The sequence below is a fragment of the Echinops telfairi genome, unplaced genomic scaffold (assembly GCF_000313985.2).
Source record: "Echinops telfairi isolate 266 unplaced genomic scaffold, ASM31398v2 ScPeMD7_7458;HRSCAF=8496, whole genome shotgun sequence".
Lineage (NCBI taxonomy): Eukaryota > Metazoa > Chordata > Mammalia > Afrosoricida > Tenrecidae > Echinops > Echinops telfairi.
In genome coordinates, this window is record NW_022111358.1 from 33617735 (window position 1) to 33688582 (window position 70848).

At 46.1% G+C, this 70848-nt stretch overlaps 1 protein-coding gene across 1 annotated transcript; it reads left to right on the top strand.

Moving 5' to 3' along the window:
- The first annotated feature begins 18273 nt into the window (after positions 1-18273).
- ITGB3 (integrin subunit beta 3) lies at positions 18274-57726 on the top strand. The gene is made up of 14 exons (XM_004707259.2): positions 18274-18354; positions 27933-28128; positions 28961-29213; positions 30605-30767; positions 31360-31521; positions 33926-34021; positions 34247-34336; positions 35005-35139; positions 37168-37597; positions 43700-43922; positions 44862-44962; positions 47864-47983; positions 52353-52519; positions 54327-57726. Exons 1-14 carry the CDS (start codon positions 18331-18333, stop codon positions 54393-54395), a joined length of 2229 nt encoding a protein of 742 aa, XP_004707316.1. The 5' UTR covers positions 18274-18330; the 3' UTR covers positions 54396-57726.
- Positions 57727-70848: the final 13122 nt, after the last annotated feature.

Genomic DNA, 70848 nt, shown 5'->3' on the forward strand with positions numbered 1-70848 from the left:
GGTGGGTCTGTCCCGCCTGTCGCCGGGGGGCTGCGCTCTGGCTGCTCGCGGGAGAGGGCGCGCCGGACACTCTGCTCTCCCGCTGCTGTGTTTTCTCCCAAGGATCTCTCACTGGGCGACTCCCCACGGGCGCGTCTCCGAGCAGGATGAGGGCGCTGCCCGCCACAGTCCGTGTTCCCGGGTGGCATGGGGCCCCTGCTCCCGTGACAGATCCGAGGCCTGAAACATCTTCATGGTGTGCGGGGGTGGGGGGTGGTGGTGGAAAGGGGATGGGGCGGGGTGTTCGACTAAGGGTCTATGGGGCTGCCGTGGATCCCCTGGCCTGGTCTCACCAGCTGCTGTTCCGAACCGCCAGCTTCCAGGGTGCTGGTAAGAGCGGTGAAGGGCGGCGCAACTCTGGGGTGCTGCCCGGGGTCCTCCCAGAACCTTGGTGGCTTTTGGGGAGAGCCCTTGCTCGCGGAACTTTGGCGTCACCCCTTCTGCAGAGGCCGCAGGGTGTGTGTGCCTGCACTATTAAGGAAATCAGTCACGCTCATTGTAAATCCTTCAGGTCATGTGTTCTCGTTGGGGGCCATCCAGTCGGTTCGAAAGGACAACAGAATGAAACACGGCCGGTTGTGCACCGTGCTCACAGTTGCGGCTGTTAGAGCCCATTGTCGCCGCCCATTGTGTCAACCCATCTGGCCGAAAGTCTTCAAGCAAGCCTGCTGTCCCTTTCCAGGGCCTGGTTCCTTCTTACAGCGTGTCCAAGGTCTTGACACTCTCGCTTCTAAAGAGCATTCTTAGACCACTTAGAATTAAAAGAAAAAAAAAGAAAAGGAAAGAAAGAAAGGACAAGTAAGAATGATCCACATGTCCATGTCAAAGATAACTGATTGAAGCTACTTTGGTAAAGACCTTCCAGACTTTACGAGTTGTGTAGACCATTATGGGCAAAGGTCAGACTGAACAGGGCAACAGTAGCTGATGCAGCGTTGATGTCAGGGAGTATCTAGGTTGCCATTACTGAAGCTGGAAACCCTGCTGGCACAGTGGGTTACCTTTGGGCTGCTAACGAAAGGTCAGCTTTGAGAGAAAGAAACCATTATGGAGAGAAAGATGAGGCTTTCTACTTCAGTAAAAAACTACAGCCTTGGAACCCACCGGAGTCGTTCTACTCTCTTCTATGGGGTCACTATGATTCAGAATGAACTCAATGGCAGTGAGTTTGGGATTTTAGTCCAGTGGGGTGCTGATTTGATTCTTGACTTTGCCTCTTGTGTGTGTGACTGGGGGGGAGGGGGATCAGTTTCCTCATTTATAAAGTATAGAAAAGAATATTTCTTTGATGAAGCTGATTAAGTGAGATAAAGGCACAAAGTAAGTGTTCAATAAGTGGCAACTACTGTTGTTGCCATTAGGAGATCTGGTGGTGTAGCAGTCACTCCTTGGCTGTCATCCCCGTGGTTGGCGGTCCTCAACCACCAGCAGCTTTGAGGGAGAAAGAGAGGGCTTTCTACTCCCATGAGTAGTTGTCGTCTCTGAAACCCCCAGCAGTCACTATGAATTGACATCCACTCCCTGGCACGAATTTGGTTTCTTGGGATTTTTGCCATTATGGAGGCCTGGTGATGCTGGATGACTAACTGCAAGGTCCGTGGTTCAAACCCACCAGCTGCTCAGTGGGAAACAGTTGAGGCTATCTGCTCCTGTAAAGATTTACCGCCTTGGGAACCCGGTGGTAGGGTTGCTGTGTGGCTTTCTGTTGACTTGATGGCAGTAGGCATTATGACTATTACCCCTCCCCATGGGATCTACCGTATATGGGGACAAGAGCTGTTACTCTTCCATGCATGGGTGCAACCCAGGCTCTTAGAATGAGGTTGGTGGAATTCTTTTCTTTTTTTCCACAACGATGGAGGAGGGTCCCTTCTTTCAGCAGCCTTTGTCATTAGTTATTTGGCATAGCTCAGCTACTGTGACCCACAGGAGAGCCGAGGAGGGAAGAGGCCCAGCCTTTATCGGAGAGCAACATCAAGCTGTCTTTGGACAAGAGAGATATAATGTCAAGATTGCGCGAGATTTCAGGTTCACTGAAAAACTCGCTACCATTGAAGTGATTCGGACTTCATAGGTCAGGTTAGAACTGCCTCTGCCGGTTTCTGAGACTGTAACTTTTTTAAAAATCACTTTATTAGGGGCTTGTATAATTCTTATCACAATCCTTACATCCATCCATTGTGTCAAGCACATATGTACATTTGTTTCCATCATCATTCTGAAAACATTTGCCGTCTGCTTGAGCCCTTAATATCGGCTGCTCATTTCCCCCCTCCCTCCCCCCTCTCCCCTTCCTCTGTACCCTTCATAATTCATAACTTATTATAGTTTTGTTATAAGTTACACTGTCTGACGTCTCCCCTCACCCTCTTCTCTGCCGTCCATGCCCCAGGGAGGAGGCTATACGTAGATTTTTGTAAAAGGTTCTCCCTTTCTACTCCACATTCCCTCCACCCTCCAGGCATCGCCACTCTAACCACTGGTCCTGAAGGAGTCATCTGTCCTGGATTCCCTGACTGTAACTTTTTATGGGAGGAGAAAGCCCCATCTTCCTCCTCAGAGCTGCTGGTCGTCTTGAACTGCTGACCTTGCAGTTAGCAGTCCAACATGGCCTCTACGCCGCCATGAGGAGAGGAACATGTCTATTTTGTTCCACACGCTTTAAACCCTGTGCCTGGCACAGAGCTGGCAAAAGAAATCTCTCTGGGATGCTACAAAAGGGCACCTGGAGGTAGTGGGCCTCACTTTAAGGAACTCAGTATTTGAGTATCTTTCTTCAGACCTCTATAAATGCCCTTTGTCTCCCAGCTCTTTTCTCTATTTCCTTTTACTTTCCTCTTGTCCCACTATCATGTTCGGCCTTCATTAGGGTTTCAGTAATTCCTCTGGGTTATATGTCCTTGATCAAGCCCTACCAGGCCTCCTACGCCCTCCTTGCCTTCGATTTTAGATCACTTATTATTCCCTTGTCCCTGAGTTTGTTAACACTCATTTCCTTTCCCCGCACCTCCCCTGAATATCTTTCTTTATATAAGACCCTCAAGTGCACCAAGTGGGCATTCTGTAGCGCATTGGAATCCTGCTGAGGCCAAGAATTTTGTGGGCACCGTGTACCATTGTGCTATCTAGACCTCTGGAGATGCCGCAAACCCAGTAGCTGCTATGTGAAGCTTCTACCTGTTTTTTTTTTTTCCCTCCTAGAAGGGAGGAGGGGCAGCAACCCCTTTACTCCCCCGCTCCTCATAAACTTGTGAGGGTGAGGGAAAAGTTGAGGAGTGGTAGAGGGCACATGGAGAAGGGGGAGTTCGGCTATGAATGTAATTTTCTTTTTAAAAAAATAATTTCATTGGGGGCTCGTATAACTCTTATCACAATCCATACCTCCATCCATTGTGTCAAGCACATTTGTACATATGTTGCCATCCTTTTCAAAGCATTTTCTTTCTACTTGAGCCCTTGGTATCAGCTCCTCATTTTTTCCTCTCCTTCCCCCCTCCCTCATGAACCTTTGATAATTTATAAATTATTATTATTTTTCTCATGTCTTGCACTGTCTGATGTCTCCCTTTACCCCCTTGTCTGTTGTCCATCCCTCAGGGAGGGGGTTATAGGTAGGTCATTGTGATTGGTTCCCTTTTTCTCTCCCCACATGCCCCTTCCCCTCCTGGGATGGCTACTCTCAATGTTGGTCCCGAGGAGTTTGACTATAATTTTCTAATAGAAGTTTCATCTCTGAAATTCCCCCACCCTGCTGCTTGGGCCCTCTGGTTATCATCCTCTCCCAGCCGCAAGAAGCTTTCTGCCCTCTTTGGCAGGAATGGCCAGGAAGTGTGCCCACAAGAACCACAGCTCATGAATCAGCAGACATAATTAACTGAAAGAGTGACTGAGTAACTTCAGGCTTGGCTAGGCCGTCTCTGCTACCCTCAGAGCTGGCTTGGGACTGCAGCCTCTCACCTCTTCTCCCAAACGTTGGCCCTTCCTCAGTGGGAAGAGCATTGCACCTGGTGGCGGTCAGATCGCTGGTGGAAATGAAGGTAGAAGTGGGTGGGGAGGAAACAGTCTAGTGTAAGTTGCTGGTATTTATTTATCGGTGTGGGGCTCTCCAATAAAAAAAAAAAGAGGAACTTAGTGTTCCCAGAAATAATCTTTTTCTTTTTAAAAGTTAGGTTTATTGAGGTATAAGTTACATACAGTAAAACTCATCTTTCTTACTTGTACTATGAATCTTGAACCAATGCATTCAACCAAGGAGCTATCTTTCTAACCAAGATAGAGACAATGCCCATCACCCTCCAAAAGGTCCTTGAGTTCCTTGGTAATCCGTCCCTTAACCCCACCCCTGGTCTCTGGCAACCGTGGACCTTTCCCTGTAATTAGTTGTCCCCTTTCCAGAATGTCATATAGATGAAACCATGCACACTTACAGCTTGTAGCTTTCACGTCTGGCTTCTTTCACTTGGCACAATGCAGTTGAGATTCATACGTGCTGTTGCATGCATCAGTTACCGATCTGCTTGCTTCTCTTTCTCTTTCCATTGCTCAGGAACATGCTATCGTAAGAACCCTCCACAAGTGTGTTTCTACATTTTACGGATAGCCTTCTGGGTACGCAGTGCAGAAGCCCCTGTAAACGTCTGGGTGCAGATTTTTGTGTAGATACCTTTTATTTCTCTTGAGTCACTATCCAGGCACGGGGTTGCTGCGTTTTATGGTATGTTTAACTAGCTTCACGCCTGCCAGACTAGTGTCCAAAGTGGCTGTGCCATTTGCCTCCTGCCCTCCAGTTGCTCTGCATCCTTGCTACCCCTTGAGAGGTTTACTGTCAATTAACACTATTTTTAAGATATTGTAGTAGGTAGGTAAGTGGTATCTTATTTTGGTGGAATTTGCTGTTCTCTCAAGGCTAATTCTGGAGCACCTTTCAAAACCACTAGCTGTTAGGTGGGAGAAAAATGGGGCTTTTACTCTTGTCAAGAGTTACAGTTTTGGAAATCCATAGGCAGTTCTACCCTGTCCTGTAGGGTCGCTATGACCATGAGTTATCTATCTATCTATCTATCTATCTATCTATCTATCTATCTATCTATCATCTATCTATCTATCTATCTATCTATCTATCTATCTATCTATCTATCTATCTATCTATCTATCTATCCTTAGGGCTAATCAAGGAGCTCTGGGGCTAAATGGGTTAAGTGTTAGGCTGCTAACCGCAAGGTTGATGGTTCAAACCTACCGGCCACTGAGTGGGAGAGCGATGCAGCCTTTTCCTGTAAACATGTATAGCCTTGGAACCCCCTGGGACAGTGCTGTGAGAGGGAGTGGGCTGCTGGGTGTTGAGGTAGAAGCCCTGGTGGCGCAGTATTTGAAGACCTCCACGAGTAGCCGAGAGGTCTCTTGGCTGTGCCATTCACGTTCCTTTTGTTCTGTGAATATCTTTGAATTCCATGTAAGGGTTTCTTTGGGAAGGAAAAGGGAGGCTCCACTATTAAAAAGAAGCTTGGAAAACTGCTCACCAGAAGAGAGCTTCCGTAGTGTGACAAAGGCATGTTCTGCAGCCATCGCCAATGTCCCTCTAGCCACAGTCTCTGCTTATGAAATTCTTGGGTCCGGAAAACCTGGGTCTTTGAGAGCCACCGAGGGTGACAAACCCTTACTTTCGCCACCAGCCTGGATGGACTCTCAGATCACACCTTTGCCTAAGTTGTCTGCAAGACCATGTTTGATCAAGCTGTCCAGACCTTCGGACCGGAGGAGACTGGTGTTCCCAGGACTTGAACTTCTCCAGGTTGAGAACAGCCTGAGCTCTGTCCAGGGTGGTTTCAGAATGGGAGAGGCTGGACAAAGCTTCTTCTTGAGTTCCTATTGAGCTCTGGATTCCAAGGGCCGCAGGGTTCTGATTCTGTAGATGCTTGAGTTTGTAGAAAGCCCAGCAAGCTCTGAGAACCTTGGTTTAAATGAATGCAACTGTGAAAAGAGAGGTTGAGCAAAGATATTAAAAATTAGCTCAATTTTGTTTTTGCTTATAAAAGTAATTCAGCTTGTGGTAAACAAGTCAAACAGGACAGAAATCTAAGAGTGTAGAATGTGCAAGTTCTTTATAGTTTTTCTTCTTCCAGATAATCATCACTAACAGTTTCTCCAGGGTGCTTTTTCTGTGCGTGGACAACGTCAGATTCCTTGTTATTAGTTTCTCAAATAAGATCACCCACAACGGACTTTTGAGGTGACTTTTCTTGTCCATTTATGACTTCTCCTTCATTTGCTCCAAGATCTAAGATTCTAGCCAGCAGGCATATTGTCATATGGCTATCCTAGAATTTGCCTATCCCAGTTCTCTGTGGGCAGCCGTGGGGATCATTTCTGGCTATTTGCTGCTGCAAAGGAGGTGCTGGGGAGATGCTGGCTCATTTATTAGGCACCCTCAGGCAGTGCTGGACCAAGCAAATTTCTTGAACTAAAACCTCCGGGCCAAAGAGTGTGAATATTTTAAATTTACATTTTTCTAAATTTACATTTTTAATAGGTGTTGCAAAAATGTCCTCCAAAACAGTTGGACCAATTTGCCTTTCCACCATGAGTGGGCCGGACAGCAGACAGCACCTTGGTGGTGGCACCAATTTCTACTCTGCGCACCCTCAAGGCCTGTGCTGGGGGAGGCGACAGCAGAACTGGAGAGTTGGATGCCCAGGAGGTCACCCATAGGGCACTGCTGGGCTGGGCCTCCAGCCGAGCTTGCTGCCAGCCTGCCTCTTTGGTACATTGAATGACTCAGATGGGAGGTAGGTCTGTGCTGATAAAATTTTCCATAACTCTGAGTTGCACCATTTGAATCATATGTCAGGCCATTAGGAAGAAATAGCCATGTGTGCTATTTTGAGGATTCTTGAGCACTGCGAAAGGAGCCCTGGTGGCACTGTTGATAAAGCACTGGATCGCTAACTAACAGGTCAGTCGTGCAAATCTATCCGCCACACCTAGGGAGAAAGATGGAGTTATCTGCTTCTGTAAAGATTTAGCCTTGGAATTCCTATGAGTTGGAATTATTGGCTTGCAGTGGGTTTTGGGTTATGGGCTACCAGACCTTGTAGAGTACAGGAAGCCTCTAAGTTATAAATGTCCAATTGAATTATTGCACTGTAGCTATGAACTAACCCCTGTAAAACCCATTATATTAAAAAGTAGAGCTATACGATGGTTTGTGATAAATGGATACTACTTTGCAACACACATCAAAATATTATTATATTTTCATGTTAAAGATGTTTTCATGTTTCTGGAAGTGTTAACATTTTGTTAACATTCATAGAAAGTGTTAACATTCATGGAAAGGGACGCTCTATATGATGAGCATAAGTGAAAAGTATTGCTACTAGCATTCCTGTTCATCATGCCTGGGCTCATCCAAACAAAACGTGCTTGTGTGTCCGTGATTGGTGGATTGCTGCAGGAACTTTCTCTCGGTAATGTAGCTGTTTTAGTCTTGATGAACTGAAATCAAGAAGGCCTTGAAGCGTTTGCAGGTGAAGATCAAAGACCGAAGACTCCTGTCTGGGTGACAATCAGTGTAAAGTAAGCCCAGTTCCTCACAAGTAGAGCCACAGACAACATCGCGATCGGTGGAGAAAAGGTCAAAGCTGTCAATGATTTCATTTTACTTGGCTTCACAGCCGATACTCATGGAAGCAGTTGTCAAGAAATCAAAAGATGTCAATGTATTGGGCAAATCTGCTGCCCAGGACTTCCTTAAGGTTGAAGAGCAAGCGTGTCCCTTTAAAAGCTAAAGTGTGCTTGACCAAACCGTCGTATTTTCACGAGTCTCATAGATATGGAAGGTGGACAATGAATCAGGAAGAACAAAGAAGAATCGATGCAGTTTGAGTGATGGTGTTAGCAAAGATTATTAAAAAATGCTTCGGAACTCCAGGAGAACAAACACGGCAGAACAACAGCTAGAATGCTCCTCAGAAGGGAGGATTGTGAGACTCGTCTCACGTACTTTGGACACCTTATCAGAAGGGACCAGTCCCTGGAGAAGGACATCATGCTTGCTAAAGTGGAGGGTCTTAGAAAAAGGGCAATGGAGTGACAGTGTGGCTGCAACAATGGGCTGAAACATAACAACGATTGTGAAGATGATGCAGCACCAGGCAGTGCTTTGTCCTGTGGCGCAGGGGGTTGCTATGAATCGGAACTGACAACAACAACGATTCTGTAGCTACACTTCTTGGCTTATCCTAATGGCTTCTTAGCTAAACATTCGGCTCACTGACCTTTGAAACAAACCATACCTAGTGGTTCCAATCTACATACAAATTCCATTTAAAGACATATTAAGGAATGGAGCTCAGTCATTTGGAAACTGCCTGGATAAACTGCCCTGTTGATGTTTTCTGGCTGGGATATTTAATGCCGGGGCTGGCAGCACCTTTGAGATCGTCTAATCTGTTGATTTAATCAAACTGTTGATTTAATCAACTAAACCAAACCCACTGCCATAGAATCGATTCCCACTCAGAAGCAACTCTACAGAAGAGAGCAGAGCTCTTGAGTTTCTGAGGCGTTAACTCGTTATAGGAAGAGAGAGCTCATCTTTTTCCCCGGTAGTGGCTGGTGGAGTATGTGATCCATGGGGGCTCCTTACCAAAAACCCAAACCCAAACCAAATGAACTGCCTGGTGGATCCTGACTCTTGGTGATCCTACAGGACAGAGTAGAACAGCTTTTTTGGGTTTCCAAGGCTGCAGATAATTTGCAAGAGCAGAAAGTTTCATCTTTCTTCTGAGAAGACGTTGGTGGATTTGAACATCTGACTTTGTGCTTAGCAGCCCAACCCAGAGTCCACTAGGTAGGCCCCCAGGCATCCTTCAAGAAGGGAGCCCTGGTGGCATAGTGGGTTATGCATTGGGCTGCTAATGTCAAGGTCAACAGTTTGAAAGACCAACCCCTCCCCAGGAGGAAGATGAGGCTTTCTAGTCCTGTTGAGATTTACAATCTCCCAGGGCAGTTCTGCTCTGTCCTATAGGGTCGCTAGGGGTGAGAACTGACTTGGTGGCAGTGAGTTTGGGTTTGCGTTCTGAGAGGTAACGCTTCTTCCCTGAGGTCACCCAGTTTAGTGGCCCAGGCAGGCTCCAGCCCCATGTGTTCCTGCCTCCCCATCAGGGTGATTTCTTCTCTATCTCCTGTCAGACAAAGGGCATTCCTGGTGCAGAAAGTCATGAAAGCCCAAGTAAGAAGGAAGGAAATCAACACGGGCCTAGGAGTTGGAACTGATCTGATGGCAGTGAGTCTGGTCTGTTAGTTCTGAGCCCCCGGATGGTGGATTCTTCCACATGCCACCTCATTTAATCGAACAGTTTATGAGGTTAAGCTTCATACCTGTATTTACGGGACTTGGGGTTGGAGGAAAAGGGATTCGCCGTTGGCATCCCCAGGGCTTGGCTAATGCAACTGGTTGGGACTGTTGGATACTGTTGGCGTGAGTTTCCAGTGACCCCACGTGACAGAATAGAACGACCCCATCGGGTTTTCTAGGCTGTCAGAGGAGCCCTGGTGGCACAGCATGGGAACCCTGGTGGCGTGGTGGTGAGTTACTCATTGGAGTGCTAACCACAAGGTCACCCATTCGAATCACCCAGCCCCTCCTCGGGAGAAAACGGAGACTCTGTAGGGGCAGTTCTACTCTGCCCAGAGGGGTTGCTAGGAGCTGGCGATGATGTGAGGGCAGGGCAGTTGAGGGGACACAGTGGTTCAGCACATCCGTGGCGGCCAGTTGACAGGAGGGCTTGGGCCCCCCAGCCGCTCCGCAGGAGAAGGTGAGAGAGGAAGTGCTTCTGTAAAGGCCGTGGCCTTGGAAACCCTATGGTGGGTTCTCCTGGGTCACACAGCGGTTTCTCCAAGTCAGCAGACTCCAGGACACAGCGGCAACAGGCATCATTGTAGGGGTACACTGGGTGGGCGTGAGCCACCAGCCTTTCCTGAGCAGCTGGCAGCTAACCAGTGGGCCTCCAGGGCTCCTTTGTTAAATAAGAGGAAGCAGTGAGTGACAAGTTCTTAAGTCGAGCTGTGACATAGGATCAAAGCTTGCCTGGGCCTGAGGTCATCGAGAGGGAGGGGCCGAGCACAGCCAGCCAGCAGGGTGGCAGAGGTGGTTTTAAACCTGAAGTCTCCTGCTTGCCGACCACACTGTTAGACAGTTGAACTTGTTGTTTTACTAACTCTTGCCCTTATGCTGTTTCCCAACGGCTGGCTGTTAATTTTAGACCCAATCAGTACAGTATTCAGCACATGGCTACCAAATCGAGCCACTCAGAGACCATAATCAGACATGAGCTGGCTTCGCTTACGGGGCGGGTCTTACCGATGAAGGGTCAGTGCAAGGTAATGACCAGTGGTGAAAGCATTTGAATTTTGTCCAAAGAGGATCCACTTGCTCAGGCCTAAAGCCTCCCCATCTTTCCCTCATGTACCACATCAGCAAGTCCGCAGAATATATCCAGAGTCTGACCACTTCAACACCATCATCGCTCCCCAAACAACAAGCCGACTGCTATTCGAGTGGATTCCAAATCAAACTACCACCATCGGTTGTCTGGGCTGGTTTCAGAGCTTCCCAAACCATCTGTCACCTTCCTGCTTCTCCGGGCTGTCGGTCCTGTTTGTAGCAGCCAGATGGCCTTGTGCTGCTCACCTCTGTCCAGATTCCTCCCTGGGCTTCCCAACACAAGTAGAATGGAAGCTTCCCTTTCTCCCATGGCCCCAGGCTTCTTCGTCCCCTGCTCCCTGCTGTGGCTCCTCCCCCCTTTCTGCCTCTTTCCTTCTCTCTGACTCTCTGTTGTTTCTCTAACAGGCTGATCTCTGGCCAGCCTGGACCCACTCACCCCTGCAGGTTCTTTCTAGGGCGATCACCCCTTCAGCCTTGAAAAGCTGCCTTCCTGAGAGGTCCTTCTCTAAAGGAACCTCTTTTCTCTCATGGATCCCTCGTCCCTCCTCCTGCTTTATTTTCTTAAAAGTCCTCACCACTGTTTGCTATGGTACTATTTTGGTGGTATCTGTTTTTGATAATCATCTTTCACTAAAAGGTAAACAGGGACTTAATTTCATCCATCAGTGTGTCTCAGAGCCTGGAGGATGCCTGACACACAAAGGTACTTGGTGAATACACGAGTGAATGGATTCATGAATCCTGAAACCATTGCTGTAAATCAGTACTGCTCATTGCTGTCGAGTTGATTCTGATTCGTAGTGAACCTAGAAGACCGAGTTAGAAATTCTCTTTGGTGTTTCTGAGACTGTACATCACCATGGCAGCAGACAGCCTAATCTTTCTTCCCCAATATATTGGTCGAAGAAGATCAAGGTCAACCAACCACCACAGGTAGATTAACCACAGCAGAAATGGCATTCTAAGCTGGCTTGGCTCAATCATGCACAGTATTTCAGGCACATGGTTCTCAAAATAGTATTATAATGCTATAGAGATACAAACCTTTTTTTAATATTGATGGAGGCAAATTTGGAAATAAAAGCCTTCCAGTATTAAGTACTTTGATTAATCAAGTCTGATGCTCTTTCTCTCCGTTTCAACATCTGTAGTCTTAAGTTTGAAGAAATGTGGTAGCTACGGCTGTCTTGCTTGGTGCCTAGTGGAGCCCTTTGTTCGGAGCACAGCCTTGTGTATTATCCTGAAACTAACCTTCTTGCCCCCTCCCCCTTCCTTGGGTTACTGAGCTGCTGCTACACGTAGCGAAGGAATGAAAGTAAAACAAGCTTTCTCAGAAACTTGCTCTAGAGCAGCAGTTCTCAACCTGTGGGTCGAGACCCCTTTGGGGGTGGAATGACCCTCACACAGGGGTTGCCCGATTCATAACAGTAGCAAAATGACAGTGATGAAGTAGCAACGAAAATAATGTTATGGTTGGGGGTCACCATAACATAAGACCATTAAGGGTTGTGGCATTAGGAAGGTTGAGAACCACTGCTCTAGAGGGTAGAGGAACCCCTTGCATGCTCGTAAGGCAGTTAGCATGAGCTGTTTTGTTCTTGGAAGCCTCGCCCAGCCAGGTGAGTGCAACGAAAGAGCCAGCTTCTCCTGGGTCACCAGCATCTCCATGAACCAGTGGGGAAGTGGCCAACCAAAGGCCAATGGCAGGACTGGTGATCCAGGCCAGAACTCTCTGGCAGGCACTGAAAGAGATGTCCACAGTATTTGCTGTCATATCCTCTCTTCTAGCGCTGGCTTAGCCCTCTCCCAAATCTCCCAAGTCATTAGGGCGCCTGTGCCTGCGTCATGACATCCTGTCTCATTGGACACCATGGCCTCAAAATAGCCCTCCTTGACGCATGATGACTTCCGCCAGCTCTGACTCCCTTCCTTTTTCCTCCATTTTCCCACCCATAGTTTCTCTTCTGGTTCTGTGAAGCAGACTGAAGTGCCAAACCACAGCCTCCGCTTCGGCTTTCCAGGCAAACTCTGGGCTGCTCTTCATCTCTCTTTGAATTGGCCTTCTCTTCTTGGCCATCCCTTCGAGGCTGGATTTTTTATCACGATTCTTCCTAACTCGGGTTAGAAACTAGATCTGAAAATGGATCATTTTGCCCCAGCTTGATGCTTTGTGCCTCCACCCCCGGCATTTCCCTGTTTGAGCCACACTCAGCTACGTACAGTGTCCGGTCGAACGTTGTCTCCAAGGAGCATCAAAAAAGTACAACAGCCGCCTACCGTAAGCCAGTTGGAGATGCAGGTGAATTATATCAAGAACAACTGTAAGAGCAGCGTCAATTGAGCCCTTCTTGCTTGCCAGCCACTGTGTTTCCACAGTGGTGGTGTAGTGGTTCCTTATTGGGCTGTGATCCATAAGGTCAGTAGTTTGAAACCACCAGCTGCTCCATGGAAGAAAGACTGAGCTTTTGGCTCCTGTAAAGAGTTACAGTCTTGGAAACTCACAAAGACAGGTCTAGCCTGTCCGACAGAGTCACTATGCGTTGGTGTCTATTGTCTCCATGGCAGTGAGAGTTAGAGAGTGCTTTCACAGAGGTTGCTGCTGGGGACCAGCTTTTTCCTGTCGAGCCACTCAATGGGTTCAAATCACCAACCTTTCCATCAGAACCTCCAGGGGTTCTTTTTCAGAGTTTAGCTTCTTAGGCCCTTGTAACCACTCTGTGAGGGTGGTAGACCGGGGTCAGCTCACCTGGTGTCTGGTCAGCTAAGTGGTCAGAGGAAAGCGGAGGTAGGGCTTGTTAATTCTTATCACTGACACTGGTGAGGATCCTATCTCTTCCTGGCTTCTGAGGCCGCGAGGCCTTATGAATGGCTGCAAACAAAGGCCCAAACACCTTCCAGATGTTTTCAAGGGAGAGGCCGTCTTGGAGCCCTAGCTCATTGAATCAGCGTGGCCCAGGCCCAGAAACTTCTGATGAGTCAGTTGCTCTCAGCCACTGCATTCCCTGGACCCTACCTTTGGTGGTATGGCTTGGTGGGGGGTGGGGAGGCATCCTGGAGGTTCATTGGTTCTCACAACATCGACCTGTGATTCATGAACAAGATGGCGTGAGGGAGCGGGGTAACTATGTCCCCAGGCATGACTTCCTCAAAAACAAATCCCAACAGCTCAACTCATCCTCTGGGGTCAGGGACCGCCCGTTTACTGGAAGGGGGCCTGCAGTTATTTATTTCACATCTGGCAAGGCTTTTTATTGTGGCTACGAGCAGGGAGTCAGGGAAATGCTAATTTGAGAATGAATGGATGGATAAAAGGATAGACTGGGAAACATCTTCAAAATGAATTCGACAGTGCCCACACCTCCCATGGGCCTCTTCTCTTTTCTAATTCGGACTGAGGCCGCCTTATTTTTCTCCTTCCCTTAGGAAAAATGGATGGCCTGGACTTCCAGATTCCTGCCCCCACCCCATGCCCATCTTCCTGGAAACGCCAAAAAGGGAGGCCAACACCTGACACGGCTCAGACTCTTCCGATGAGGCAGGGGGAGGTGGTGGTGCAGGGGGTTGTGCGTAGAGACCAACTAAAGGCAGTTAGGTAGGTTTGAACCCACCCAGTGGTGCGGTGAAAGAAAAGCCACTCAGGGATCAGTAATGATTACAGCCCTCTGGAGCCATGATGCTTTGTAGCCCGTGGGGTTGCCACGAATCAGTATTGACACCACAGTGTGGCTTGTCCTCTTTTCTGGATCGGGATCAAGCAGCTGTGAGGCCAGAAGAAGGTTGGACAGCCCTGGCTGGGAGAGGCTTCTTGTTTCGTTGCTGGGGCTGAGCATTTAGATATTGGGAATGTGGCAGCGCTAGTGCAGGGTCACTCTGAGCTGAAATTGACTCGATGGCCATGAGCTTGCTTTTGTTTTCGTTTTTTTCCCCTTAGGGGAAGATAAAGGCCGGCTCCCTTTCCATCACAGCCAGTCGATGACTGAGGGTGGCCACAACTCAGAGGAGGCCTTGATACTTGAGGACCAGGTGTGGAACCACTGCCATCATTCCCACCCAATAGTGCTCACAAAATGTAAGGTGGTTTCAAGTCAGGGGCTGGAGCTCCAGTGGTGCCTGGTGAATTTATTGTGAAATCCCATTCAAAGAAATGTAGGTTTGGGAAAGGCCTTTGAATGCAGTCAGACCCAAGACCGTGGAAACATAGGGTTTCCTGGAGACACCTCAAGGAGTCTCCATCTAGTCTAGTAGGGATCGTAGGGTGGGGCTGAGTGGGGGTGGTAGATGAAGCTGGAGTCTAAAATCTCAGGTTAGAGCGACAAGCTACATGGATCCTTTATGGGGCTAGTCCCTCCTCTATTCCTTCTCAAATAACGAATGACACTTTTGCTGATGTGTGCTACTAACATAGGGTTGACCTTGAGGTGGGGAGGAGGGCAGGCAAGATTACATGGAAGATCTGACATTTGAGATTCTGAGGTGCCCCCTCCCCTTTTAAACAGTTCAATTAGGACATATCCACATATCATACAATTCAATAGTTTAGTCATTTCAAGAAGAGTTGCACAATCGAGATGTCCCCTTTTGTTGTCCCTTATACCTCTCATTACAAAGACCTCAGTTTCAAATAAATAGCAAATTAGAATACAACCTATTGAGTAAAGATGAATTGGCCACTGACCTGGATTTAGCTTCAGGTTAATGACAGATGGAATTTTCCAGGCAGAAAAAGGAAGGACGACCAGTTAGAAAGCATTTGGGAATGAGAAGTGTGTTCTAGAGTGTTGGTGGGAGACAAGGCTGGCGAACTGAATCTAGGCGGTTGTCAGAGAGCTTGTGAGTCTAGGCGCAGGGCAGCCTGGGAGGCCTTGGGGAAGGCGAGGAGCAGGAGAGACTTTTGGCTCCTCAGACCTTGTTTTCAATGGCCAGAGCCCCCATTCATCAGCGTGCCCTGCTCTAGACATTCCCTGAGTGGTGGTGGGGTCTTGGTCACAGTCCAAGAAGTGCCTCACGGAGCTTCTAGCTGTTTGCATTCTGGGAAGGCCAGGGGCCCAGAGGAAGGACACTAGGGAGTCGTGTGTAGGTGGCTTGTGAAGAAAACACCCTGAAGACTTCAGACGGGAAGTACACTGGAGGCAGTGTACTGACTGTGTCCTGATGTGGTTATCAGGCATCCACTATGTACTATGACCATGCGAGCATTTGTGCCCAGAGGTCCTCTCTGAACCTGTTGCTGCTTACACACGTGTGAGGTGTGCTCCTGTCTTCAAGAAGCTTACAGTTTGCAGAAAGAAATTAATGAATCTAAGAAAACATTAAACTTGTTGCCTTGAGCTCATTCCAACGCTTAGTGACCCTGTGGGGCAGAGAAGAACTGTCACACAGGGCTTCCGAGACGAAAATCTTGATGGGAGAAGATTGTCACATCGTTCTCCGGGGGAGGAGCTGGTGGGTTCAAACCCTTGACCTTTTGGGTAGCAGCCGAGGGTCCCCAGGGCTCCTAATGCCTCCCCAAGACCACATGGTGGTGGCACCAGGGTGATCACAGTGTACTGATTTTGTGGGTGTCCTTCTTATTAGCTCCCTCTCCCAGATCACCCTCCCTTTGAGGTCCTGACATTCACATGGATACTGTGACAGTGTACTTTTCAGAGTGAAGAGCATGAGGTGCATACAGATACGAAGTGGACCCATGATCACGAGTGAAGAAATCAGTCATATGTGAGACAAGTTCCAAAGGGAATTCAAGGAAGGGACATTTACAGCTGGTCAGTCAGCGGCGTCTGAAGTGAATTAGGTGAGAGGTCGGCTAATGGAAGACAGGGAACCCGAAGCTTCAGGCACCACCGTTTCTTCTAGACTGAAGTCTGTAATGCTGTTGAATGAAAATGCCATGTATTGTTTGCAAGCATCACTTCTATTGGTATTTGTTTTCTACAAGTTCATTTTTTTTAACAGAGTGGGAACAAAAAATATCCCTAATCAATCGAAATCAAACAAAGGAACCGCTTGTGATAACTCTGATAGTCCCCCGGCTTGGTAACTTTGGTCAATGCCCTCCCTGCATTATGTGGATTGAAAGTGTACTCAGTAATTTCTTTTGCCTATTTTCCAAGTTTGGAGAATTTTTCTTAGCACTGCTGTGTGTGTGTGTGTGTGTATACACACTACTTTTCTGAGTGTGTTTCTGTCCGGGTATGTGGTGGAGAGGGAGTGGGTTCACACTCATTTAGCTTGATCAGTTTGAGGAACCTTGGCAACACTGGGGTGATGTCTCCAAAAATAGATGTACTGGTCTCATCAGCTGAGGGCAAAGGGGCCATGTTTACAAAATTGGAGAGAGGGTCCTCCAAGTGCAACCTGGGCCCAGGGGAGGAATGAGCCTTCTTTCTGTATTTCTGCTCCCAGTGTTTTGGGAATCACAAGACATGCCTGGCTACCTGTTTCTCAGAGAGGTCACAGTCCTGAAAATGCAACGACTGAGCAGGTCTACTCTGCATACAAGGGCCAGTGAGTGAGAATCACCTCCAGGGGAATTAGCTACCACAGTAACATCCTGGGGTGGGCAGGGAGAAGAGGATTACCTGGCTGAGGCCAGGAAGGCCGAGCAAAGGAAACCTTTTGCTTCTAGGAGGGCTTCTCAGGACTGCTTTGGGGCCTCTGGTGGCCTCTGCTCCTCCTCTAAGGCTTTTCCGAGTCCTTAGGCAGCAAGAGGACTGTTCACATGTGAGTGGCATTTTAAAGAATACCAAGTGCTTCTCCCCAACCTCCTTGCATTCTTGCCCAAATCTTGGTAGATCTTCTGTCTCAGAAGTTCTGTGACTCACCCAAGGTCATGTCACACCTGGAAAGGAGAGGATTCAGAATTCAGATACAGACGTTCCAACTCTGAAAATTCCATGTTTTCCCAGCAAATCCCAACTGGCCTTTTCTGACATTTGTGTGCCTCTCCCTGGAGCATTCCACACTGGGATCCCCATGTCTATGGATTGGAAGGAGCGAGCGCCTGTGAAGATTTGCTTTGCCTTAGCCGACTGGCCTGACACGGACCCCTCCCCATCTGCCAGATGTAGGCTCTTTAAATGTTGGTGCTTCTGGACCTTGGACCCCTGAGCAGTGGCTTTGAATATTTCAATCGGATAATTAGAGAAGAGTAAGCAGTATGGTCAGAGTTCTTTGGATGTGTTGTCAGGAGAGACCAGTCCTTGGAGAAGGACATCCTGCCTGGTAAAGCAGATACGTAGTGACAAAGAGAAAGTTCCTTGACCAGATGGAAGGACACAATCGCGGCAACCATGGGCTCACGCGGAGGAACGACTGTGAGGCTGGTGCAGGGCCAGGCAGTATTTTGTTCGATTGCGCATAGAGTCGATGTGACTCCGAACCGACTCAGTAGGACCTCACGTCCATTGCCATCTCTTTGGGCCTCAGACTTTCATTTACCCAACCAATATGGGTGAGGGGGTGGGGGTGGGGGAAATAACCAGCTGTTACTCTAAGCCCATCCCATCAGCGTTGATCTGACACTCTGAGTTCACCATCGGCCTTGCTCCATCCTTCGGCACCACGGTGGCCTCATCAACTGATAACAGGTTCTTCTGAACTTCCTCATATTCCTTTCTCCTTACCCGACAGCCTGCAAAGTTTGACAAGTAGCTGTGAGCAGGACATTCTTCTGCATAGCTGAGAGCCCAGATCCGGGCATTTGGGCAAGTTGGGAAGGATGAGGCAGGGCAGCGACGTATGTAAGCAGAAGCAAGTGCTCACGCCTTTGATTCTCTGTTGCAGGACCTAACATCTGCACCACCCGAGGCGTGAGCTCCTGCCAACAGTGTCTGGCTGTGAGCCCGATGTGTGCCTGGTGCTCAGACGAGGTAAGGAGCAGACACGGATCTTTCTTCTTTCCTAGACTGAGCAGCTTTTATGTAGGAATGGATCCACAAACAAGCCCCTGGGGCAAAACTAGGGTAAAACCTTGCCCACGGATGATGGCAAAGCCAGCTCCCCTGGGGGTGCTGCTGAGAATGCCACCCAGAGCTGACCCCGTAGCCAGAGCCTCACCACACATCGCTCCCTCTTTGTCGGGGCGGAATAGCCCAGGGAAGCAGGGCTTCAAGGCTCCAAGGAGAAGCAGGGGTGGGTATAGGTGTGGAGAAGGCGCTGTCCTGCAGAAAACGCAGCATCTCAAGAGGAATCTTCCACATGTGTGACAGTGGTGGGACGGGGGCACTTATCTCTCCTCTCTTCCTCTCTGGTGACCGGAACCCCCTGCCCCCACCCGAGCTTTGCCCTTTCCCTTCTCCTCCTCTTCTTCTCGTGGTCTTGTGGTCGGTTCCTCTCTTGGGAATGAGGAAGGAGCTGGGCTGATTTGGGAAGGTGATGAGGCTTCTGGGTGGGGGCAAGTGGTGAAGGCACGTTGGGTCATTCACCAAAAGCTCAGGGCCCTTGAAGAGGCCCCTCAGAAGAATGGGCTGGCATTCTCCTTCTGAAAACCACAGCCCTCGAGAACCCTATGGCGTCCACGTGTACCTGACACGCATGAGGTGGCCGTGAATGGGCACAGACTGGACAGCAGTTGACTTGGGAGGGTGACAGGAAAGGGTTAGCCGTGTCTAGGCTGAGGGTTTGTTGTGTCTGGGGCCCTGGGGGATGAGTGTGTCTGAGGGAATGGCTGTGTTTGCGGCTGGGATGGGAATTTGGAGCTGGCAAGAGCCGGTGGGTGACGGGCTGGAGAGGTTCCCGGTGATTATAGAGTCTGCGGCCGAGTCACTGTCCTCTCCCCTCCCCCCGTGCCCCCCTAGGTGATTGGTTACCTGAGCTCCGGACCTGGTGGCTTCACCACTGAGGCAGCTGCTCTGTCATAACACCAGGTCCAGGCCCTTTCTGCGGTTTCCATGACCACCCCCTCCTCCGGGCCGTTCTTTCCCATGGTCTGCTTTCTCCTCCAGACCTAAAAAGGCAAACTCCCTGCCTGCCAGGCTGAGGTGGAGGGGCGGCGGGGGAGGGGGAGCAGGAGGAGGAGCTGGGAGGCCTCGGTGTTTGTCCCTCAACAGCAAGACAGGGCCAGAACAGAGGTGGCCTCACAGTGCTTTGGCCTCTGCGCTCAACAGCAGGGGCACTGCTCCCGGAGGCAGCGGCCTTCATTTAGCAAAGGGAATATTCCCTGGGGCTGGGCTAGGGCTGGGGAAAAGGGGTGAGGCCTTCCTCTTGGCCCAGGCCAGCCTTTGCTCCTCTCTGTGCTGAGCTGAGCTGGGCTTGGGCTGGGCGGGGCATGATGTGACCACCTCCCTTCACTTTTGGCGTGCCTTCCTCCCCTTGGCCTCCTTTATGATATCATTAAGCTTACACTGCAAGGAAGTTGCAATTCTGCAACTGAATCCTGGCACGGGAGAGAGGGAAGGGTGTGCTCCATGGCGAAGCGGCCTGGTTTGGATCAGGGATGGGAGCCAGCTGGAACAGAGAGGTCTGGGAAGGGAAGCCTACCGCCCGCTCAGTGGAGCCTCTCGCGTTCCCTCTTTTTCAACCCAGAGCTCAAACTCACTGCCATCGAGTCCATTATGACCCGGATGTAGAAGTGCCCCAGAGGGTTTGCGAGACTATAACCCTTGAAGGGAGGAGAAAGTCTTATCCATCTCCCACAGAGCGGCTGATGGAGTTGAACTGCTGACCTTGTGGTCACATCCCAACATGTGACCCACTACGCTACTAGGGCTCCTCCTGCTTTCAATCCAAAGCAAGAGAAAATGCAGGCACCTGGCTTAGAGGAGCCAGGGAAAGAAGAAGACATATTCTTAGAGGTCTGCCCTCTTCTGCCCCACCCTCATTCATGTTTCACGTCATTGGATTTGCATAAGGAGAAATCAGGTATGCTGAAATCCAACTGGCCAGAGCTCTTGAGTCACATGACCAGAGTTTTGTGATACCAGTATCGAATATTTATGGATGGCCGCAGTGAATCTGCCCTCTAAGACAGACTGGGTGAGAACAGATAGGAAGGCCCAAGGTGGGATGAAAGGATGAGGTGTAGGAACAGCCTAGGGGTGGAGTTGGGGTGGGAGAGGACATGGGTGTAACTAGGACCAGATAAAAACAAGGGGAAATAGAAAATCCAGCGAGATAGTCTCTGGGAGAATGGACGCATGGAAATCTGGGAGGCCAACGGTTAAGTGAGTCACAGTACCTATCACTAAGCAAGGAGGGAGGGTACGGGCAGAGGAGCGAGGTTAAAAGAGATAGGTACGGGACAAAATGTGTCCACCAGGGAGGAATGGGAGTGGGAATCCTGCGGTGTGACCTGAACAGACTGCCTACTGTGTTTTTCCTGAGCAGCACTTCCCTGGGCATGCATGGAGTTTAGTGGCTGAAGCTGCCATAACTGTTGACCTACCAAGAAAAGACAAGCCATGGGGCCATTTTGCATGAACTTGGTTGCACCACTGACCCTGGAGACCCCCTTGCCTTGTGCTCCTGCTTCCTCTGCCTTGGGTCGGCAGCGCCTTGCAAAACAACTGGTTGGGCTTAGCTTTCCCGTGGTCACTAGAGGCCAGCAGTTCTGGGTGTGTATAATGATCGCTTGGCGGGGAAATAGGAAAACATAGCCAACGTGGATGAAAATGGAGTTTGGGGCTCATCAGCGCATAGGGTGTGTTTCTGGAGAGTTGAAGGCTACATGGGTTGATGTGCTGTTCCGGGGCTGTGAATCTGACAAAGTAGCCTGCTTCATGCAGAGACTCAACGTGTGCTCTTGACCTTGGGAGTACTGAGCTGGAAGTTGGAACCTCTCAAGCCCTGGTGGTGAGGCTCATTTGGACTTGCTGCCTCAGATTGGGTCCTGAGGATGGCAGGTTTGCCAGGGGATGATCAAGGTGAATGAAAGTGGAGTGAGGTCTCCAGATAAAACATAGGATGTTACCTTTGAATTAAACAAGGAAAAAACCTTTTTTTCCCCCAGTATAAATATGTTCCAAATATTTGCTAAGTTTGGCAACCCGAAGGTGGAGGGAACGAAGAAGAGTTCTATTATAGGCTTGAGTGTACATTAGCAGGTGGGCCAGCTGACATTCAGCCCAACACGAAGAGGGTGTGTGAGTTTGGGGCTAGCAAAGTAGAAGAAGACTTCAATAGGACTTATTCCTCTTTATCTTCTCTATCCTTATAGGGAACACGTTAGGGATAGACTACGAATATTCCATTTTAGCGACTCATAATTAACAAAACTTCTCTGTCTCTTTCTTTATACACTTTCCTTTTTTTTTTTAATCTGAGGGATAAATGTTCATCATGAGAATGTCCCAGGCAGTTTGCTCCTAATCATTATTGCTAATAAAAGTAGGATTTTGTAGTTCTTCTCCCCTGTAAACAATGAGATGTGAATACCTGTGACTCTGGACCCCGAGACCCGTTCATTTCCTCTCCTCCGCTCTGCTCTGCATGTTCAAGTCGGGGCTCCTTGTCGCCACCAGGCAGATCCATCAAGGTGACAGCGTTACCGTCTTTGGGGTGGAGGTGGCGCTTTGATAGTTCTCCAAGAAAACAAGTAGGCTAGCAAACAACGTGAACAAACACAGCAACAACAAAGCCAACCTGGCCACATTGGCCTTTGTCGTCCAGGAAAGGCACAGGCGGCCAGAGAGGAGTTGTAACAATGGGAAAGAGCCAGAAGGCCTGGCTGCACAATAGCTAAGCCCTCAGCGGCTGTCCAAAGGCTGGCGGTTTGAACCCAGTGACTCCATGACTGGGCGACGTGTTGATCCCCTTCCATAAAGATAACGGCCAAGAAAACCTTGGGGGCTGGTTCTGCCCCAGCCCATTGGGTCACTAGCCGAATGAACTTGATGACCCAACCAGCATATGTAAGAAATCATCTTACATACGTATTCATACGTAGCTCTTGAAAGCATTTCACGATCACAGTGCTAGTTTTGTCTCTGACCTACCCTGTGAGGTAGGCCTGTGAATAAGCCTTATTCATTCTGGACTTCCCCAGTTCGTAGGAGTCACGGAGAGTGCGTGGTCCCGACTGTGTGTCACTCTCTGAGGAAAGGGAGGTGGCTCAGCAAGCTCCCCCCACTGGGGGGTTGGAGCCTTGTACAGCTCTGCTCGGGATCATCCCTGGCTCTTGGCTATTGCTCTACTCCATGGGAAACACCCCGTTTCCCTGGGAACAGGGACTTCTAATATTTCTCCCCTTCCAGCTTTCTCTCTGAGTAACCTGGAGACAGTCTTTCTACCCACTCATGCTGTGACACTTAGAAATGGAATGCTGTCCAAGTGTGTTGAGGTCACCACCTTCGTGTCCTTCTGGGGACGGGAGGCTCTCAGGGAGAGCTGGGCTGAGAAGGCATCCTGGTATGTTGTTCCTGACCTCTGATGTCAGTGACGACAGAGGGAGTGAGGGAGGAAGGCAGTTTTTGTTTCGTGGTGTTTATATTTCTAAGGAAATTCATAACAAAACATAAGGACTATCACCAGGGCCCAGCACTTCAAACTCTTTTCTGGTAAGGGCTGTCATGTTGGAACATGAGGGCCAAGAACACCCACTCAGAAGCATTCTCCCCCTCCACCCGTGCAGCCGGGGATGTACAGTGGCCTCCCTGGCTACCCCATAGCCGTGTTCCTAATCCATTTCTTTGTCTCTCCCCTTTCCCTGCCTTGGCTTATCCAATTTCAGCCAGACCCCAGAGCTTCTGTGAGTCTCGTTCCAGGCCACTGCCATCAAGCAATTGTTTTTGCTTTCTCGGTGCACATAAAAGTTATGCATCCACTACACGGTAATCTATTGAGTGTGCAATAGCATAATGAAAAAAATGTAAATATCGGGGAAATAACCAAAATGTGACACAGAGACATGGCGTGAACGCATGCGGTTGGAACATGACACCGTTAGACTTGTTCAGTTCAGGGTTGCTATAAACCTTCACCTTGGAAAACCTGCGGTGAAGTCAAGCATGCTAAAACGAGATCTGCATGCTTTGTCTCTCTGGGACTTTGTGGGTAGTTGGCATCAGAAACAAGATGTGTGTGTGTGTTGTGGGTACCAGGAGCCTGATGGTGTATTGGGTTATGCATTGGGCTGCTAACTCCAAAGCCAGTAGTTTGAAAACAGTATCCACTCTGTGGGAGAAAGATGAAGCTTTCTACCCCCATAAAGAGTTACAGTTTTGATAGTGGGCGGGGAGGAAGCATTTAGGAACTAGAGGAAAGTTGTATGTTTCATCATTGCTACACTGCACCCTTCTACCTTACAAATCTGGCTAGACCAGAGGATGTATGTACACTGGTACAGATAGGAACTAGAAACACAGGGAATCCAGGGTGGATGATCCCTTCAGGACCAGTGGTGAGAGTGGCGATACTGGGGAGGTCAAGGGAGGGTGGGGTGGAAAGAGGGAACCAATTACAGGGATCTACATATAACCTCCTCCCTGGGGAACGGACAACAGAAAAGTGGGTGAAGGGAGATATCGGACAGTGTAAGTGACAAAATAATAATTTATAAATTATCAAGGGTTCATGAGGGAGCGGGGAGTGAAGAGGGAGGGGGAAATGAGGAGCTGATGCCAGGGCAATGTTTTGAGAATGATGAGGGTAACAAATGTACAAATGTGCTTGACGCAGTGGATGGATGTATGGATTGTGATAAGAGGTGTATGAGCCCCGAATAAAATGATTTCAAAAAAAGAGTTACAGTCTTGGAAACCACAGGGGGCAGTTCTACCCCGTCCTCTAAGGTCCCCATGAGTCAGAATCAACTTGATGGCAACGGGTTTGAGGTCTATAGGTTTAACGTGTGGGGCATGGGGTTGGAGAAAGAACGCGCTACCTCCTGAGGGACGAGAGTTGGGAGAAGTGGGGCAGGGGCAGCACGAGCCGTCTGGGCGCAAACCCCCCAAGTGCTTCTGTTTCTCCCTGCCATTTTGTTGTTGGCCCGAGTTGGGTGTGGGGAAGGGATTCCCATCGCCTTCAGAGACTTGTAGGCTCTGAGGGGTTCACTGTTGGCATTTTGGGGCTGGGAAGGTTAAGTCTTAGGCACTGGTTCCCGCTGCCAACACCATTTTTCTGCGAGAAAGAGGGAAGCTGCTTGCTTCCAGGATCTCTTTCCACTGTTTGCCATCGGCATTGCTCCTTTTCACGTCCACGTGGGGCATGTTCAGCACATCCAGAGCACTGGGTGGGAGAGGGGAAGAGATTTCATGTGCCAGGAGGGGTTTTTCTACTTCAGAAGCTCTCCCTCCCCATTGAAGGGCTCCTCCTGGCCCTGTCTCTCTCCTGGTAATACCCACAGGTCACCCGAGGGGCCTGCCAAGGCGAGGCATTCATTGCCCCCCACACTTCCCACATCCTGGTGTGGGTCTTCCTAGGACCAACCCTTTCCACGCTCCTGCTTTTCTGTCGGGGCCTCACTTGATAGAGGTCATGAAATTGACCATTTATGAGGATTAATTAGGTCAGACAATCTAGGTGACCATCACAATCCTGTCACTTCTCAGCTCTCCATCTTTGAGCGAGTAACTTTTTAAAATCTCAGATTCCTTACTTGTAGAATTGGGCTCCTCATTTATTAAGTCTCCAGGTCTCAGGTTTCTCAAAGGCAAAATAATAATCGCTCCAGATGACAGAATCATCAGGGCGGCGATTGCAATACTACACCAAGGACTTACCACAGTGCTGGCACTACAGTAACTAAAAATCCCTAAAAACTCACTACTGTTGAGTTGATGCCAACTTACAGTGACTCTTACAGAACTGCCCCCGTGCGTTTCAGAGACTGTATGTAGTTCTTTATGGGAGTAGAAAGTCCCATCTTTCTCCGAGGAGAGGCTGGTGATTTTGAACTGCTGACCTTGCAGTTAGGCAGCCCACTGGGTCACCACTACGCCCCCAGGGCTTTACAGGAAGCATCCAATAACTGTTGACAATAGTTGTTCTGGGTTACTGGTAGGAGTTCTCTCGCTCCTTCTAGAAGTGGATGCAAGAGGGGACAGGGGTAGGGTGAAAGGCCAAGGCCAGAATAGGTCTAGGTAGGGATTTTCCAACTGTCTGACCAGTTCCCGAAACCTGGCCCAGAGCCCTCATGGACCTGTGCCCGCACGGTGCTGGCTAAATTTACTGTCAGAGCAGGAAGTGACAGAATCCAGCCATCTCAACTCATTCCTTTTTTCTTACAAATGAGAAAACTGAGGCTCAAAGAAATGACTTTGATGTTTTGAGCGAAGATCTCTTAGGTGGATTTCTGATGAAAAGGAGAAGAAAAAAGTGGAACAGAACTTCAAATTAATAGGAAACCAGTCTTTCTGCATCCATTGAGACTGGGGGAACCCCCCAATTGATTGCCTAGAAATCTTTAAACTTTGAACCAAAAGAATCTCATCAAGCCATCGTTAAACTAAACAACAGTTTAGCTCAATTGATAAAGAATGTTTGCTTTGAACACTGTGTTCTTCAAAACGAGTATTTACAGGTGTTCACGCTGACAACAGTTCATCTGAAGCACAGAGAACTTTAAGGGGCGGGGAGTTTCCGTGCAAGATGATGAAACAATATGGATGGAGCGGGAATGGTGACTCCAGGGGAAGAATGTGACCAGTGTCATTGAATTGTACAGGTAGAAATTGTCAATGGATGTATGTTTGGTTTTGTGTAGTCTACCCAAAAGAAGAAGACAAAAACGGTCCTGAGATCACATGGCTAGTTCGTGGCAGATCTAGTGTGGAATCTGTTGCTGATTTTCTTGGCCCGCATTCCAGATATGTACAGCCAGATACGCACATACAGCCACTGTCCTCATGAATCTCAGCCTAGCAGTGACTAACATAACATTTTCTAATGTTTTGACCCTTACCTGTAAAGAAGTGTATTATACAATATTCACTTTTACTACATAGACACCTGGATAGTTTCTATCTGATTCTATAAAAGCAATAGGTAGTAAGTAAGATGTATATTTAATAAAGTGATGGTGAAAGTCACAAAATAGATTTTGGGACTCATAAATGACTTTCATTTTTAAAAAATTTCATAAATCATATTATTGGGGGCTCTTACAGATCTTATAGCAATCCTTACATCAATTGTATCAAGCACATTTGTACACATGTTGCCATCATCATTTTCAAAATATTTTCTTTCTGTTTGAAACCTTGGTATCAGTTCCTCTTTTGTCCCTACCTCCCACACCCTCCTGCCCTCTTGGACCCCTGATAAATTATAAATGATTATTATTTTCATATCTTATACCTCCCACTATCTCCCTTCACCCGCACTATTGTTGTTCATCCCCCTGGGGAAGTGGGGGGGTGATTATACATCATTGTAGTTGGTTCCCCATTTCTCCCCTTTCTCGCCCTTCTCCCCACATCTTCCCCCTACCCTCATGGTATCGCTACTCCCATTACTGTTCCTGAAGGGTTTATCTGTCCTGGGTTCCATGTGTCGAGAGCTCTAATCTGCATCAGTGTACATGCTCTGGTCTAGCCTGATTTTTAAGGTAGAGCTGGGGTCATGATAGGGGGGTGGGGAGTGGGGAAGAGGAAGCATTAAAGAACTAGAGGAATGTTGTGTGTTCCATCGGTTCTATGCTGCACCCTGGCTGTCTCGTTCTTTCCTTGTGACCCTTCTGTGAGGGAATTTCCAATTGTCTACTGATGAGCTTTGGGTCTCCATTCCCATCCCATCATTTACATCAATATATTTCTTTACTTTGGGTCTTCTGATGTCTGATCCCCGATCCTATCGATACTTTGTGATCACACAGGCTGGAGTGAATCTCCCATGTGGGCTTTGTTACTTCCCTGCTAGATGACCGCTTGTTTAACTTCAAGCCTTTAAGACCCCAGACACTTTACCTTTTAATAGCTGGGCACCATCAGCTTTCTTCATCATTTAGTATGGTGAAGTGTTTAGTATTGCTTATGTACCCATTTTGACTTCAGCAATTGTGATGACTTGCATTTTAGTGTTTAAAAAATTAATCAAAAAAAGTAATCATATTTATTAATTTTAAGTGCTACTGTTCATTAATAGTAAAGGAGTGGAGCTTTACATTAGTAGAACATTTTACAGTTTTAAAAATACTTCAGAAAAAAAAAAAATACTTCAGCCCAGCGGCATCTTACTCCTGTTAGAAAGCACCACAAAGAGACAGAAAACACCACGTCATCTTGCCTTGTTACATTACAAGTGAGGAAACTGAGCCTCAAAGGAATGGCTCTGACATTTTGAGTAGGGACCCAGTAGATCCTCATGACCAGTCTCCAAGTAGGCACTCATTCAGCCTTTCTGAGTTCTCATTTCCCCTCTTCTATCCAGTGGGTCTAGGTATTATCCTGGGAAGTTCATACCAGTTCACTTAGCTAGGGGCCCAGAGGGTTGGGTAACAATAAGACATTAGGGAGTGGCCGAGGGTTTACAGAGCTCTGACCAGAGGGTTTCTCCTTGGGCTCCCATCTTACAGGCCCTGCCGGTGGGTACACCTCGTTGTAACTTGAAGGACAACCTGCTGAAGGACAACTGTGCCCGGGATTATATCGAGTTTCCGATCAGTGAGGCCCTGATCCTGGAAGCTAGACCTCTCAGTGACACGGGCTCTGGAGACAGTTCACAGGTTACCCAAGTCAGTCCCCAGCGGATTGCACTACGGCTACGACCAGGTATGGATGGGCTTCTTCTCAAGGGGAGACACCGTGCAGGTCGGCACAGGACACAAGATGGGAACAGGAAGTTGTCTAAGGGAAGCAGCTCAGAAAGGAGATGGGGGAAGGGGAGCAAAGCAACCTGGGAGCGCGGAGATGTGAGCCAGGGAATAGAAGAAAATGGAGGGTTTGGGGACTTGAAGTCTGATCTGAGTTTGAATTGACTTCATATATAAACTGTTTGACCTTGGGCAAAGGAAGTTTGCTCCTTTTTGGCCCCAGCGCCTGTTTTCACCTACCTTATAGATTGTATTGAGATTCAAATTAGATATGGAATGAAAATACAGTTTGTCAGCCCCATTTCTGTGTGAGATTGAGGCAGAAAAAAAGAGGCTTTGCAGATGAAGGCAGAATTAGGGTAAGAGACCGCCTTTTGAAAGCATTGATTTGGACTTTCTCATTAAATCAAGAATGTAAAAGTGTTCTTACTACGTGCGAGGCATGTGTTAGCTGCATTGGTTTCAGAGAATGGGGGATCCAGTTCTTGCCTTTTACAGAATCTGAAGTGTAGTAACTGCTGACCACTCTGATTCCGGGTGGAGTCTCTTGGGTCCCCAAAGTTTAGACAGATGGAGATTTAGAGGGGCTGGAAAATTTTAGAGTGAAAAAGAAAAGGGTAGGAAGAGATCAAGAGATCGGAAAAGGAATAGACCTTGCAAGGGGAGAGCAGAAGGAACCCAGAACTTTCGAGTCTGCTTTGATGACGTGGATACTTCATTCCAACGGTGTCCAAATCCTCTATGAAGCCTTAGCGGGAGAGGAGGAAAACTAACTTCTTGCTGTTTTCCAGATGACTCGAAGACTTTCTCCATCCAAGTGAGGCAGGTGGAGGATTACCCTGTGGACATCTACTACTTGATGGACCTCTCCTACTCTATGAAAGATGATCTATCAAGCATCCAGAGCCTGGGTACAAAGCTGGCCTCCCAGATGCGCAAGCTCACCAGTAACCTCCGTATTGGTTTCGGAGCCTTTGTGGACAAGCCTGTGTCGCCGTACATGTACATCTCTCCACCAGAGGCCCTGAAGAACCCTTGCTATGAGTAAGTCTCTACAGAAGTCAGGGTGGTGGCCCTCTCCATTGTCCCAGGCAGGACCAAGTCCTACTTCTTGTTTCTAGTTCGTGGGTAGCTTCTTTGGCCACCCCAGGCCAAACCCTAACTCCTTTCTACTTTGATCTTCCTGGTAAGGGGCCAAGTCTGTTGAGCTGGTGGTTTGTGTCAGTAGAGTTCAAGGTTGCTTGGAGACTTGGAAAGGAAAATTTGTTAGTCATTAAAAGGCAAGAAAGAATTCGAGAGAAATAAGGTAAGAAGCACAGACATGTTTATAGATAAGTAAACAGGAATGACAATGCCAAAAGGACTAATCTCATTGATGTCACCAGTCATCACCATGACGTCATCATCAAAGGAATGAGTCCTCCAGGTGAAAATCCAAGACCTAAGGTCCTAGAGGAATAGAAAAGAACACAAGCAACACTGAATCTTGGATGGTCTCTAAATGGATAGATGTGCTTCTGTTGATCCTTTGACTTATAACCAAATGACTTATTTATGTAGCTGGTGGAGATAGCAAACATTTATGGATTGTAGTTACTTTAAATATTGCTTATTGAGCAGGACTTTATTCTTTAGTTTTCAAAGTCAGGTGCTGTGGGTTTTAACCTATTTTGGGTGGTGGTGGCTATAAAGTTATTAGGTATTAGTATTCAATTAAACCATTAAGCTGGAGCTCCTTTTGATATCGTTTAGCAATTTATGGGTGGTCCAAGAACATTAAGGTATTGCACTTTCGCTGTACTATTATAGTACGGTAGTGTTATTTTAGGGAAGTGTTAAGTCTAACATCATAATCACAACAATCAGACTGTCTTTATATGCATGAAGAAATCCTTGGCTACACAACAGGCTAAGCACTGAGCCACTAGCCATAGGTCAGAGGTCCCCACTGTTACCTGTTTGCGTATTTCCAGCCTTGGAAACCCACAGGGCAGTTCTGCTGTGTCCCACAGGGGCACTGTGAGTCAGAATCAACTCGGTGGCAGCGAGTTGTTTTCTTTTTAACTATGCATAACGCTGTCAAGCCTCTGAAGAATCCTTACAAAGATATGTGCTATTATTGACCCCTTTTTTCAAAGGTTAGGCTTTCAACAGGAGCTTGCCTAAATTCCCGTGACTCATAAATGTTGGGACTGAGGTTTATCCTGAAGGATTCTGTTTCCACAGCCCATCCCTGTATCCCCAGGGTAGCTGGCGGCTGAGGTGCCTCGGGTAATTTGAAGTTTGGAGTCTACACTGACTGGAGTCTCTCTCTCTCTAGAGATAGACTAGCCTGGGCAGACCATATTCATGCACTCCCTTTCCTTCACATTCCTTATTCTACCTTCCACCTCTCCTTTCAGAGTGTGCTTAAATGTTCTCTCTTCCCTCCCCAGTATAAAGGCCACCTGCTTGCCCATGTTTGGCTACAAGCATGTGTTGACACTCACTGACCAGGTGACACGATTTAATGAGGAGGTGAAGAAGCAGAGTGTGTCACGGAACCGAGATGCTCCAGAGGGCGGCTTTGATGCCATCATGCAAGCGACAGTCTGTGATGTGAGTGCGGAGGCCTCGGTGCTCCAGGCGTAGGGAGCAAAAATGGGGAAGACATTTTTGTCAACACTGGGGCTTTCTGGTGTGAAGGTGGAGGTAGGAATGCCTCGGAGGCGTGGGCTGAGATGAGCAGCAGTTACTTCTGTTTGTAAACACCCCCTGCCGGGCTGATGTTCCTTCATCCTCAGTGGCTCCAGATGTTTTCTGGGGAGAGCCTTTCCCCACCTCTTAAAAAAAGTACTTCAAAGTCAAAACTGGGGTAACTTCACCTAAGCAAAGTAGGCAGGTGTTGGGATGGGATATCTTTGAGCTCAGTCAACATTTGTGAGTGCAGGTGGGCAATTTGTCTGTCACGGGAAGAGTTATATATGGAACTGACAAGGATATTATTGAGCTCTTTGAACTAATAGCTGTGAGGCTGTTTCCCCTAAAATAATAGAAGCATCCAAGTTGGAAGGTACCCGTACCAGGACTGGAATGGAAGTCCTTCTCCAAGAAGACTCCCAGCCTTTCAGGGAGGAAGGGCTTGAGCCTTTGGTTTCCATCAGTGGCCTGGCTAAAGTTGCTTTGTCTCCTTTGCCTTTTTTTAAAACAGGAAAAGATTGGCTGGAGAAATGATGCATCTCACTTGCTGGTGTTTACCACTGATGCCAAGACTCATATAGCACTGGATGGAAGGCTGGCAGGAATTGTTCAGCCCAACGATGGGCAGTGCCATATTGGCCGTGACAACCATTACTCTGCCTCCACTACCATGGTGAGATATCTGGCAGCATCTATGGTCCCTATTCTCCATGTCCTCCTCTAGACAGTGCCTTTGTATGATATGAAAACGGAAGCTTTTCCTCTGGGCAGGATTCCCAATTTGTTTCGACTTTCCCTCCCCAACGGAACACCGTTATCCAGGGTATAGCCTGGGCAATCCTGAGCATTAGTGGCCTAGATGGTAGTCAGTGTTATCACCACCTCTACTACCACCAACTCCAGTCACAGCATCATGGCATCCAGAATGAACCCAAAGGACATTCACAGGTTTAGCTGGGAAGTGGCCTTCTTCTCTACTCTGTCCCTGATTTTCGCCTTCTTGGACTACCGGGCTCATTGGTGGCTTTGGAAGAAGATAGGAAAAGGGACAAAGATCATCAAAAGCATGGATAGCAGGTTTTACAAGGAAAAGTTAAAGGGGTCAGAGTCGTTTCACTCAATGGAAAGAAGGCTAAAGAATGCTTCGATACATAAGACGACTTCTTATAAACTGCTTTCTATGGCCATAACATGCTCAGTAAGAGAAAGGTACTTAAATTGAAACAGGAGAACTTTCTGTAAGGCATGCAAAATATATACTGACTCTCAGAGTACTGATAGTCTGAGTATCTGGAAGGAAATGTGCACTCTGTTTCTTAAGGACAATACAGGAACTACCTAATCTAGGCAGCATAAAATGTATACCCGTGTCAAGGCAGGAAACTGAGCTGGGTGATCTCGTGAGCTTATTTCTATATCCAGAATAGCATGGGCATGTTCAGAATTCATAGTCATCCCCATTTTGACTCGAGTTTCTTGGTGTTAGCCATCGTCCAGCTGAGGAGCACCAGGCAATAAGTGAGTCAGCAAACAGGGACTGAGGGAGGCAAAGAGATTAAGAACTTTTGAGAACTTCGGGTTTAGTTGAAGAGATAGACCATATTCGTTTATTAAGGACACAGGACTTACGAGTGGTGTAAAATGGGTAGCACAGTCAATAGTAGAGGAAAAACTCATTAGGAGTTGGGATGGTCAAGGAAGACTTCAGAAGTTGGGAATTGAATTGTGTCCTAAGGTTACTCCAGATGGGAGAACAGGAACCTTCTGAAGCAGCGATGAGTGAAAGAGGGAGAGCAAGGAGAGAATGGTTAGAAAGGTGAGTTGAGACCACTTAGTAGAGCATCATGAGTACCCAGGTCAAGGTATTTGTCAGGAGCTTGAAAACCACTAGACCCAACCTAGTACCTGTCCCATTGAATCTGCTCCATAGTCTTTTGTTAATGGATTGAATAGGGTGCTCAGTTTTGGCAGCATCAGCCTGTAACTCTTCATCTGTCCCCAAGGTTCACAGTTGGGGTGTGGTTCCAAATGAATGGAAACTTATTTTATTTTTTATTTTAATAAATTACCTTTGGGGGGCTCTTAGCGCTCTTATAACAATCCATACATTAATTGTATCAAGCACATTTGTACTTGCCATCATCATTTCCAAAACATGTTCTTTCTACTTGAGCCCTTGGTATCAGTTCCTCTTTTATCCCTCCCTCCCCCACTCTCAAAAACCCTTGAAAATTCATAGATTATTTTTATTTTCATATTTTACACCATATGCTGTCTTCCTTTACCCATGTTTCTGTTGTTTGTCCCCCCTGGGGTGGGTGTTGTATGTCAATCATTGTAATTGGCTCCCCCTCCATCCCCACCCTCCCTCTACCCTCATAGTATCGCTACTGTCATTATTGTCCTGAGGGATTTATCTGTCCTGGATTCTGGGTGTCAAGAGCTCTAATCTGTGCCCAGTGTACATGCTCTGGTCTAGCCGGATTTGTAAGAAAGAACTGGGGTCATGATAATGGTGGGGGGTGGGGAGCACTTAAGAACTAGAGGAATGTTGTGTGTGTCTTTGGTGCTATGTTGCACGCTGGCTGGCTCGTCCCTTCCTTGTGACCCTTCTGTGAGGGGATGTCCAGTTGTCTACAGGTGGACTTTGGGTCTCCATCCCGACCTCCCTCATTCACAGCAAAATGGTTGTTTGCTTTGGGTCTTCTGGAAACTTATGTTTTTGCCTCACTTTGATCATGAGGTGAAAGGTGAAGTACCCCCACTGTTTGGTCTAGCACTTCAATCAGCTATATTCTAAGACTTGGAATCCAGGACCGCCTTGTGGGATTCTCTATTGTTGGTAGGTGCTATTGAGTTGATCTTAACTCATAGTAACCCTATGCGACAAAGTGGAACTATCCCACAGGGGTTTCTAGGTTGTAATCTGTATGGGAACAGGTCACCGGGGTCTTTCTCCTATGCAGCTGCTGGATGAGTTTGAACCACCAGCCTTTTGGTTATTGGCCAACCAAGACCAGGTTTTACTACTAATCCAAATTCTTCTTTCTCTTCTCTCTCTCTCTCTTTTTTTTTAGGATTATCCCTCTCTGGGACTGATGACAGAGAAGTTGTCTCAAAAAAATATCAATTTGATCTTTGCAGTGACTCAACATGTAATCAAGCTCTACCAGGTGACTATACCTTTGGGACTTCTTGGACTTGGTCCTGTGAATCAGGGATCAGCCCGGGAGACCCTGCATGCAGATGAATGGGTGGCACATGGTTGAAAAACTACCAATAATAATAAGTAAAATGGTCAATGTCTTCTCCTACTCTTCATTTCTTATTTGGAGAGGGCCTGTGGAGCCTACCACTTTCCTCTGGTAAACCCTGGGCATCTTTATTTCCCTTTCTAGAATTACAGTGAGCTCATCCCAGGGACCACAGTGGGGGTTCTGTCTGAAGATTCTAGCAATGTCCTCCAGCTCATCGTTGACGCCTATGGGGTAAGCACCCTGACGAGGGAATGGGCTTTCTGAGAGTTCACCTCACTTGGTATTCCACAGTGGGGCTCAGACTGGGAGATACTGGCTTCTAGTCTACCGCATTGCCTTACCGCCTTTCTCTTATGCGCCCAGGGGCCAGGTGGTGGTCAGCAGCGAAGAGATACAGCCTTCAGAAAGGTCTCAGAGAGGAATGCCGGGAATAACAGGGACAACAGGTGGAGTGTTTAGAGGAGGTAGAGGGGAGAGTGGGGGCGTAGATCTGGATTGGGGTTCGATGAGGCAGCAGGGTCTAGAGATTGAGGCATTCAGATTAAGGGAGCCCTGGGCTCCAACAATGGGAAAAGAGGGGGCTGATTGATGGGGAAAGGCAAGGTTAATTAAAAATTTGAGTGTTACTACTCAGAGTGGCTAGTAACAGCACACCCCTGAGGTCTGCAGGAGAATGAGGTTGGTTGAGATTTTACCCACACTCACCTAAATAGAAATGGGGACAGGAAGGGGGAGAAGTTTCATGGGCAGGAAATAGAGGCTACTGAGGTGCTCTGGAAGCTTCTGGAAGCTTCTCAGCATCTGACATAGCTAGGGTGAGTACAGAACCTGGGATAGAACTGGCTTCTGTCATATACAAGTAGTCCAAACCCTCACCTTCTTTTGCCATTTCTGCTTAGAAAATCCGCTCGAAGGTAGAGCTGGAAGTGCGTGACCTTCCGGAGGAGTTGTCTCTGTCCTTCAATGCCACATGCCTCAACAACGAGGTCATCCCAGGCCTCAAGTCTTGTGTTGGACTCAAAATTGGAGACACGGTAAGGGGGGCTGGGCTGGGCTGAAGCTGCAGCTCTGACCCCACCTCTGCTCTGGGCATCTGTGGGCACCTCTTACGCCAGTGGTTCTCAACTTAGCTAATGCTGTGACCCTTTAATACAGTTCCTCATGTTGTGATGACCCCACAACAACCCTAAATTTTTTTTCGCTGCTACTTCATAACTGTAATTTTGCTACTGTTATGAATTGTGTGAGCCCTATGAAAGGGTTGTTCGACCCACAAAGGGGTCTCGACCCACAGGTTGAGAAGTGCTGCTTTATGCCATTCCTTCCTTGTACTTGCTTCCTGAAGGTCATCACAACTTAGATGTAGTGGCACTGCCAACCTTTTCCTCTGAGGCTATTTACTAAAACCCGGTCTCTCTGTTAAGTGAACTTTACCCTCAGGATGTGTTTTTATTTTTAAATTTATTTGCGTTTAGGGTCCCTATAGTGAGTTGATTGCAAATGAAAATATTTCTAACCTTCAGCAACTTACCACCTCCCAACCCTCCCCTGAGATAACTAGCATTTAACCCCCTCCCATGACTTGGATAAAATGACAATGTCATCTATTCCATAAATATTTATGGAGACTACGTGCTGGTGGGTTGCACAAGGGTTCAGTGCTTGGCTGCTAACCACAAGGTGGGTGATTCAAACCCACCCAGCGGCTCTTCAGGACAAAGACCGGACCATCAGCTTCTCCATGAGCCCAGTAAGAAGAACAGGGAGCTGTCAGACAGGGAATGGAAAAATGTTTCAAACAGGTGAATCTACGTCAAGGGCATAGATTTATTATTGCTATTCATTTCTCTGTCATTTGAACATTTCAAATTTGAGCTGCATATAAAACATTTTTTTCCCCAAAACAAAGCACAAAGAACTTTGGGGAGCAGTTGTGTTCTGTCACAGGGTGTTGCTAGGAGTTGAAATGGACTAGATGGTCACACACACACACACACACACACACACACACACACACACACACACACACAGCATTCTTCTAGCATTGAAGGTCTACCAGCAAACTGAATCGACAGAGATGCCTGCCCCCAAGGAGTGGAAGGGTACCAAGGAGTAGTGGTTACGCGTCGGGCTGCTAGGTTTGAAACAACCAGCTGCTCAGTGTGAGAGACTGGCTTTCTATTCCTGTAGAGCGTTCCAGACTTGGAGAGCCATAGGGGCAGGTCTACCCTGTCCTGTAGGTTTGCACTGGTTCCAGGGCTGTTTGTTTGTTTGTTTGTTTGTTTTTGGAGTGTTCATGTTGACCCTCTCAACCCCTTTGAGACTTTCTTTTTTGTTTTATTCTCTGCTTCTGTCTCAGGGAGAAGGGACAGGTGGGGATTGAAAGGTCAAGGGGAGAGCTGGGGCACCTACATGCACCCCATGTAAGAGACATTGGCCTGCGGTGTGCTTGCTTGCATGGGTGGTGCAGTATGGTGGGGAATGGAACAGTCGAGCCGAGCCTGGGGCTGGCCACTGAGTGGTGCTTTGCGGACTTTGCTGATGGTGTGTACATACTCAGTGCAGTTGGCCAGAGTCCGGTGTTCACAAGATTACGGGCTCTGTTTGCCTCGCCCTGGTTTATTTCACATGTAGATTAAAAAAAACAACAACAGTTAAAACATTTGTGTGTGTGACTATATGCTTTGTCTCTGAACCCAGTCTGCTACGTCACAACTGCATAGCTGTCCCATTGCAATTGTATTTGCTTTGCAGCCTTTGGTAGTGAGGAGGCTGAAGAGCCTCAGATCCCTGCAGGTTAAGCCTGGATACTCCCAGAGGCAGATTCCCTAATAAGCAAGGTAAGCACAGGCTTACTTGTGCTTCCTTACTAAGTTGCAGTGAACACTGTCATATGGGATATGGCCAAAACCATGTGAAACTAACTGTTCACTACAGTTTAGTAAATAAACACAAGGAAGCCTATGCTTACCTTGCTAACGGGGTGCTCCCGAGCAGGGCAGAGGCAGCTGCTGTGCTCCAGCGCCCCTCTGTATCTAAAGAAAATTTTGCTGTACCTCCAGGTGAGCTTCAGCATCGAGGCCAAGGTGCGTGGCTGTCCCCAGGAGAAGGAGAAGTCCTTCACCATTAAACCCGTCGGCTTCAAAGACAGCCTCACCATCCAGGTCACCTTTGACTGCGACTGTGCCTGCCAGGCCCAGGCCCAGCCTCACAGCTCCCGCTGCAACAACGGCAATGGAACCTTTGAGTGTGGGGTGTGCCGCTGCGGGCCAGGCTGGCTGGGGCCCCAGTGCGAGTGCTCCGAGGAGGATTACCGCCCCTCCCAACAGGATGAGTGCAGCCCCCGGGAGGGCCAGCCCATCTGCAGCCAGCGGGGCGAGTGCCTGTGCGGCCAGTGTGTCTGTCACAGCAGCGACTTTGGCAAAATCACCGGCAAGTACTGCGAGTGTGACGACTTCTCCTGCGTTCGCTACAAGGGGGAGCTGTGCTCTGGTGAGTAGAGCCCCACGCCCCACCCGTCCCTGGATCCTCTAGAAGCCTAGGCCCAGGGCTTGAGGTGGACCCACAGGGACACTTGGCGAGGGGAGGTGGTGCCGCCGAGTAAGTGATGTTCCCTTCCAGTGGCAGAAAAACAAAACACTGCTGCTCCCCGTGGCTTTGCATGTGGGGCCACAAGAAAGGAATCTCTACCGGGGGAATGCTTCACTCCCCAACTGCAGGGGAAGGGGGGAAAACTTCAAGGTGAATGTGATGTCTCCTCTTTCCTTTTATCTGCTACCTTTCCTAATTCTTTAGAATCTGTGGTTCTTAAACTCTTGAACATAAAGTAGACCCCTTTTAGAGTTTAAAAATAAAATCACTGACTTACGGTGATTACATTTTCAGTACTTACAGATGTAAAAAATGCCCGGTATCAGAAAGTCTAGCAAAGTTAGTAAAAAAATTTCCATTTTTCTGTCACAAGAGACTCAGATGGCAACAAATGTACAAATGTGCTAGACACAATGGATGGATGGATGGATTGTGATAAGAGTTGTACAAGCCCCCAATAAAATGATTTAAAAACCCCACCCCCTATCACATATGAAGTAACAGTAAGTCTCAGAAAAAGGAGTTTTGCCAAGTATGGAATTTGATCTATTGCAGAATTTGCCCTACAGTCTAACCAGATTCCTTAATCCATTTAGGTGCCTAAAGTTTTGAATATTCTCTTTCAGTATCCAGATGTTCTCTTTCTACTCTTGTTTTCATTCCCTTTATCAGAGTTTATGACTAAAAACTTTCAAGCCCAGGTAAAAGCAATACAGTCAATCTCTCCTATTGGATAAGCATGTATTTCCAAAAAAATAAATTTTGTTCATATGTGGTTGGTGAAAAAGAGGGAGAGAGAACGAGACAGATTCAGAACATAGTCTATATAGATATTAAGAACCCCTCAAGCTCACTGCCACTGAGTCAATTTAGACTCTTCGGGACCTTATAGGACAGGGTAGAACTGCTCCTGTGGGTTTCCGGACTGTAACTCTACATAAGCAGAAAGCCCCATCTTTCTCCAGAGGAGTGGCTGGTGTTTTTGAACTGCTGACCTTGAGGTTAGCAGCCTAATGCATAATCACGCCGCCACCTCCGCTGCTGCTGCTGCTGTGGCTCCTATATCTGTATATAGTTAGCTATACCGACTTAGAACAATGCCCAGAAATGTGTAAGCTCGCATAAGACGTTAGCATGATTTTGTTATTACTCTTGGTGGGAGTGTGGGTAGGCCCGGGGCTGCTAACCACAGGCAGGCGTGGCTTCCTTGGTGGAAGGATGAGGTTGTCTCTTCCTGGAAAGATTTACCATCTTGGGAACCTTATAGAGGGTTGTTGTAAGTAGGAATGGGCTCCATGACAGTGGTTTTTAATTTTAATTTAATGTTATATTTTACTAGTACGAGTACTACTTTTTTTGGATTCGAGGCCTGTGTTGTCCAGTATAGTAGTCACAGGTGACGATGACATTTAAATGAATCCAAATAAGATACAATAAAAAATTCAGTTCCTCTGTTAGGCCGCAGTCACATGTGGCTAGTTGCTGCCATATTGGACGGTGCAGACAGGACTTTTCAAGATTGCAGAGCACCTTATAGTATAGTGTGGCCCCAGAGATTCCCAGCCATCAGACAGACAGTTAGCACTTTGAGTCTTTCAACCTCCTGAGTGCTCAGTTGTCCTCCTTATAAAATTCAGTAAAGCCCTGAGGCCCACTGAGGAGCCCAGGCTGGTTGCTTATTGCCCAAAGGACATTCCTGGGGTACTTTGACCACTAGAAGAAGTTGAACTAATTCTAATGTAGTCTTGCTATGTACAGAAATGAGGCAACACTGCCCGAGGGCAAATAGGCATGTAGAGTTGTTTGGAGGGTACTGGAGATAGATTTTTGCAGAGCTATACCACTGTGGCCTGATCTCTCTTGTGACAGATTGAGAATAGACATCCGCATGCCAGTTGGATTGGGTTATAAGTATATTCAGTGGCCAATGGAACTGAGAGATGGCTTCTATGTGACCAAATCCCTGACCCAAATGTCTTCATTAGCATTGGGTTCTGACTGTTGAGCTCATCCATGCAGATGTTTACTTTAATGTCAACATCAACTTTAATTAGAAAGGTAATTCTGTGGCATTCTAGAGCATGGCCAACATAATATAAAGCATCTTTTTATGATTCACACATTGTTTCCTTTATTCATGCCGACAGAATTTGAGAGGAAAGAGATTGGGAGAAAGAGAGACCAGAGAGTTTAGGGAAGAGAGAGGCCAGTTACACATGGGCATCTACATACAAACAATAGCAGTACATGTTCATATTTAATAATATTTATGCCATATTCAAGGAGCCCTTGTGGTTTGGGCTGCTAACCCCAAGGTCAGCAGTTTGAAACCATCAGCCACTCCTCGGGAGAAAGATGAGACTTTCTACTCAGTCAAGAGTTAGTCTTGGAAATCTTTTCTGTCCTATAGTGTTGCTATGAGTCAGAATCAACTCGTTGGCAGTGAGTTTGGGGGGGTGGGTTGGATGCCAGATTCAAAGTACCAAAGGAAATGGTAAGTTTGCGGAAGGAGACCCACAGGGAGAAGGTTGGAACTAAGAGGGAGAGAGTGGGGAGGTCTAAAGATAGCCCACTGGAGACCAAGGGATGAAAGGAGGCGGGGTCCCCCTCCCTGGTGTGAGGCAGCATGGGAGGGATACCAGCCAAAATGTGTTTCCTTTGGCTGCCAGCCCTACTGAAGCCAAAAAACAAAGCTGCCCTGGTCAGCAACCCAGCTCCTGCCTCCCACCAGGGTGAGAACAGTTCGTCCACATAGTGCTCCCATCTAAGCCAAGAGGGAGTCCCAGGCAGGCTGGGCAGCTTTCCTGCATACCCCTCCCTGTCCCAGTTAATGGGTGTTGGTGTGGTCATCACATCCTCCAGTGCTAGACCCTCCAGGGCACACATTCCTGAGCCCCTGCTCTATGCCAGGCACCAGTCCTTGTAGATGAACAGCAGGAGGTCAGGATTCTTCATATCAAAGAGCTTAAAGCACAGCTCCTCATTGTCCATGAGCGCAGCTGCTGGTCTTGTGGTCCGCCCCTTGCCACAAGCAGGGTCTCATGAAGTGGAATGCTCTGGATTGAGCCATTTCCATAGCCCCTAAGCAATAACTAGGGCAGCCAGTTTCCTGTGGTGCCTTTGCTCCCAAGTCCCAATTGGAGACACGGTCTTTGTGTTTGCTTGTTATTAGCACTCACGCCGCAGACACCGGTCCTTGTTGTCAAGGACTTTCTACTTGCCACACCATCCATGAGCTGAGACTGACCAAAAGTTGGAATCGACTCAAAGACAACTAGCAAGAATAACGACCACCCTTTAATTTAGCTAAGGACTTATCAGAGGAGCAATCTGGATGTAGCTTCTGGCTTAGACTCAGTCTCACGTACTTTGGACATGTTGTCAGGAGAGACCAGTCCCTGGAGAAGGACAGCATGCTGGTAAAGTAGAGGGGCAGTAAAACAGAGGAAAGCCCTCAGGAGATGGATTGACACAGTGGCTGCAACAATGGGCTCAAAGCATAGGAACAACTGTGAGGATGGGGCGGGGCCGGGCAGTGTTTCTTTCTCTTGTGCGTAGGATTGCTGTGGGTCACAACCGACTTGATGGCACCTGACAACAACAACAAGGAGGATTCACAGCACAAAGCAGAATCTGCCACTTCCGGCAGGGAGGTGTCCTCAGGGAGCCTTACAGGAGTCTACAGGGAGGTCATTGTGCGAATGGGAGGACTGGGAGGCTTCATGGAGGAGGGGGACTCTGATAAGCCTCCAGGAAGCCTTGGCTCAGAGAGGAGAGGTGTGGAATGGGGTATCAGGGTCCCTAGCTGCACATGGAGTGATGGCTTTTCCACTGTTCCTCCTTCCTCTCCTTTTCCCTCTTCCTTCTGCTCCGTTTCTTCATTTCTCACCCGCCTCTGACTTTTGTGCTGTCCCTGGTACTAAGGGGAGGCTTTCCTTTTGCTGGAGGAGTGCCAATCTCGTGATATTACCATACTGTGACTTCCTTTCAGGCCTGCCCTTGCCAGGGCTTGGGGTCACCCTGCTGGCTCGGCCTGCCACTTCTCCTCCCGACCTTACTCCTCAGCTGGCCTGGCAGACTTCTCCTCAAAGACCACATTGTTTAGCCTCACAAAGAAAATACTATGGGACATGGTTACTGAGGAGGCCGAGGCTGCTAAATGCTGCCAGGCCTCTGTGGTGGCGGCCTTTCCCTCCTCTGGGAGCCGTGGCCGAGGGCAGGATGTCATGGACCCCGTGGGGCCCAGTCTGCTGGCTGCCACACCCGCTCCCCAGCTGCTGTGAGGGTTGGCTGCTTTGAGCTCACCGCTGCCCTTTCTATGGAGATTTACCTTCAGCTGACAGGAGGTGCCTTGCCCCCCACATCGTGGCCAGGGAGTGAAGGGCTGTTGATGGTTGTTGTCCAGTGGATTCGGACTCCCGGGGATCCCACGGGTGAGAGTAGAACTGTGAAGATTGTGACCTTTCAGTAGCAGATCTCCTTCCACGTGTCCTTCAAGGCGAGACGCTCCATGTGAGGTCCACCTTCCACCACCATTGGCTTAACCCTCTGTGCTCCCCAGGGACTTCCTGCTGATGGATCAAGGGCTACAAAAGGCCCAGGGTGGACTAGCTCGGTGGCGTTACTCACCACACTGTGAGGTCTGGCTGAGATGGCCAGCCAGTTAGTTTTGACTCCTGCCCTGTCCTGGCTGGCTTTTCTCTCGGTCCCCCTTCCTCAGTAAATCACTCGCATTGAGACTCCTCGCTTCAAACTGTGCTCCTGAGGAACCCGACTTAAGCCCTCCTTCTTTGCCTATCCCCAGCCAGCCCAGCCTCCCTGCTCTCCAGGCATCTCGGCAGTTGGTTGGGTTCCCCAACAGTCCCCAGGAACCCACCTTTCTTTCCAAGGCAGTGACATACGCCTGCGTTTTGAATGCCATTGTGGCTACCGAAGGATGGTGCTTGAGTCTCTGCCAGAGGGACTCAGAGTGGCCAAGAGAGACAAGTTAGAGCCACCGGGGACACTAGTTGGATCAACTAACAGTGGCTGGCTAGTTGCTTTTGGTACCTAACTCTGTTTCATTCTCTTCTGTACCTCCCCAGGGCCCTTCTGCTCCTGCAGTGCTGTGGTTTTCAGACCAGTTCACCTTACTTCCTCCCTTGGTCCCTGCCTTTCCTCTGATTAACAATCAGATTTTTATTATTCACTCACTCCTTCCTGATTTCGGAGTGCTGGAGAATGAGTCACCTTTCTGCAGGGGTGGAGGAGCCAATTTTTAAATCATAAAAAAAAAAAAAAAATCCCCAAACCTGCTGCTTTGGTTTATGAAAGGACTATTAGAGGCACCATGGTATTGTGAGTGAAGCCCTGCTGGCATAGTGTGTTACATGTTGGGTTGCTAACTGCAAGGTCAGCAGTTCAAACCCACCAGCTGCTACTTGAGAAGAAGACGAAGCTTTCTACGCCAATAAAGAGTTCCAGTCTCGGAAACCCACAGGGGCAGTTCTACTCTGTAGGATCTCTCTGATTCGGGAATCCACTCGGTGGCAGTGTGTTCGTTTGCTTTCTGGTTTGGCATTGAGACTTCATCCTCGCATTTGAGCAATCTAACCCCCCAGCCCGGGTGTCCTTGAGAGGAGCAGACAGTGCAGGTGCTTGGCTGCCGACCAAAAGCTTGACATTCAAGTTTGCCCCCAGGCGCCTCGGAAGGAAAGCTGGGTGACCTACATCTGAACAAGCAGCCATTGACAGCGCTATGGGGCACAGCTCTCGTCTGATCTGCACGGAGCCTTAGCTTTTGAGCTTCTTTTGCTCCTGTGTGACTCAGGCCCAGTCCCGCCCCACAGGGTGCACCCAGAGAACGGAGTTTGTTCTCACCAGGAGGGCGTGAGTCAGTTCGTGGCCAACCAGGAGAATCATCATTGGCTTGGTGGGAGAAAGGGTCAACTGGTTGCAGTCTGCTGCTGGGTGGGCGTGGGGTCCTCACCAGCTGGCCCGTCCCCTGGGGCTGTTCACTTGCAGGTCATGGCCAGTGCAGCTGTGGGGACTGCCTCTGTGACTCCGACTGGACCGGCTTCTACTGCAACTGCACCACGCGCACCGACACCTGCATGTCCACCAACGGGCTGCTGTGCAGTGGCCGGGGCAAGTGCGAATGCGGCAGCTGCGTCTGCATCCAGCCGGGCTCCTACGGGGACACCTGTGAGAAGTGTCCCACCTGCCCTGATGCCTGCACCTTTAAGAAGTGAGTGGGCAGCTTGGAGAGTTGGGAGACAGAGTTCGCCCCTAACTCTCCAGATTTGATCTCTTACTCACCAACCCTGGAGGGAGAGGAATCTGCCTTCCCCTTAATCTGGTGACTGGTTCTCTCCTCTTTCTACTGCAAACCTTGAGGACGTTGGGGGTGGAGCCAACAAGGGAGTGGCCAGAGGGGTGCCAGCCCGTGACTCCAGTTGGAGAGACTCCTCCTGCATCCTTCAAATGCCAACCTTTTGGTTAACAGCTGAGCACATTAGCTGTTAACATCACCCAGGAATTCCTGGAGGGACAAGGGCCAAGGCATCTAATTTTATGGGCCATTACCATGCTGATGTTCTGAGCGTGGGAGAGGTGTGTGGATGGAGTTATATGAATGACACTGTGCGACAAGGACTTCTGCCAGTATAGAACCACGGGACCTTAGAGGAAGTCCTGTCAGCACAAGTCTATGGCCCTGCCATTGCTCTTGTCATTTTAAGAAGAGCATGGGACTGGTGCGGTGCTTGCCGGGGTTTCCTGTACTGGAGTTAATGCTCTACTATTGCTATCTTGACATTCTTAATAACTTTTGAATAAAAGACCCTACAATTTCATTTTCTATTGGACCCCTCCATGGTGTCACTAGTTCTGGTGTCCAGCTCCCCAAACTGGCATCGTGTTCCCCCTCTGTCACAGCCCTGGCTGGGACGTGAGGAAGTTTAGGGAAAGAGCTGGGGCCTTAGGCTGCCAGGCCCTGCCTGTGGGAAAGGAGGGCACTTCTCACTCCTGACTTCCAGAGTTGATTCTCTGGGCTTCAGAACCGGATGGTCAGACAGCGGTTACATTGTCCTTTAATTTGTACTGAGGTGGAGCAGCTTGCCTAGTGACTGATGGCGCACACTCTGATTTCCTCCTCTTGTGCCTTACCTACCTGTGTTTCACCAAGGGAGTGTGTGGAGTGTCGGAAGTTTGAGCGGGGACTCCTGCATGATGAGAACACCTGCAGCCGCTACTGCCGGGATGAGATTGAGTCTGTGAAGGAGCTAAGTAAGTGGACTGTGACTGTGAGTCCCACACACTCAACTTCCAAGATGTTTTGGGGTCAATGGTAGAACCTCTCCAATGCTCAAGTACAATGGTATCACAATTGCTGCCTCCCAGGAATTTTGTGCAGGCCCGGGTCACCAAACGAAAAGACAAACTCGCTGCGCCGTTGAATTGATGCTGACTCATAGTGACCTAATAGAGCAAGGTTCTATACTCCTGTGAGTTTCTGAGACTGGTAGCTGTTTACAGAACAGCTGGTGGTTTTGAACTTGGAACCTTTCGGATCACAGCTCAACTCAGAACCACTACATCACCAGGCCTTCTGGCCTGAGGTACAGCAGGCACTTAATAAAAGCGAATGTCCCTGGAAGTCCTCGTGCACCCCGACTAATGGCTCAGCAACCCTTCCTCTTTTTCCTGCCAGAGTTCATAGACGCTACTAGACCTTGAAAATAACTTCTAAAGATATGTATCAGGCCCCCTAGTCCCACTTCCCCAAGGAAAGGAAGATCAGATAAAGAGACTGAGGTGTATAGATGGAAAATGATAACCCATGACAGTCATCACCAGAGCTTGCTAGGCTAATAGCATTTCATAAACACCCTTTTGGGGTTAAGCAATACTCAGGCACATAGCTTTGCAGGTTTGGAAGGAAACTTTCACTCTTAGGAATTTGTCACCAAAATGTCTATCCTATCACTTCTTGGTGTTTTGATTAAGATCAAGTGCAAAATGTGTCTCCTAAATATCCTGTGGCTGTCTGCAGCCCCGTCTGGAACAAGGTAGAAGTACAAATAATGGTGCATGGAACTCTTGGTGGAAACATTTTTTTGGGCTTAATCTTGACTTTAAAGGAAGTGGGTTCTGCTGCTGTCAGCACGTTATCTGGGTTCAGATGGCAATCTCTCCTAAGATAACAATCGCCCACAAAGTTGGAAAGGACATTTTCAGAGAGAGGTACAATCAGACATAACCAGTCAGCTCCTGCGCAGGAGTTTTGTGGAAAAGTATCAGATCCCTGGATCCTTTGGATAGACCACAAATGACCCTGGAGGGAGGGTGGCCATTTGACCATGGAGTTTGAAGGGGCATTTTGTCCTCTGGCAAAGAGTAGGCTGCCGATGATTAGCTCAGATGGGAGATGTTGCTGAGAGATGGATGGCATTTTATGATCTCTATCATGGAGGTACTATAAGTGAGTTGGTCTCTAGACGGGTGGGATCCTTGAGACATTGGCAGAAGTCATCTTTTTGGCCTGGAACTGAACTCGCCCCTGTGGTTGAATACCGAACCATTTAAGAGCCAAAGAGCAGCTTTATTCAAAGAGGGAGTTAAGAGGGTTAGGAAAAAAGGCTCTATGGCTATAAGCAATACAGAGAGAAAGCACTGAACCTTCGGGAGAATGAGACGAAACAAAATGTGCCTGGATTGTTGACTATAAGGCTGATGAGCTGTTCTATGAACCTTCACCCAATTCACACAAAAAATGTTTACAAACAACAACACATAAATCCTTACTCTTTCCCCTGTGCTAGCATACCGTTGGGTTATTGACTATTGTAAGCAACTGGCCTTTTGAGTTCAGGCCTGTAGGATGTCCTTCGAAATTCATATTTTAGCCCTGTTCCATCCCTTGTTTGCTGTGTGACCGTGGTACATTAGCTCAATCTCCTTGTATGTCAGTTTTATCCAGGCTGTTTTATGAGTGCGGAGCATAATGCAGCTAGTGAAGTGATAACCCATTGTTTTACTGGCAGAATAAGAAGTTTTAGAGTTAATAACAAGTGTTTGAGAGGAAAGAAAGCCTAGAAAATGTAACGGGAGCCGCAGGAAAGACAGCTCTGCAGGGGTACACTGAATCAGAAGCAGGCATGAGAGATCCAGGAAGGGGCTTCAAAAAAGCCATGGAAAATGTCACTAAAAGCTAATGGAAAATTTCTAGGAGCATTTTGAAGCCCCTTCTATACATCTGAGTATGGAAGCTATGCAGAATCACTGACTACGATGAGAGTGGTAAGATAGAGAAGGTATCTACTGTGTAAAAAAATAAAAACGAAACAATTACTGCTGTGGAGTTGATTTTGACTCAGTGATCCTGTAGGACAGAGTAGAACTGCCCCTTTAAGTTTCTGAAACGGTCAAAAGCTTTAGAGGCCCAGAAAGTGCCAGCTTTCTTCTTCAGAGTGACTGGTGGGTTTGAAATGCTGATGTTGTAGTTTGCAAATCAATGTGTTACCAGGGCACCTTACCCACTGTGTTCAAACCAAACTCACCCACACTGAGTCCATTCTGACTCACAGTGACCCCACGGGACAGGGTAGAACTGCCCTTGTGGATTTCTGAGACTCTTTACAGGAGTAGAAAGCCTTGTCTTTCTCCTGTGGCACAACTGGTGGTTTCAAACTGTCGACCTTGCCCTTAGCAGCCCAGTGCATAACCACTATGCCACCAGGGTTCCTACTGTTAGGTACTGTTACATTTATATAATTTAATTCTCACCAACCCTGCAAAATGAGGGTATTATTTTCCTTTTGATCAATGAAGAAAGACTCATTGAGGGTCAGGAAATTGACCCAAGATCACACAACTGGTACGTGGGAGAGCTAGGCTTTAAACCCATTTGAAGATATTATGTCATGTTCCTTCCAGACAAAGGAAGAAGAACCAAAATGGGCCTACAAAGGGGCAAATATTCATCAATGAGAGTCATCTGGAGGCAATTGCCAGGCACACTAGCCATCTGAAATAGAGGTTTCTTGCTTAATGCATGGGATTCCCTGAATATATATATAACATATATATATATTCCAATAAGTCTTATGACTGATGCTTTTTGGGGAAGTGAGCCCATCTTCCAATAAATGACTTATTTTTTATCTCTTCATGTCCCGCTTCCCCTAGGGGACACTGGAAAGGATGCAGTGAATTGTACCTACAAGAACAAGGATGACTGCGTGGTCAGATTCCAGTATTATGAAGATGCCAGTGGAAAGTCCATCCTGTATGTGGTTGAAGAGCCAGGTATGTGAAGCCCGAGGGCTCAGAAGCGGGGAAACCATACTCAGGAGTAATGTCCTCCCATCACCTGTTCATGTGCCAGGTCAAACCTGTCCTGCCTGATGAAACCAAGCCTACTGCCATCAAGTTGATTTGGACTCATGGTGTCCATACATGGTGTTGCGGAGGCTGTAAATCTTTACATGCAGCCTCATCTTTCTCCCAAGGAGGGTCTGTTGGGTTTGAACTGCTGACCTCACAAGTGATAAATGAGGGCCTGTTGTGTGAATAAAGGGTCCTTTGTAAACATAAGGCAGTGATTTGTTAATTGAGGAGACAGAGAGAGTGAGCACAGGTGGGTTAGGAAAGGAGAAAGATGAGTATGGATCTCATCAAAGGAACAAAAACTATACCATGACATTCCCAAGGTGACATTGTCAAGAAGTAAGAAATTTGAGTTCTACAACTTTTCTGCCCAAGGCAGTGGTTCTCAACCTTCCTCATGCTGCCACCCTTTCATACAGTTTCTCATGTTGTGGTGACCACCCCCAACCATAAAATTATTTTCGTTGTTACTTCATCACTGTAATTATGCTACTGTTATGAATCGGGCAACCCTGTGAAAGGGTCCTTTGACCCCCAAAGGGGTCGTGTGACCCACAGGTTGAGAACCGCTGGCCTAAGGCATCTGCTCTATTAAAAACAAAATGACCGTCAAGAGCAACATGTCATCGATAAAGGCCTGATGAGCATTGACTGTTCATCACAGGACATGCGATGGGATGGTGGCACTTAAAGAGAGCACTTGCTTTCCGGGCTCTCTGGAAGCAGGCGAGCCCACTGTACCTGTGGTTTGTTCGCATCCGGCACAGGTGTTCTTCCTTCCCTACAGCCTTCGTTTCCTTTCTTTCCCCCGAACAGCAGATTCAAATCTGGATCATTAGAAAATATTTCTGAGTGCTTATCTGTCGGGTGCTGTGCTAGATGCTGGGAATAGAATAAGGCAGAAATGGCAAGCCCAGGCCACGGGAGAGACAGGAACATAAATAACTGCACTGGTGTGAGAGAAGAGAAGCGCCACGGCCCGGGGGGCCGAGAGGATGAGACCCAGTGGGGGCAAACTGAAAGCAGAGGTGGAATCATTTGTCTCCTGATAGTCTTTGGAGCTGTAGGAATTTCTTCAAACCATCACGTAGACCAAGGTCCTAGTGAAAAATTCCAGGATTTGTGCTTCTGTGTGATTCCCAGGGCATCTGCGCTTCCCTTAGAAGGATCTTCATCACACATCTTAATTGCTTATTTATGGACCCGTGTGCCTCGGTGGATAGTAAGCCCTAAGAAAGCAGGAACCGTGTTTGTCTTATTATTGCACCTCCATGCTTAGCTCAGTCGTATGCAGGGAAGACATGTTTAATAAGTGGTTCTTGAATGATTCAATAACAGGCTGGTTTAGGGCAGGTATGCTTACCTCATCTTGGAATTTGTTAGGAGACGTCTGGCTGCTTGGGGAAGGAAGACGATGAATAGAAAAGGGAGGCAGAAAAGGCCGGAGGAGACACTTCACCTCACACCTGGGTAGAGAAGGGCTGTGCTATCGCCATGTCATTTAGGGTATTGGCTGTCTCTTTGGGGAAAGGAGCGTGTTGTATGTTTGGGGTATTGCTCATCATTCAAAGCGGTCTCACCATTTACAAAGGAGAAGGAAGGTCAAGAGAGGGCATCAGCCTTAGCTTTATTTAGTGACTCAAGGGAAACCTGACATGGAGGGTGTGAGGGTTGAGTGCATAGATATCTGTCGGGGAGAGGATGTGGATTAATCTGACAGTAACTTCCCCTACCCTTTCTCACCTGTACAAACAATGCATTTCACAGATTTCCTGACACCTCTCTATCTGTACCTGTGCCTCTTCTTATTTCAGAAAGGTCGTGTGGCCTTGCTTTGCGGCTTGACATTACGACGTCTCTTTGTTATATTTCTCTTTGCTGGTGATCTTCCTGGATCACTTACCAAAATGATTTGTCTTCCTCTCCTCAGACTGGACTACACTCCCTGGAGTTGTGAAGGACAAAGGTGATCATCACCTGGGTTGGTACCCATAAGCCCTGGGTGGGCAGTTTCTTCCCTGGCTTATTCTCAGTAGACCCCTCCCTCCACATAAGGAGAGGGATCAGAGATCCAGAACCCCATCGTTTACCTAGAGCTACCTTGTTCTTCTTACAGACTCTTCTTTCTTTCCCTTAACCATGTCCAGAGAGCCCCAAGGATGGAAGCAATGATTACCTTCTCCTTCTCCAACTCCTGTCCTCGTAGAGGCTCCTTTGGGAGGGCTATGTCACTGTAGGGCAGTACAAAGAGCTTTGCCAAAGGAGGAGGCATTGGCCAGGCACAGTTTTAGCCCTTGTGAAATAGGCTACCCTGAACTGGGCCCCCATTACTCTCATGTAGGGCTACCAGAAAAAATACAGTATGCCCCAAGCAATAGTTGGTACATACTTATCTAAAAAGTTATTTATGTGAAATTGAAATGTAACTAGGTGTGCTGTACTTTTGTTTGCTAAATCTTCCAATCCTGCTTAGACATCACTGTCCTTGGGTAACCCTTAACACACACCCCCACCAACACCCCCCCACACACACACACACCATGGGTCCTCACCACTGTGGCTGGGAGGGCCCCCCAGGCACCATCTGATCTTGTCTTCTGCTTCCAGGAAGCCTGTTGTGAAATCCTTTCAGGGCAGATGGTTAACAGATGAACAAATCCTAACCACTCCTGCCTCCTCCAGCTAGTCTTCCTGGCATTCTACCTGTCCTGGCCAACTTACAAGTGGAATTGAGGGAGTTTCATTTTGAGGTTTGAGAGTCATTCCTACCCCCGTCTGCCAGAGATTTTATAATTGCTTTTCCCAGAATTCAGACCCTCCACTCCTAGGAATGGGACCTTGGGACCTCACAGCCTCTCTCCCGGCTCTTCTTTAATTATAGACAGAGTTTGTTATTTGGTGGGTTGAGATATAGCCAAGTCGGGTTTGTGGTTGTGGCTGTTTTTGCATGGTGTGCGGTGAGTACAGGGTGCATGTTTACGGAAGAAGGCAAGAGACAGTGTGGTGAGTGAGTGTAACTCCTTCTCCAGACTTACCCATACCCACATATACAAACACCCAGTTACCTAACACCCGAGGAGTCACCGGAGTAAAACACCTGCGGCTTATGGGAAGCAGAGCTCTCAATGATGAGGAATGAGGCACCTCTGTCTTGGCTGATGACAGGGGTTGAACAGGATGTTGGCTCTTCATAGGGCTAGGATTTTAAATGACTGAATACTTTGGGAAAGGACCCAACATATCGTGTTAGGCTCTTGATCTCTGGGGATGTTAAAAAGCTCATTGGGTTCCCAAGACTCAGGGATATAAATATCTGAACCCTATAGGACTCAGTAGGTAAATACATAAGTGAAATTGGCTGGATATAATAACAGTAAGAATGCCCCAAACAAAAAACCTATATAAGCTTTTGTCTCTCTCCTGTAGAGTGGTTGATGGGTTTGAACCACCAACCTTGTAGTTAGCAGTCCAGTGCTTACCCAACAGCATCAGGGTACCTTTCAATAGTAATGGCAACTGATAATTATTGCGTGCTTGCATTGTTGTTTTTTTTTAATAGTTAACTTGATTATTTTTTATAACAATCTTTTGAGGTCAGGGCTATTACTTTCCCCATTTAAAAAATAGACAACCAGGAGAACTACCCAGAAAGGTTAAATAATTTACTCAAGGTCACATGGAAGAGTAATCTAGAAATCAAACTCAGGCAGGCTGACTTCCAAGTCTACAGTAGCATAAATACAATGACAAGCCACACTTGGCCTTGGTTTTAGGGGGAAAATACAGAGTGGTGAAGAGGGGAAAATGAGAGAACCCAAAGAGCAGCCGTTGCTCAGCTCTGGACGATTGTTGCTCTGTAGGAAGAATATTGACTTTGTGCGTTTAGATCTTCCTTCTTTTAAAAAAAGAGATGCCAAAGAAAAATCAGAAATTTGGGGAGAAAGTTTTCTCATTGTTCAAAATTTTATGTGTGTGTGCATGTGTATATATGCATATGTATATGTTTATAAATATAAAATAAGCACTTGTGTGAAGCAACACTGCGTAGTCTGGATTCAGCCCATGGCTGACCAACTCACCGCCTCTGATTTAAACCACTTGAGGACAAATTGTTGCTGTCTTCAACATCACTTATTTTTTTGCCATGAAAACAAAATGTCGAAGACCATCCTGTTTCTGTCAGAGACCTTTCCAGGACTTTAGTACTTTGTCAAGTAGACCTGTTTTTAGTCTGTTCAAGTGGTTTTTGCTTCATTCACAACCACCTGCTCTGTGTCTCTCCTGATAGACTGTCCCAAGGGTCCTGATATCCTGGTGGTCCTGCTTTCAGTGATGGGAGCCATTCTGTTGATCGGTCTTGCTACTCTGCTCATCTGGAAACTCCTCATCACCATCCATGACCGGAAGGAGTTTGCTAAATTTGAGGAAGAACGAGCAAGGGCAAAATGGGACACGGTAAGAGTCTGGGCTGGGAGCTTTGATTCAGACGTCCCGCTTTTGGCGGGACAATCCCGAGTTTTAACAATTTTTCCCGCGTCCCGCAGCATTTTAAAAAAGTCCCGATTTCAAAAAGCACGACAAGCTAGGGTATACGGTTTTCGGCTGTCATGTGGCTATTTCACCAGGATATGAGTTTTAGCAATGGTGTCCCACTTTTGTCCCACTTTACTAATGTTAAAATCTGGTCACCTTACCCTAAAGTAGAAGCAGTATAGATACTCAGGATAGTAGGCTCATGTGTTAGTCTGGGTAGACTAGAGAAACAAATTCATAGAGACACTCATATGTGTATAAGAAAGAGCTTTATATAAAGAGCAATTATAATTGAAAACATCCCAGCCCAGTCCAGATCAAGTTCATAAGTCCGATATTAACCCATATGTCTGATCCTACGAAACACATGCAATGTTGCTGAATGACAGGCCAATGCAGCAATAAGACAGGGAAGTCTTGTGGATCCAGTGGTGGTGTAAGCATCTCAGCGCTGGCGGGGGTCTCCTTGTGGCTCCTCCGGCTCCAGAGGTCTGGCTCCATCAGTCTCTCTCCAGGTGTCTTCTCCACAGGGTTGACTTGCAGGGAGTGAGCTGCATCCTGCCTCCAGAGAGGTATTTATCTCCTTAGCGCCTCCAAATGAGGTCATCAAGCTGCGACCTGATTGACAGGCTAAACTCCACCCCTTCACTCTAAATCCTCTCAAATTCACAACAGATTATCTAACTACCACAGTTCAGTTCTGGACATTGGGAGATGGCCTGACTGTCCCCTTGTCTGAGCTTCCTGGAAACCCCTAATGTCACGCAAAGGCCATGGGTGTCATACCCATGAGTATTGGCTAAGGATGCCTAGTGTCTGCCTCTGCTCTGAACATTGTGAAGAAATTAAAAAAGAAAAGTATTCTGCAGTTGAGGGAGACAGAACGAACTTGAGAATTTTACAATGAGAACCTATAACATATTATTCATTGACAAAATCAAAAGCATTGCACCGGAAATTTGAAAAGATATAATAGTAGCTAATGTTTTTGGAATATTCACCATGTGCCAATAACTGTTCTAAATGGTTTTCATGTATTAATATATTCTGTCCCTATAATGACCTAGTGGTGGCCACTAATATTATTCTCAGTTTACAAATAAGGAATCTGAGTATAGAGTGGAGAAATGAAGTAACTTACCAGCTGTGGGAGGGAACTAGGTTAATGTAAGAATTCCTTTGTGGATCAGCTCCTTAGGAGGATGGCGGTTCATCTCATTCTCCTCTCTGCCCCACCCCCCTTCCTCAAATGATAGTAGTTCCAAAATTGGATTGCACTCAGGCTATTTCCAAGACCAACATTTAATGAAAGCCTTCTACATGTTTAATTGTACTTGATTTTTCTTCAGTTCATTTTCTACATTTTAATGTAGAAAATTTCTTTTCTGGACCTGACAAATGACTGACTCCCCGCAGGTCCAGGGTTAGGCTGAATTTTTTTCCTTCAGAACTCAAGAAGGCAAGACTTCTCCCACGGAACCACCCCTGCTAAGATGAATCCCTTTTTAACAGTGATGCAATAGCTTCAATCTCATCTTCCTTTCTCTTCTTTCTTATTCATTCCCATTCTAAGAGCTAATGTGTGGGTGAACTGAGCATGGAGCTATTCCATTGATGGTGTATCTTAGCGATGGATGTCTTAGGCAAAGGTCTCAAATGGAAATATAAACCTTCAGGGCAGAAAGAATTGAGGAATTCATTGTAAGGCACTTCTCTGTTCTCTCCTCAGGCCAACAACCCACTGTATAAAGAGGCTACATCCACCTTCACCAACATCACCTACCGGGGCAGTTCATAACCAGCATCGTCTGCAGATCATTACCAGAGTCTCCCAGGATTTGGGGAGTCTCTCCCATTGTGTTTACAGAGACCGTATCTGTGGGGCTTGAAGTAGGGTGGGATGGAAGAATGTCAGTATGTGGATGTGTGTGTGTGTGTGTATAACTGTGATGTATGTGGGCACATGTAATTTAAAACTCGTGATATGTCCCCGATAATGGGAGCTCCTCAGCCCTTGTCCTCAGAATGCTCCTACAGGAATTCTTCCTGCCCAGCTTGAGGGTGACCCATGTGGCTGAGCAGGTGTTCTTTACCTCAGTGAGATGCCAGCTTACCTTGTTGTACCATTCTCCCTGAAGAGAAGGGTGGCACTGAGGCATCTCATTCCCGAGGAAGGAACGCCAAGCCTCGGCTCTATCAGAAGATGAGTGGGTCTGGTCCTAGGGACTGCCTCTCAGAAGCTATGGTGGAAACTACTGGGCTTTGTACCTGAGGTGACATCTGGAGTTCAATCACTTCCTCTCCTCTCGGGTTGAAGGAGTCAGGGGATTGCCGAACCACCAGGGTTGCTTGTGTCTTCTGCCCTCACCTCAGTTTAGCCTATAAGAGGAGCCCTTGCTACCTAACTTTTTGACTTATTGGGAGTGAGGTTGGCAAGGCGCCCTGGGGAGGTCATGCCTGACCAGGACCTCCCAATTCACAGTCACAACCTTCGGGCTTGCCGCATGAACCTGGACATTCACTTAGAAGTGTGTTACTCAGAGATCAGCACCAGCACCTTACCTCCTCCTTCTGCATTCTCACTGCTGTACACGTTTGCTGTATCCCGAAGGTCTCTCTGAAGACCCAGTGCTATGGTTAGAGCCCGATGCTTGGCCCTGGCCCTTCATACCTTCTTCCCCCTGCCCAAGGCACCCCCCGCACACCTACCCCTGTGCCTCAGTGTACTATATCCATCCATGGGGTTAATGGCATTTATCTACCTCTTGGGTGTCGTCTGAAAGATAGATCCATGCTTACGGATCTCTGAGCCTGCTGGGCCCAAGTGCCAGGGTGGAATGATGGGCCAGTTGTGTGTCAGCATGTCCGACCCATTGTCCTATGGACCTCATTTTAACTCCGTCTTCAAAATCTGAGAGGCCACAAGTGCCATTTTATCTTATTGTCACATCTGAAACCATGACAAGACTTGTTTAATATAAAAAAAAATGTATATAAGCACACCTGTTTGTAAATGCAATTCTATGTGTGCTTTTATTTGATAATCAAGGAAGGGGGACCATAAACAATGACACAGACTTGGGCTGGATAGACACACTGCTACCTGGTCTCATTCAGAGTGAGCTGCTGCTGCATAGCCAATGGGCCTGGAAGGGCTCTGCCTGGAAGCCTGTGAGGATGGACAGACGGACGTGCGGGGTCTTTCCTGAAGAGGAGGGAAACGGGTTGTTCCTTTTACTCCTAGCAATACCTCCATCACCAGGCGGTGTTCTGAGGCACAGCAGATCTGTGTTCTTTCTGATCTTGGCATTGTCATGAAGCAGCCTTGAACATCAATGGAGGCCATCTGCCGTCTGAGGCTTCATTTTCTAGTTGTCAGGATCGACTTGAATGAGTTGATCTTGAAAGGTCTCTTTCAGTATCCAGAGCCTAAGAATCTCAGACTCAGAAGGAGTCCTGCTGCTGCTATGGGAAGTATTGGTGATGGGAACCCACCAGCGGCTCTGCGGGAGAAAAGACCTGGCGATCGCTCCTGTCAGGATTGCAGCCTCTGGGGTAGTTCTAGCCTGTCCTCTAGGGCAACTGAGTTGGAATAGACTCAAAGACACCCAACCACAATCCCAACATTCTAAGGTTTTAGAGCTTACTGTGACACCAGCCAGGCAGCCTCAAGATTCTACAGGCTGTTGATGCTGTTTCTCAGCTGGGAGGTCTGAGCGATTTGGCTTTGGCCAGAGCCGATGTCACTCATTCTATGTCACCTTTCTCAGTGAAAAAGCCTGATTTCCCCCCGTCTCTCAGAACCCCTCTTCCATTTCTGTTAGCAGTTACATCTCCTGATATAGCATCTGAGCTCCATTTAGCTCTCCTTCCTTCCTTTGCACATATTTGTGTCTACATGTGAGGGAAAAGGAGTTCAAGCAAAGTAGCTGGAGCTTGTACACTGCATCCATGTGAAATCATTAAGAATAAACCACAGAATTAAGAATGGAGCAAATGACAGCCACCGGCTCATTCATGGAGCTTCTACCGATGGTTGGAAGGAGCTCTGGTGACACGGGGTTAAGCATTGGGCTCCTAATCACAGGGCCTGTGGTTTAATGTTCTCAGCTACTCTGCAGGAGAAAGATGAGGCTGTCTGCTCCCAAAAACACGGACAGTCTTAGAAACCCTATGGAGACGTTCTCATTTGTCCTATAGGGTTGCTTTGTGTTTCATTGACTTGACAGTAGAGAGTATGGTAGATATATGGGGAGGGGCGGAGAGGATCACACACCCAAGGAGTTTAGAACCCAAATATAGTTTTTGGCTACGGAGACATAGGATTCATTAGAGTAATAGTGGGGCATTCTCTTTATGCAGGATGGTTTATATGAAGAAACAATAACAAAGGGGTGCAAAGTGTATCCAGAGGAAGGAAACCTCACTAGGAATCCTGTCTAAGCTTCAGGAATGAGACTTATCGGCCTTGAAGAACGGTCCTCTCTGTCAATTGGGAGCTGTAATCGTAAGATAGCATATAGCCAAGCTTGGTGTCATGTTAGAAGAACAAAAAAATAGCATTTTAGTACCAGACAACACAGCCCAAATGAGCTATTTGCCCAGCTCTTTGGGAGATTATTCCTGTCAGTCTGTGGACAGCAGTGGGAAAGTTAAAACAATCCCGACTTCTGGATGACAGGTTGCCACATAGGAGTCACTTCTTTACCTCTCGGATAGTCCTAGAACATCCATTATTTTAACATACACTTTTTGTTCTTGGTACACGTTCCTGGTTGCAAGGACTAAAGTGCCTTTCTAACTTGCTAGCCACCTCCCTGCTTGAGTTGTGCAATGGTGCATGAAAAATGCGCCTAAAAAACCTGGCTGAAGGCAGTTCAGTGCTTCCTGTGTTACTTGTTTCATTTGGGCGAGGGAAAATAAAGTGTCATTTCCTCCAAGAACAATCATGTTCCTGAATGTTACAGAGTGGGGACTAAAGCTAATGTCAAAATTCAATCCAGTTCTTTAGACTTGAATAACAACATTTTCAAAATGAGTAGGTTGATTACTGCTCTTAGAGTTGGGCTTTACTTTATTGTTTTTTTTTTATTAAAAGATCATTTTATTGGGAGTTCTTACAGCTCTTATGACAATCCATACATCATTTGTATCAAGCATATTTGTACATATGTTGTCATCATTATTTTCTAAACATTTACTTTCTATTGAGCCCTTGGTATCAGCTCCCTCCCGAGCTGGGATTTTTAAAAAGGTTTATTTAGTAATTGTAGCACCGCCACAGAACCGAAGGCAAATTTCCTTTTGTTTGCAGCAAGTATAAGATGATTAAAAGAAAGTATAATGGCAAATTACTTATAAGATGGTTTTAGTGTCCAGCTTTCATTTAAGATAAGGGGTTTCAAAGTGTGGTCCCAGAACCAGCAGTATCCCTATCATTTGAAAACTTGTTAGACATAAAAAGTCTTGGGACCCAGCCATATCTAGCAAACATCATCTCAGAACTTGTTAGAAATGAAAAGTCTCAGGCCCCACCCATCCCTAGCAAATGAGAAAATCTGAGGCTGGAGTTCAACCATCTATTTTATTGACTATGGAAAGGCATTCGATTATGTGGCTCAATACTAACTATGAATCACCTTACGGAGAATGGGAATTCCAGAACATTTCACTGTGCTCATGCAAAACTTGTACATGGATCGAGGCAGTTGTGCAAACAGATCAAAGGAATACTGCATGGTTTAAAATCAGGAAAGGGGTGTGTCAGGATTGTATCCTAGCACCTTACTTATTCAATCTGTATGATGAACAAATAATTAGAGAAGCTGAATTATATGAAAAAGAATTCAGCATCAGGATTGGAGAAAAGTTTATTAACCTGTGACATGCAGATGTCATAACCTTGCTAAGTGAGAACACGAAGCACTTGCTAAAGAAGATCAAGGATTGTAGTCTTCTGTATGAATTACAACTCAGTATCAATAAGACCAAAATCCACTATTAGACCAATAGGTAACATCATGATAAATGGAGGGAAGATTGAAGTTGTCAAAGATTTCATCTTGTTTGGATTCACAATCAATGCTCATGGAAGCAGCAGTCAAGAGATGAAATGACATATTGCATTGGGTAAATCTGCTGCACAAGACCCCTTTGAAGTGTTTGAAAAGCAAGGGGATTACTTTGAGGACTACAGTGTGCCTGACCTAAGTCATGGTATTGGTTATTGCCTCATATGCATGTGAAAAGTGGACATTCAATAAGGAAGACTGAAGGAGAATCAATGCATTTGAATTATGGTACTGGTGAAGAGTATTGAAAGTTCCAAGCACTGCCAAAAGAACAAACAGGTCTGCTTGGAGGAGGTATGGCCAAAATGCTCTCTGGAGGCAGGAAGAGCTAGACTGGGTCTTGCATATTTTGGACATGTCAGGAGACGCCAGTGCCCGGAGAAGTAGAAGGGCAGCAAAATTGAGGCAGTCCTTCGACAAGATGGATTGGCACAATTGGTTCAAACATAAGAACAATTGTGAGGACGGTGCAGGACCCGGTGGTGGTCTGTTCTGTTGCACAGAGGTTCTCTATGCGTCTGAACGGACTTGAAGGCATCTAACAACAACAACAACAACAAAACTCTTGTAGCTGTGCTCATAAGTACCCAGAGGCATCTCACTCCTTCAGCAAACTTTGGCGGGAGGGTACTCGGTTCCAACTGCAGCTCCATCGATCAGCAAACCTAGCTCCACGACATGTCCAGAAGCATCCCCACTCTACCAGCAGGCCTTCAGCCCCAAAGCATTTGGCTTTTTTGCCTGGTGGTTCAGGAAGCCCAGACATTGCCTGTTGGTCTTCTGGGTCTCTGCTGCCATTTCTTTGTTGCTGTGTCTCACTATCTCTATCTGTCTTCGCAAGGTGTTCTAGAGCTCTCGCTCTATCCGGGGTCCAAAGGACAGGCTTTATTCCTGGCTCTTCAGGTGTGAGCTCCCACTTCCATCTCTGGGGTGGCTCATTTTGTCTAATAGAATGGCAAACTGAACCCCACATGAGGGTTCCAGACAATTTATGTGCACGGTTCCAGCCCAACAAGGATGCCGTGTACGTATGCGTACCATTAACAAGCTATCGAACCCCCTCGGTGGGCCACAAGCACCTCACATTTGCACAGTCCTTCCTAGTCATTTGGTAGAATTTGAAAGACTACGGCTAGAAGGACCTTCTCATGTAATTCATGGCACTGAAGATTCTGATGCACACTCAAGTTTGAAAACAACTGACAGAAGGAGTTAAGCATGTGACCTTTGGGGCTAGAAGGAAATTTATAGTAAGTCAACTCAGCGACTATAAGATTAAGACGATACCTTGGCTGATAGATTCAGAAAATCATATATTCACCCATAGAAAATAAAATTTTTCTTTTGACCCATCTTCCATGTTAAATGGTCGCAGGCTTCAGTCACACATTTGGAGTTGGGCACATGGCTACTTTGTACTGTCTCCTAGCCTCTCTTGCAGGTAAGTGTGTTGCATGTAGTTCAAACTATAAATTAAAGAGAGGCACAAGTTTTGTGTTTACTTCCTCATCACTTGGATGTCTCCACCGGGCTGTTTGAGTGTCCTTATGTCTGCTGGCTTCTAGAATGAGTATGCCAAGAGTGTAAGAAAGAAACCACTCCTTTGATGAATTTTTTAAGTGCCATCTTACCACTCTGTTATATTCTATTCATTGGGAGTAATTCCTCTTTTGTCACGAGACCAAAAGAACTGATGTCTAGCTTCCTTCACTGAACATTTAGCTCAATGTTCAAGGACCTCATAAGAAGAATCCTGACCAAAAGGGGAAGATGCAGAACAGAATTTCACATTCTCACAGGCTCTAAACTTTCTGGAATCACGGAGAGAAGATGACTGAAATGATTGCTGAGATGATTTGTAAACTTTAAATCAAAACTAGCCCTTTAGGTCAGACTAAAATATAACAATAGTTTAACTTCAACTAGTAAAAAAAGTTTGCCTTGAATATTATGCTTTCTTAAGAACGATCTATATGGGGTCAAATTGACACCAGCAACTCAGAAAGATTAGGTAGGAACCTTAGGAGACAATGAGTTTATGTTAAATGAGGGCGGAATAACTCAAAAGAGGTTATTCATAGAATGCAGTGTCACCAACTAATACATGCAGAAATTGTTGGTGTGTTCTTGACAAGAAATTAAACACCATTTAGGGGAGGGAAGCAGTTCATTAAATTCAGTGAAGGAACGAGGGCTTGAGTCACCTCGTGAAGGAAGGGGTACTCTGGTAGACAGTATATCGATCCTTCCCAAGAGCCCAGGCCCTCGTGTCCAGAACCTCTGAATATGCTGTTCCATCACATGGAGAACAAGCAACTTTGCCACTTTTAAGTTAATGAGCTTTCTTCCGCAGACCCTGTGGGTGCTGCTTGAATCTCCCACTGTATGATGATCTGCAGCCCAGAATTGGGTTCATACATTGCTGTTTGAAAATAACTAAGGAAGGTCAGGGAAATGGGTCTGTCTTTTCTTATGCTACATTATTTCACCTGCGGATGTACAAAGGAAACGTTTACTTACAAAGAGAGAAAACAACAACAAAACGTCCCTAGGACACAATTTAACCCAGCAAAGATTTAGTCTTAGAAACCCACAGGGGCAGTTCTGTTGTTTGGTACGGAAGGGCTTTCCATCATGTAGGACAAAGCACGGAGGGAATCTTCTGGATTGAATGGCGAGAGTCGGAGTTTTTCAACCAAAGAAGCGAAACTTGAAATGAGGCCAGATTATAGCGGGGTAGCACCAGAGCAAGAACAAGTGCGTGCGGGAAGTGTAGGAAGCGTGGAGAAGGGAGGGAGAAACCCAGATAGACGGTGCAGGAGGAAAAGCACGTAGAAGGAGCTTCTCGGCTGTATCCCGACCGGGGACCAGTGAGGTCACAGGCCCTTATGAGGTGAGACAGAGGAGAGGAACGAAGGGCGCGGTCGCGGCGCTTCCCAGTCTGCGGGCGGCGGCGGGAGGTCGGTGGCTCCTCCGACCCCAGAGCTCCTAGGCTGCGGCACGGACAGCAGCAGCACTAGCAGCCGGGCCCGGCGGGCGCGCACGCAGGCGCGGTCTGCCCAGTGGGCGGGGCGTCGGTCTCGGTCAGGTGACCTCGGGGGCGGAGACGCGCCGCACGGGATCCCGGGAAGGCGGTGGAGCGGGAGCGCCGCGCCCACCAAGGGCTGGATCCGCCGGGACAGCGGGAGAAGCGACGTGTGGAGGCCCGGGGTGGCGTGAGGGGTGCGGGCGGTCGCGGGGTCCCCTGGGCACGGATGTGGGGAGGCGGAACTCGCCTAGGGGCGGGAAGGTGGCGGACGCAGAGCTGAGGGGAGTGGAAGGGCCGGCTGAGGGGCGACCGGGCCCGAGGCTGTCGGTGCCTCCTAGTAGTTAGTGGTAACGCTCCTTTACATACCGCTTCCCCCGCTGTTTCCTCACACGTGTCGTTTATCCGTATTTTCTCACGCTTCTTTATTTTCCTCGCCAGTCATATGCTGCATAAGGCCAAGGCCTCTTGGACTAGCCCCCACAGCTCAGATTTGTTTGAGGTGGATAGTCCCTTAAAAATTGTGAAATAAAATATTTGGGAGTGATCAATTTAACAGAGATCTATGAGATCACAAAGTTCTGACAAGTCTCTGTCGAGGATTGGAAAGCCCTCTACTAAGAATCACTTGATCTGTATCCGAATTGAGCTAGCCACGAGATTTTGATTTTAAATATTCCTTTGATGCATCGAGTGCTCAATCCCTTACCACTTTTGTTCGTTTTATTTGTTTTTTAATCTTTTTATTGGGGGCACACGTACAACTCTTATCACAATCCTTCCAGCCACTGTGTCAACCACATTTGTACATTTGTTGCCATCATTTTCAAAACATTCTTTCGACTTGAGCCCTGGTATCAGCTTCTCATTATCTTTTGCTAGTTTTTGTTGCGTTACTCTGGGACAACCATGCTGTGATGAGCACAACTTTGGGAGTGGGATGGGAACCGTGGCCGGCATGGTAAAGGTGACTTTTCTCTGTTACTCCTCTCCTCCCAACTGGGACCAGAGCAAGACTAGGTGCCTTCCTCGATTCTCCAGAACTTTCTTCCTCCCACTCTCAAAACAGTGTTTTCATCACACCATCCAGTGGTTGTCAACCTTCCTAATGCTGCGACCGTTTAATATAGTTCCTCATGTTGTGGGGACCCCCCACCCATAAAATTATTTTCATTGCTACTTCATAACTGTAACTTTGCTATTGTTAAGAAGTCGTTTGACCCTCAAAGGGGTCACGATCCACAGGTTGAGAACCGTAGATACTAAGTCCTTCCAATCCTTGTTGCTATCAGTTTTCAGCTCCTGGCTAAAAAAATTCCAGCCAAATTTTCAAACATGGAGGTGTACTCACTTCAGGACAGGAATGGCAGGATCTAAATACATTCCCAGAAAGCAAAAATCTGGGTGTAAGGAATTTCTTCCTGAGAAGAGTGTGTCAGGATGTAAACAATTTATTCTTAAGAAGAATGTATGACAATTCTTGACCTGGGGGCTAATGCCCACTCCCCACCCAAATGGCTGGATTTTAGATCTTTAAAGACTTATCAGGAGCCTTGCTGATGTAGTGGGCTTCCTTGTGGTTAGCAATTCAACACTACCAGCTGCTTTTCTGGATAAAGGTGAGGCTTTCCTCCCTTAAAGAGTTAGAATATCATATTCTTATCTTTCAGGCTCATTCCAACTCTTCATAATCCTTTGACCCCATCAGGTCACTTATATCTTTATATCCCTCACCACCTGATGCCCATATTTTCTACTTATCTACCCAGTTTATGTTTCAGAGTCAATCATTAAAACCATTCCCTTGCATAGTATACCCACTCCCTTACCCCCTTTTCAGTTTATTTTACTACCTTGGCTAAATCATAATCCTATATATTAAATCTATGTGCTAAATCATAATCCTATATTAACTCTAAGTGCTTGCGAACAATTTATCATTGTTTCTGCAGCGAACATTGTTTCTGAGAAAAATACACAACGGCTCACTGACCTTACTCTAAACTCATGACCATGAACTTCAAGGCACCCTTGAGGCTACTTAACAGTCATATCAGATTCATGAGGGTTTTTAATTTTCCCACTGTCCTGTATTACTTTTCACTCTTATCTGTAGCATCTTTTCTTTTGTCCTTATTGTCACTTGATTACCTTGTTTCATTTTTCACTAAGAAAGCTAAAGCGGTCAGATGAATTTGTACGAGCTCCATCAATTACATCTATTCACCTATCATACTGGGAATTGTGCCCAATTACTTTGCTGTGTTTCCTTGTTACCTGGATATGCTCTTAGCTAAAGCCAAACCTTCCCATTGGGTTCCAAATCTCATCTCCTTTCTCCTTGAGAGTATTGTTCCAATAACTCTGCCTTCCTATTCATCAGTTTTCCCTCTCTATTGGCTCATTCCTATCACTATATGGCCATACCATTGGTTTTCCCATTTTAAACCTGATGACCCCCATTGCTTGCTCAAGAACTACTTAACTTCTCTCTTTCTATTTACACCATAATTCCCTTTCCCTTACCTACTGTATTTACTCGTTCCTTGCTTTATTTTCCTGTAGAACATATCACAGATAATATAACACATATAAGGGAGCTTCAACAAGTTCATGGAAAAATTTCATCTTTATTAATTATTTTATTGTCCCTCTTCCTCATGAGGATGTAAGCTTCATTCCCCACTCCACCCCACTGTTTTGCTTACTGCTATCTCACCAGAACCTGAAATAACCCAACACATAGTAGACATGCAATGCATATGAGCTGAGTGAATGGATGAAGGAATGAATGGATAGGATGGAATCATCTCTACTGGCTGTCTCCAATTTCTCTCCCCCATTGTCTCTTGAACTCACTCTAAGGACATTGCCTTCTTACTATACCACTGAAGTGGCTCCTGTCTAGGTCAGTAGTGTCTTCTACATTGCAACATCTAATGATCTGTTCAGTGCTCATCTTAACTTGACCTATCAGCAGCATTTTTTTCAAAATAATCTGTTTTGTTTTCCTTATGATAAACTATACACAACATAAGATTTGCCATTTTAGCAATTTTCAACAAAGTCCAGTAGCATTAATGACATTCGCAAATTTGTGCAATAACCACCACTGTGTATGTTTCCAAAACTCTTCCATCACCACAAACAAAACTCTGTACCCATTATGCAACAGTTTCCCATTCCCTCCTCCTAAACTATGGTAACCACTGATCTAGTACTTTGTATACATTTGTCCGTTTTAGATAATTGATCTCAATGGGTCATAATAATATTTGCCCTTTGGGGTTTGGTTTACTTCATTTTGCATAATGCCTTTAAAATTCATCCATGTTGTATAAATTGGAATTTTATTCCTATTCTATGACATTTTATTTTCATCATTTGGCCACTGTGATTGTGTCAATCTTCTGTAGAAATTCATTTTTTACTTGACTTCTGAAAACCAGACCCATCTGATTATTCTCCGACCTAACTTGTCTTATCTACCAGAGTGATCCCTTCAGAAATGAGTTTATGTCATCTCTCTGTTAAAAACCCTCCAATGACTTTCCATGCCCTCTGAGTAGACACCAAATTCTTACTCTGACCTGGGAGCCCTCCTTGACTCTGAACTCTTCACCTTCTTTCCCTTTGTCCTCTCTGCTTCATTCTCTTGGGCTTCCCCTCAAACATTCAGGTTCTTTGCTTCCAAGCTGTTCAACTTGCTTATCTCTCTGGCTGGAATGCTCTTCTCTAAAATATTTATGACTCCCTACTATATTTAATTCCTATGCTCAGAAGTCTCTCAGGAAGACTGCCCTATCTAGTCCTTGCACCTTTCCCCCCTGCCTACTTCATTTACTGCTTTCCTGATTCACTTTCCTCTTAGTATGTATCACACACATACTAGGGAGCTTCAACAAGTTCATAGGAAAATTTCATTTTGTTTATTTATTTAATTGTCTCTCACTAGAACATAAGCTTATTGAGTGTTAGAATTTTTCTTTATGATTTGCTCACTGCTCTATCTTCAGAGCCTGAATCAGAGCCCAGCATATAGTAGGCATACAATACATATGTGTTGAATAAATTAATAAAGGGATAAATGGATAGACAGTTGGAGAAGAGGAATAAAACTCCTTTTTTTTTTATGTGTTCCTGAAGTTCACAGTGTATCTTATGATTAAAAATTTTGAGAAACAATTTTGTTGACAGAGCTATGGGGAAGAGACCCATGCTATTTTTTCCTTTTGTTACTTTGAGAGGGTTATGTGCTATTTTATTCACCAAACAGATTAAGACCTACTGACTTTTTGATAATTAGGTCAGTAGATTATGAAATAGTTCTTTTCAATCTTGCTTGTAGAGACACTGAATTCAAAATGACTCGATGGTAATGGATTTTAGCATTACTCTGTTTAAGTACAGTGCTGACTTAAGAGCTTCTGGTGAGTTACTCAATAAGGGTGAAATTCCTCCTTTCCTTTTCTCCTCCCTTCTCTTTCTCTCCTCTTCTTACCTTTGTTTCTCCATTTTTTATTCCGTCATTTCTTCCCCTTAATTTATTTAGCACTGACTAGGCAGATATTGTGAGTTGGAGCCGTAGAGGCATAATGGCTATGATTTGGGCTGTAGTTCCAAACCATCAGCTGCTTCTCAGGAAAAAGACTGGGCTTTCTACTCCTGTGAAACTTAATCTAGGCAGTCCTACCCTGCCCCCTAGGGTCACTATGAGTTGTCATTGACTGGATACCAGTGAGTATCAGCATCAGGTACTTTGAGAAATACTTTAAAATATGCCATGTAGACATTTAGGCTGTAGCTATGAGCAAATGATTATTTCTAGTTGAATAGTGAAGATGCCAAGAAGTTTAGAGGGGAAGATAGAACTGGTTAGAGAAGATCTAGAAGAGGTAACATAGAGTGGGTTGCTGGAGAAACCTTATAGGTTTCTGTCTTCTGAGATGGATATTCTCAATGTAGCTTCATTGTGTTTTTAATTGGAATTTTAGGAACATTGGGCATATAACACTCGGCAGTAATTATGACAACATATTTCAGAGATTAAAAACAAATGTTTTTAAAGTATTATCCTTGCATTAGAATATTAATACTTGCAGTTAAATATCATACTATGAGGACACTGTTAGTTACAACCAGCAATATATAGCCAGCAATGTAATAAACAGCTCAAAAAATGTGGCTCAGATGTGATAACTAAAAAAAAAAAAAAAGAAAGTTTTGGTAATTTCTAGAAGTATTGGTTATCATGTTTGCATATTATAAAAATTCTCTGGATTAAAACCAGGCTAAAGCATTTTTTTAATGTAATAAACTTTATTTAACCATAGTAAAACCCATGAAACCAAACTCACTGCCATTGAGTCAATTCTGACTGATGGCAACCCTATAGGACAGGGTAGAATGGTGCCTGTGAGTTTTTGAGAGTGCAACTTTTTATGGGAGTAGAAAGCCTCATCTTTTCTCCCACTGAGTGGCTGGTAGTTTCCAACTGCCTAAACATTGTTGGTGTTGAGAATATTCAGAACAAAACATGTACCAATTCAAGTTTCTCTATGTTCCATTTAGTGACCTTGATTATATTTAAGATGGTCAGCCATTCTCATCCTCCTTTTCTTAGTTTTCCCTAAAGTTACAGCACTCTAAAGTTTCTGTCTGCCTAATCTTGGAAGTTACTACAGCCAATTTGATCCCATATAATTTATGGTTGTAGGGAGACTCCACGCGCCCGCCCCCCTTCCACACACACACTATTTAAGCTAAGCTATTGTTTAGTTAAAACATCTTTTGTTTGTAGTCATATTGCTATTTTGAGAAGCAACACAATATTGTACTAGTATAGTGTTGAAGACTACCGGCTCTGCATTTTGAGTTACAGAATAAAAATTCTGAGTCTGCTACTTGCTGGCTGTGTGATCTTGGGTAATTAATCTCATCAAAATTTTTTTTCATCTGCAAATTGGGAATAATGGTAATTTCTTAAAGGATATTTGTGAGGAATGAATGAAATAATCTACACCCAAGTATCATAATAAGCATTCAATAATATTGGCTATTACTATTTTAGAGTTTTACTTCCCATGGATATTTTTAGCATAAGCAAGTGTAGTAATTGGGTTTTTCTGTCTTCCACACTATTTGAAATTATATTTTTTGACTTCTTAATGTAACATGAAAAGTTAAAGTTAAAAAAATGGACGAGACCCTGTGATTTATGATCTACTAACTTATTTTTCTAGTTTTTGTCCACTTGTGCTTATGTTTACTATTAGATATGTCACAAGTGAGTGTTGTATTGAAGCAAAAACTTCAGGTAGGTAAGTTTAATGACTCAGACCTATAGCAGGTATATGATTTTCCCCCCTTCTTTTTGACAGGAAATTCTTTTGAACTATTGTTCAGTCACATTTGTTCATCAAGGTCTTCGATTCCTCAACGGAAGAATTTACATAAAGATGGAAACTAAAATACAATTGTTGTGTCAGGTATTCTTTCAATAGTTTTCTAAAGATTCTTTTTCTTTTTAGTTCATATTATATCACATGCATCATCAGGAGCAAATTCACAGAGTAATAAAGTCATTAGACACTTGCCTAAAAAACTAGATGATTTTTGAGTTCTTTTTGTGGGCATCTATTGAAGTATTTACTTTATCAACCTACATAGTACCAAGATATCTGTAGTATATGATTAGAGTATTTCTTGGGTTGGAGGCTTAGGTAGGTTTTCAAGAGATCAAAGGATTTAAATATGTACTTGAGGTTGTATGATAATGCAATTCATTAACCAAAAAGTAACATACTGCATTTTACACAAATAACATGCAAATTATGCATCTTTGCAAACTCTACAACCTTCTCATGTGTTGGTTTCCAATGAGCGTGCTATGCCTGTTATACACATAGATCATTTATGTGGACACATTATGAAACTAGAATAATTGATAGCAAGTTTCTTTAGCCTTTTTTTTTACATTTTAGCCAAGTTTTACTTATCATACTCATTTACAGATGAGCAAACTGAGTCTCAGGAAACATCTTAGGGTCTTTTTATTTTTAGATCATTTTATTGGGGGCTCATACAGCTATTATCATAATCCATCCATCCATCCATTGTGTCAAGCACATTTGTACATTTTTGCCATCATCACTTTCAAAGCATTTTCTTTCTACTTGTGCCCTTGGTATTGGCTCCTCGTTTTTTTAGGCTATTTAATCTGTGATTGAGGGCATGGTTTTATCTGTTGGTCAGTGTTGAGTCCTCATCTTTTAAGTGATTTATGATTTTTTCAATCATTTAAGTGATATTAATTAAGTGATATCTTTTACATGGTATATACTTCTTTTAATGATATATGATTTTACTAAAACATTTGCTTTAAGTCTTAGTTCTGATGCCACCATAAAAGACTTGTACTTACTAAAATTAAAAATGTAATTTCTCGGTTTATTGCTAAATTCTCTAGCTATGAGTAATATGTTACTCTTTTTCAAACCTGTTAATTACTCTGTTCATTTTACCTTAAAATTGGATTTAAAGTTTCTTTAAAAAATTACAATATGAAAGGCCATCTTAGTTTGTTTATATTAGGGTCCAGAGTTCATATTCCACTGATGGTTCACCTTTGACCCTTTTTCATTTGTGTCAAAGCTCCTACTCACAATCTGACTGTTTTCATTCACTCAGTTTTTGATACAGGTTTTTATGCCCTTCTTTTTTTAGACTACCTCTGTTTCTTTCTGGTTTTAAAAAATTGTTCTTGTTGTTAAGGGCCCCCAGGTCAGTTCCAACTCAGTGACCCTACACAGAACAGAACAAAACAGTGGTACATCATGTGCCATCTTCTTAATTGCTCTTATTTTTGAGCCCGTTGTTATCATTCATAATAGGAAACCAATTTGCCCTTTTCAAATAAGTTGTTAAAGGCTTGCCTCATGCATATTCTAAGAGTCACTGAAATAGCACTCTTGAGTTCCGTCTCCATGGAACCATTGATCAAATGATGCAGTCCAATAGTATTAGGCAAATATTCAACGTTCAAGAGACATTTGATCAGAATATTTCAAACTTTTATTCTCTTTTCCCAATTATGTTCATCGCTACAAGGTTCTTGTTACTTTTTTTTTTTTTTGGTTCTTGTTACTTTTTTATGGCAAAAAAAGTATTGCTTTGCAGAGTAGATGTTAAATTGGTAGCTTGAACTATTAAAAACTGGATTCAATAACTATTAGATGCATTCATGAATGCAATACATTTTCTAGCTAGTCAATGTGCTAAGGAACATTGGAGGCATTTAGTCTATATACTTAATCTGGAATCATAATATACTCATAAATAAAATGCTTTTCAACAAAATTCTCTTTGATAGCGCTATTTTAGAGTGAATACTGATCTAAAATGAATCATTATCCTGACCCAGAATGTCATACTTAATGTATATATGCAAAGAGAGCCTGACTGACTGTGTCTCTGGGTCATTTTCCAGACAGAAGAAGATGTTGATTTAGGGGCTGCTGGTTCTCACTCTTTAGCAACTAATTTGCCACCAATAAATGTTTACAGCAAGAAGTACATCAAGTTTTCTAAAACAACAGAGAAAAAAATTGCACCATTAATTTCACCTGAATTTAGGGGTTGGGCTCCAGAACGGAAAAAAAAGTAAGTTAAAACTTTGAAACTGCTTTATTGAATTATGCTCTGTTAAATGTTTAAGAGGACTGAAAACATATTCTTCTAATATAGCAACAATATGGGATCATGCATATTTGTGACCACTGTCTCAGGAGCATAGCTTCAACTCCTAAACGGCTATTCTCACTTTTCTATCTCACTTCTCTCAGCCATTTGGAAGCCTGTAAGCAAGTACAGGTTTCCTGTTATAAGAGATCAAGTACCTCTGTCTTTTTTAAAAATTGTTTTATTAGGTACTCATATAACTCTTATGACAATCCATACATACATCAATTGTGTAAAGCTCATTTGTACATTCATTGCCCTCATCATTCTCAAGACATTTGCTCTCCATCTAAGCCCCTGGCATCAGGTCCTCATTTTTCACCCTCACTCCCCGTTCCCTCCTCCCACATGAACCCTTGATAATTTATAAATTATTATTTTGTCATATCTTGCCTTGTCTGACGTCTCCCTTCACC

Coding starts and splice junctions, on each gene's coding strand:
- ITGB3 (XM_004707259.2), top strand. CDS start 18,331: ATGTGTGCCTGGTGCTCAGACGAG. Junction 18,355..27,932: donor GTGCCTGGTGCTCAGACGAG/GTAAGGAGCAGA, acceptor CCCATCTTACAG/GCCCTGCCGGTGGGTACACC. Junction 52,520..54,326: donor CAAGGGCAAAATGGGACACG/GTAAGAGTCTGG, acceptor TTCTCTCCTCAG/GCCAACAACCCACTGTATAA.